Source organism: Mesoplodon densirostris, chromosome 2 (genome assembly GCF_025265405.1).
Source record: "Mesoplodon densirostris isolate mMesDen1 chromosome 2, mMesDen1 primary haplotype, whole genome shotgun sequence".
Classification (NCBI taxonomy): domain Eukaryota; kingdom Metazoa; phylum Chordata; class Mammalia; order Artiodactyla; family Ziphiidae; genus Mesoplodon; species Mesoplodon densirostris.
The window spans coordinates 108368997-108425498 of NC_082662.1; the positions used below are offsets into that span (position 1 = coordinate 108368997).

The following is a 56502-nucleotide window of genomic DNA, read 5'->3' on the forward strand; positions in this document are numbered from 1 at the left end:
ATTGTGAATTTTCCTTGTCTAAGTAATGGAACGTATTAAGGCAGGTCACCGGCTGAAAGATGGCACCTGGGGAGCACAGTCACCCAGCTCCTGCAGCTTGTATCACACATAATTATTAAACATAACTTGAGGGTTTAACAAGAGGAATGTCCTTGACCGCTGAAGAAAGTAGGCAACCTCTGGGCAGGCACTCAGTCTTGGGAAGCTTGCAGCATTCCTCTGAGCTTCAAGGAGCTTCCCATTCTATGGCTACATTTCCCTCTCCTCCTTTCTGAGAGGAAAGGAGGAAAGAAGGAGGCAGGAAAGGAGGGAAGGAGGATAGTTTCAAAACAAAGTCATCTGACTACAATTCCATTCCCTTTTTCCTTGATTAGGATCCCTTCCAACTCACTGCTGTTGGTGTTGCTAAAACAGAGGCCACATTTTTATCACTTGTAGCTCTGGCCTTGTGAGAGAAGATGGTCCATCTACTCAAGAATTGTTTCCCTCACCTCCTATCAAAGTGCCCATACTCCTCCATTTAAATTTCATTGATGATCTAGATCTTGGAAGATTTTCTGGGTTGAAGAGAAGAAAGAAGCTGAACATGACTGGAGAGGTGAGACTGCTGCAAGGGAAGGGGGTACACCTCAGGGGACGTTTCACCTGCTTCCCAGTGCTCCCCACACTCGGTCCCTGTCACTTACAGGATAGAAAAGTGTGATGCTGAAAGGTCAATGGGTAACTTAATGGTCTTGGGTACACAGTAATTTCTCTCTCACCTCTCAGCTGCACTAACCATACTTCCTGTTCTGTTATCTGAAGTGTGAGTCTGGCACTCTGTGAAGACACAAGTGCCCACTTCCAGCCAAGCAAAGCAGACTTTCTTCCAGACCAAGATGGTCACCCCTGGTCTCTGTGCTCTCCCTCTCCAGCTGCAAAAGTGGGGCCCAGCTCTCGCCTCCCAAGGTTCTGAGGTAATGAGTAATGAGCTGCTGTGAGACTCTGCAATTCCAAGGAGTTCCCAACCTTACCAGTGATTAAAATCTAGACCTAGTTACTACACATTTTTCCATACTTTTCATCCCCTTCCCTATAATTCTGGCTGCTGAAGAATTAGTATCTCCTTTGATAGCAAAGGTGACAAGCATAAATAGTCAGGGTAGGCATGCGCTAAATCATAAAGTAGGTGGAATACATCTTTGATGCTCTCACCTCCTTCCCTTCTCCTTCTCCCTCTACTGAAGTCAGGAAAGAATCTAAAAATAGTCATTTATACCTTAACGTGAATTTAAAGCTCTCTAATTATATCTCACGGGGGCTTTATCTTCAGTTATAAAATAAAAAAGTTTTGGCCACTACTAAACCAGCCTTTCAGCCAGGTAGCAAAGGAATTTTCAGGGAACATGGGAGCCTACATCTCTCACCCCAGGTAGAGAGCTCCTTTGAAACACTCATATACCCGGGATCTTCCTGCTCACAGAGCTGGACCATGTGGGGAGTTTGAGATAAATGGTCCACAGTCATTCATTTTAGGGACTTTCCCCCAGCCTCTACCTCTCTGGTGGCTTTTCTGTCCTCACCCACTTTCTTAGGCCAGTACCTGGTGACACTCATGGTGACCCAGGAAGGCTGGATCACGGGAAATGGAGAACGGGCTGTGCTGATGATTTATTAAGCTCTGTGGCTTCTTACTCCTCCACAAGACTCCTCATCAGAGGGTGCGGCTTGGGTCATGCTGGGCACTCAGCAGCTTTGTGGTGGGTATCGGTTTGTGCTTCCTCCCCCTTGCTTTCGATTCAATGCTTTCCTGTTGCAGTCTGAGCAGTTCTATTTAACCGCAGCCCCACAGCAGCTACCGCTGCATGCAAACTGGATCCACTGAGGGGCAAGTGTAGGGTAACCAGAGGGGAAGGGTTGAGAGGTAGGAAAGGGGAGTAGTAGAAACCAACTGGAAATGAACAAAAAATTCCAAAGATAGGATGTCATGATGAATAATAATCAAGAAAACATTCCAGTAATTTAAAAAATATGTTCCAGTTCACATTCAGCTATGGAAAAACTCAATCCTGATCTAAGTTAATTAGTTCAAATACATTTTCATTAGAACACACCCTTGGATGTATTTTTCAAAGAAATAAGAAAAACATCAGATGAGATAAGGTTAATTTGGGTTTTAATTCAAGAACTGATTTAAAATTAAGTATCCAAATTCAGTTCTGATTGAGGAATAAGATAAATGACAAGTTGGGGGTAGAATTTAGACTGGATATGTTTGAGGCCCTATAATAGAGTGTTCCAGGCAAAGGAAAGAGTATTTGTGAAGGCCAAGAAGCAAGAGGAAGTACTGTGTATTTGAAACATTGGAATCCAGTGGGAGTGGAGCACAGACTGATGGCAGGTAGGCAGGCTGCCGATCATGAAGGGCTTATAAGCCATGCTAAGGAGTTTGGACTCTAGCCTAAGGACAGTGGTAAGCAACTAAATGATTTTAAACAAAGGAGGTGAACTTATCAGAATTACATTTATAAAAAGCTTTCTGGTGACTGGTGGAAAACAATCCAAGGGGAGAAAAACTGGAGGCAGGAAACTAGCAAAGACTTTCAAAAATCCAGAGGTGATCACTTTGGTCAGATGGGGATGAGGGTAAGTGGGTAGATCCAAAGAAGCAGATTTTACTGGACTTGGTTATTGATTGAATGTGGAGGGTGAGCAAAAGAGTAATCGAGGATGAATCCTACGTTTCTGGCTAGAGTATCTGGATGGATGTTGTGGCATATATTTGGATAAGGAACATTAGAAGAGGAATAGGTTGAAGGAGCGAGTTAGTATGGTTTTAGGAGTTTCCAACTGGACAGGTTCTAGAAGGCAGTTGATACATAAGTCTGGAGTTCAGTGGAAGTAGAGATTTGGAAGTCATTGGTATATAGATCTCAACTAAAGCCATGGAAGAGGATGTGACTTCTCAGAGAATGTGTAGAAGAAAGAAAAGCTGACATAAGATGGGGTCCTAAGGAACACCAACACTTAAAAGTTCCTACAGAAAGAGGAGCTTGCAAAGGATACTGAAGATCCATGACTAAGGTAGGAAAATAACAGTGTGTGAAAACCAAAGGAAGATGGTGGGTCCATCAAGAAGGTCAAGAGCATCAGATGCTGTGCAGTCAAGTAAGATAGAGACTGATGTATATCCACTGACTGGATTTAGTAATGGGGGGGGGCATTACTGTCCTTAGTGAAAGCCCTTTCAACCCTTCAACACAGTGGGAGCCAATGCTGGATTAGACTGGGTTGAAAAGTGAGGGTGAAATGAAGAATTAGAAACAACAGGGTAGACAGCTCATTCAGAGAGGCACACATACTACTCCCTCTACCTCAAAAGCCCTTCCATACCGTTCCTACTTGGTAAAATCTTGCTCATTCCAAGGATATGGCCGAAGTGAAGGGGATTTATAAACAAATAAACAAAAATCTGAGATATATTTTTTTTCCAGAGGCAAATTCAGCCAGGGCTGGGAGTCAGGAAGTGAGTGACTTATTCTGTGCTCACCAGACAAGAACTTTCAGCCAATAAAGAAGAGGCCTGTGTACTCCCTGGTGCCAGTGTGGGGGTGCTGGTCTACCGTAAGCCCAGAATGTGATGCAATGCTTAGGAACAGGAAGAGGTTTAGCTGGAATGGAAAGAGGACTCTGACTTGGGGAAGGCAACGGAGGGGGCAGAGTGAGAAACAGAGGAAAATTTTCAAAGTGCAGAGCCAGAAATGAACCGACAAGAGCAGAATGAATTGAAAAACTGTCACTGAAAGCCTTTCTACCCCATCTCTGATTGTAGTAAAGCAGACAGAAAAAGCATCAGTTTCTGAATTGGCTCTTCTATCATTCATTAGGAAAGAGAAAACACCCACCCCTTGGGACTCTCTTGACATATGAGGCATCTCCCTGAACTTTCCTCTTTAAGCAGAGAACAGCTAGTCTGCTTACAGATGAGAAAACTTATCTGTAAAATGGGGAGCATAGCTATCAACCTCACATGAAAACAGGTAGGAGAGTACCTTATATGCTATTAAGAACAGTTCAAAAAAAAAATCAGTTCAAATGTTAGCTGCCGATGTTCTTAGAAGGTATAAAAGCAGAAGGATATTTTAAAACAAATTTAAATAATAAAAAATAAGAAAGATAGATACAGATGATACAGATAATATTTGCTCCAAATGACACAGACACACTCTATAACAGACATTTAGGTACCAGTGGAAATCATTCTTTGGACTTTTAGCCGGGCACCTGAAATGGAAAGAATCAGGCCTAAACATCTTACTTTCATCTTATTAAAAACATTTTTATTTAAAAACCGGTGCAATGTGAGATCTAAAAATCTGGGGTTAAATGGAAAAACTGGCTGGAGGCGGGGGTGGGGGGTGGGTTCTGGCTACACAGGTCAAATCATTAAAATGAGATTAAAGAAACATCCCCAATTATTTTCTTCAGAGGTTACAGAAAAGGAAAATATTATTTGAAATGAGTGAATGTTTGTTTTGGCATTTATAGTATCGGGATTTGCCTCATCTGTCACCTAAAGACCATCATTTTTTAAGTGCTGTTGTTCTCTTTACAATACAGTTGTTTTCCTCTCAAGGAAACACTGCTTTACTTTGAGGAAGTGGCAGACTCCTCATATTGGAGTTTTGCTGCCCTCTTCTGGAAACACTAAGTCATAGCCTGAGAAATGCACTGTGCTAAAGGATCCTAAATACTGCAGTACAGCCAGACTGCAGTATCAAGAGTAAAATAATTATGGAACTGGGTTGTTAGTTTTCAGAGGAACAGGCAGGGTTGCACTCATAACGAATGCTTTCCTTGATCAGTTAGAATAGTAATAATAGTAATACAGTGCAGTATTTACAGGTCACTTCACAGTTCATAAAACCCTCAGAACTATTATTGCATTTTTACCGCCTTTTATACTCAAATAGTTCATGTGAAGTAGGCAGAGCAGATACCATTCCCATTTTTTCAACCATGGGAAATTGCGGTACATAGTGCCTAAATAACTTACCCAAAGTCTTACAGCTGCAGAGTGTGAGATGATCTAGAAGCCAAGTCTCCTGACTCCCAACTTAGTATTTTCTACCCTTTCATATCCACAGACCACTGCTGCATGTGATGTCAGTAATTTGTCTCTGTTGCAGTTCATATAAATCTCTATCCTTCTTCAGCAATGTCCATTTTACACTATAATGTTCACATAATTGATGAAAATAAATTTGTATATGATTCTAGCAAGGCTATGGTTATTGTAGCAAAAACAAGAACAACCCCCCCCCCCCAAATATATCTACAAAAATACCACAAGCAAGTGGATGGGCTACAGCAGAAATTCTTAAACTTTTTCTTGGAAGTTCTTTACAGTCTTTTTTATTTTTAAAGAATCTTTAGCAAGCAGCGTTTTGTACTATTAACTCCCAACTCTACTCCTGGGGAAAATCGAGTTTGAGAAAGATGGAAGAAAAAGCAGAGTGTAAAAATGAAAAAAAAATCAAGAAAAACCAATTTGAAAGTCAAGTTACTTTTATTCTAAAGTTCTAGGTGTGCAGATTAACACACTCTGAATATTTATGCAAATAGCCAAAGAAAAGACATGCAAATGATAAGCTCTTCAGTCCTTACTACCTCCCCCTGTGTGCCCAGTTCAACATACCTCAATGCCTACCTACACTATTTGTAAGGGAATCCTTGAGAGAAGTCTGGCAGGTGCAAACTGCCATCGGTTGGTCAAAACTAAGTCTTAAACCAGTTTCTTATCTTTAGCATGGTAAAATATGTCTTACTTTGTATGGCATATGGGTCAAGGTATTTATAGCTGAACTGGAGTCACTTTTCCAGATGACAAATTGGTAAGGAGTTAAGTGACATGAAAAGCTCATTTAATATTATCCACACAACATACAAGCAACCACAGGCTCTGTGGTCAACTGGAAACATTTCCAGACTGAGATCTGCCAGTCTAACTTTTGTGCTTTCTCTTCAAGTCTAATTTGACTCCATGCCTTACTCTTCACCCTTTTACCTTTCAACTGTTTCTGTCCTAAAGAACCAATTTCATTTGCTATATTATCTTTCTTCCTCTTCCCCAATGTGTTTACTATATATACATAGAATCTTCCTGTTGGTCCTCTTTTTTGTTCTGACTTCTTTTTAATGTGACTCTCTCCTTTCCAATTCCCTTATTAGGCCTATACCATTTTACCCCAGTTTGTTTTCCCCTTCCATTCAAATTATGTGTATATCCATGACTTAAAGCACAGCCCAGTTCCAGAAAACTTGTGCATAAATTTTTGTAATCCAATGTACTCATTCTGCAATTATTTGCTGAGTACCTCCAACGTGTCACTGTACTGAGTGCCAAGCACTCAAAGACATGAATATCAATTTTTCTCTACCTTAGGGACTTCACACGGTATACAGCCAAAGAGACAAATGAGTACACATCAACCACTATTTTAAATTGGTAGGTTCTATGCTGGAAATATGAACACGTTGCTATGGGAGGATGAAACCACAACTTCTCCCAGGTTGATAAGAAAGAGGATGTGAGAACGTTAGAAAGGCTTTACAAGGAGGTGTTAGAGCTGGGTCTTTGAGAGAGGAGCAGAACTTTAGTAGATTGAAAGTGAAAAGGAAAGGGGTAAAGTACACACACAAAAAGAAATTCTGGAGAGAAGGTCCCAATGAGCCAAGGCACAAGGTAAAGTGGTAATCTGACTGATTAGAGAAAGCTAGAGAATTCCGTGTGGATGAAACAAAAGAGGTGGTGGGGAGTGGCAGATGAGTCTGAAACTATACAAGGTCACACTGTGGAAGGCAGACTGGAGTATGTGACCTTTTATTCTATAGGAAATGGGGGTGCGATTGGCTCTTTATGAAAGTTTTCGGTATTAACACTGTAGTAGTACTGGGTTGAAAGAGGGACGTGTGTAAGGAAAGTAGTAAGAAGGCTACTGCAAGAGTCCAACTTAAAGTTAATGAGAGCTTGAATCTAAGACAAAAAAGAAAGGAAGTGATGAATGAGAAATGTATTGGCCATTAAGAAAAACAAGTTTTGGTTAACAGTTGAGAGGCGGAAGGAGAAAACAGAGGAGTCAAATGCAATTCATGACTTGTAGCTCAGGTAAAGGAGTTGCAGGTGATGTCTAAAAATTAGAAATACATTAGGAAGCACAGGTGAGGTTTTAACTTTGAAGGTAATGGAATGAAAGTAATAAGATGTTTTAGGTGCACTTAAGTTTTATGGGATATTCAAACACAGATATCCAATAAGCAGCAAAAAATTGGATCTAGATCTCAAGTTTAAGGATAGACAGGTATATTTGGAGCTATCAGTAATACAAGTGATAGTTGAAGCCCTAAATATAGAAGACAAACTAGAGGAGCTTCTTCTTGAATTCTTGCAGTGTTTGAAATATTTTATAAAGGGATTCCTTAAAGCAGGGGCATATCTTCATTGACTAATAAGAGAACACAGTATATTATGAAATCAATTAAAGGTAAGATAAATTAAGATCTAAAAATAATGAGTAAGTATAACAGTTAATTTTAAAGCTCTCACTTACAGAAGTAAAGTTGTAGTAAAATATTAACTGCTAAGTAAAAGCAGCATCTAGGGAAATGAAGTAAAATGGAGAGGAATAGAATAGGAGTGAGGAAAAAGTAAGGGAAAAAGAGAAGAGAATGGGCAAAAGGACATAAGAAAAAAAGGGGAGATTTATTTTTAAAAATCACTTTGCTAAACCTTAAGTGAATCAGATGTAGAAAAATGTTGAATTAACACTGAGATCAAATGTAAAAGTAATGAAACAAATAAAATAAGATGTATTACAGGAGATTAGCTCAAGATGGAGGAGTAGAAGGACGTGAGCTCACCGCCTTCTTACGAAACACCAACACCAAAACTAACTGCTGAACAACCATTGATAAAAAACGCTGGAACCTACCAAAAAAGGATACCCTATATCCAAAGACAAAAAGGAGGCCACAGCAAGATGGTAGGAGGGGTGCAATCATGGTAAATTCAAATCCCACACCTGCTGGTAGGCGACCTACAAACTGGAAAACAATTATACCACAGAAGTTATCCCACAGGAGTGAAAGTTCTGAGCCCCATGTCAGGCTGCCCAGACTGGGAGTCCAGCAATGGGAGGAAGAGTCCCCAGAGAATCTAGCTTTGAAGGCTAGTGGGATTTGATCACAGGACTTCCACGGGACTGGGGGAAACAGAGACTCTACTCTCAGAGGGTGTGCACCAGGACCCAGGGGAAAAAAACAGCGACCCCATAAAAGACTGGGCCAGACTTACCTGCTAGTATTGAAGGGTCTCCTGAGGAGGTGAGGGCAGCTGGGGCTCATTGTGGGGACAAGGACACTGCCATCAGCAGTTCTGGGAAGTACCCATTGGCATGAGCCCTCCTTGAGGCCATCATTAGCCCCACAAAACAGTCTGTAGGCTCCAGTGCTGGGTTGCCTCAGGCCAGACAACCAACAGGGTGGGAGCACAGCCCCATCCATGAGTGGACAAGCAGATTAAGGTTTTACTGAGCACAGCCCTGCCCACCAGAGGGACAAGACCCACCTCCACCCACCACCAGGCCCTCCCATCAGGAAGCTTGCACAAGACTCTTAGACAGCCTCATCCACCAGCCTCACCCACTTCTGCAGACAGCAGAAGTGAGAACTACAATCCTGCAGCCTGTGGAATGGAATCCAAAATCACAGAAAATTAAACAAAATGAAATGGCAAAGGTATATGTCCCAGATGAAGAAACAAGATAAAACCCCAGAAAAACTAAGTGAAGTGGAGATAGGAAAACTTCAAGAAAAATAATTCAGAATAATGATAGTGAAGATGATCCAGGATCTCAAAAAAGAATGGAGGCAAGGATCGAGAAGATGCAAGAAATGTTTAACAAAGACCTAGAAGAACTAAAGAACAAACAAACAGAGATGAACAATATTAAAACTGCAATGAAAAATACACTAGAAGGAATCAATAGCAGAATAACTGAGGCAGAAGAACGAATAAGTGACCTGGAAGACAGAATGGTGGAAATCACTGCCACAGAACAGAATAAAGAAAAAAGAATAAAAAGAAATTAAGACAATCTAAGAGACATCTGGTACAACATCAACCATACCAACATTCACTTTATAGGGGTCCCAGAAGAAGAGAGAGAGAAAGGACCTGAGAAAATATCTGAAGAGATAATTGCTGAAAACTTCCCTAACATGGGAAACAAAACAATCACCCAAGTCCAGGAAGTGCAGAGAGTCCCAAGCAGGATAAACCCAAGGAGGAACATGCTGAGACACAGTAATCAAACTGACAAAAATTAAAGACAAAGAAAAACTATTAAAAGCAACAAGGGATAGGGAGGGTGGGAGGGAGATGCAAGAGGGAGGGGACATGGGGATATATGTATACATATACTTGATTCACTCTTTTATACAGCTAACACAACACTGTAAAGCAATTATACTCCAATAAAGATGTTAAAAAACAAAAAACAAACAAAATAAAAAACAAACAAACAAAAAAAGCAACAAGGGAAAAATGACAAATAACATACAAGGGAACTCCCACAAGAATATCCGCTGATTGTTCAGCAGAAACTCTGCAGGCCAAAAGGAAGTGGCACGAAATATTTAAAGTGATGAAAGGGAAGAAACTACAATCGAGAATACTCTACCCAGCAAGGCTCTCATTCAGACTTGACAGAGAAATCAAAAGCTTCACAGAAAAGCAAAAGCTAAGAGAGTTCAGCACCACCAAACCAGCTTTGCAACAATTGCAAAGAGAAACTTCTCTAGACAGGAAAGACACCAGCAACTGAAAACAACCTTGTACATATGTAGACTGCTATATCAAAACCTATGGGATCAGCAAACCCAAAAACACGATACACACACACACACACACACACACACACACACACGAATTTTAAAAAAAAAGGAAAAAGAAAAGAAAATGCTACCCAAACACAACACTAAAGATGGTCATCAAATTCCAGGAGAAGAGAACAAGACAGGAAGGGAAGAAAAAAGACCTATAAAAACAAACCCAAGGGAGAGGGGGAAGATGGCAGAAGAGTAAGATGCAGAGATCACCTTCCTCCCCACAGATACATCAGAAATACATCTACACGTGGAAAAAATCCTACAAAACTCCTACTGAATGCTGGCAGAAGACCTCAGACCTCCCAAAAGGCAAGAAACTCCCCACGTACCTGGGTAGGGCAAAAGAAAAAAGAATAAACAGAGACAAAAGAATAGGGACGGGACCTGCACCAGTGGGAGGGAGCTGTGAAGGAGGAAAGGTTTCCACACACTAGGAAGCCCCTTCGCGGGTGGAGACTGCGGGTGGCAGAGGGGGAAGCTTCGGAGCCACGGAGGAGAGCACAGCCACAAGGGTACCGAGAGCAAAGCGGAGAGATTTCCGCACAGAGGATCGGTGCCGACTGGCACTCACCAGCCCGAGAGGCTTGTCTGCTCACCCGCTGGGGCGGGCGGGGCTGCGAGCTGAGGCTCGGGCTTCGGTCAGAGCGCAGGGAGAGGACTGGGGTTGGCGGTGTGAACACAGCCTGCAGGGGTTAGTGCACCACGGCTAGCTGGGAGGGAGTCAGGGGAAGTCTGGATCTGCCGAAGAGGCAAGAGACTTTTTCTTCCCTCTTTGTTTCCTGGTGCACGAGGAGAGGGGATTAAGAGCGCTGCTTAAAGGAGCTCCAGAGACGAGCGTGAGCCGCAGCTAACAGCGTGGACCCCAGAGACAGGCATGAGACACTAAGGCTGCTGCTGCCGCCACCAAGAAGCCTGTGTGCGAGCACAGGTCACTATCCACACCTCCCCTCCTGGGAGCCTGTGCAGCCTGCCACTGCCAGGGTCCCGGGATCCAGGGACAACTTCCCTGGGAGAACACACGGCGCGCCTCAGGCTGGTGCAATGTTCTGCCGGCCTCTGCCGCTGCAGGCTCGCCCCCCATCATGCCCCTCCCTCCCCCGGCCTGAGTGAGCCAGAGCCCTCAAATCACCTGCTCCTTTAACCCCGTCCTGTCTGAGCGAAGAACAGACGCCCTCCGGCAACCTACACGCAGAGTCGGGCCCAAATCCAAAGCTGAGACCCCGGGGCTGTGCGAACAAAGAAGAGAAACGGAAATCTCTCCCAGCAGCCTCAGGAGCAGTGGATTAAAACTCCACAATCAACTTGATGTACCCTGCATCTGTGGAATACCTGAATAGACAACGAATCATCCCAAATTGAGGAGGTGGACTTTGAGAGCAAGATTATTTTTCCCTCTTTTCCTCTTTTTGTGAGTGTGTATGTGTATGCTTCTGTGTGAGATTTTGTCTGTATAGCTTTGCTTTCACCATTTGTTGTCCTAGGGTTCTATCCGTTTTTTTTTTTTACGTAAAAAATTTTGTTCTTATTTTTTTTTATTTTAATAACTTTATCTTACTTTATTTTCTTTTATCCTCTTCCTTCCTTTCTTTCTTTCCTTCTTTTTCTTTCTTTCTTCCTTCCTTCCTTCCTTTCTACTTTTTCTCCCTTTTATTCTGAGCCGTGTGGATGAAAGGCTCTTGGTGCTGCAGCCAGGAGTCAGTGCTGTGCCTCTGAGGTGGGACAGCCAACTTCAGGATACTGGTCCACAAGAGACCTCCCAGCTCCACGTAATGTCAAACGGTGAAAATCTCCCAGAGATCATCTCAAAACCAACACCCAGCTTCACTCAATGACCAGCCAGCTACAGTGCTGTACACCCTATGTCAAACAACTAGCAAGACAGGAACACAACCCCACCCATTAGCAGAGAGGCTGCCTAAAATCATAAGTCCACAGACACACCAAAACACACCACCAGACGTGGACCTGCTCACCAGAAAGACAAGATGCAGCCTCATCCACCAGAACACAGGCACTAGTCCCCTACACCAGGAACCCTACACAACCCACTGAACCAACTTTAGCCACTGGGGACAGACACCAAAAACAACGGGAAATATGAACCTGCAGCAAGGAGACCCCAAACACAGTAAGATAAGCAAAATGAGAAGACAGAAAAACACACAGAAGATGAAGGAGCAAGATAAAAACCCACCACCATACCTAACAAATGAAGAGGAAATAGGCAGTCTACCTGAAAAAAAATTCAGAATAATGATAGTAAAGATGATCCAAAATCTTGGAAATAGAATAGACAAAATGCAAGAAACATTTAACAAGGACATAGAAGAACTAAAGATGAAACAAGCAATGATGAACAACACAATGAATGAAATTAAAAATACTCTAGATGGGATCAATAGCAGAATAACTGAGGCAGAAGAATGGATAAGTGACCTGGAAGATAAAATAGTGGAAATAACTACAGCAGAGCAGAATAAAGAAAAAAGAATGAGAAGAACTGAGGACAGTCTCAGAGACCTCAGGGACAACATTAAACGCACCAACATTCGAATTATAGGGGTTCCAGAAGAAGAAGAAGAAAAGAAACGGACTGAGAAAATATTTGAAGAGATTATAGTTGAAAACTTCCCTAATGTGGGAAAGGAAATAGTTAATCAAGTCCAGGAAGCACAGAGAGCCCCATACAGGATAAATCCAAGGAGAAACATGCCAAGACACATATTAATCAAACTGTTAAAAATTAAACACAAAGAAAACATATTAAAAGCAGCAAGGGAAAAACAACAAATAACACACAGAGGAATCCCCATAAGGTTAACAGCTGATCTTTCAGCAGAAACTCTGCAAGCCAGAAGGGACTGGCAGGACATATTTAAAGTGATGAAGGAGAAAAACCTACAACCAAGATTACTCTACACAGAAAGGATCTCATTCAGATTTGATGGAGAAATTAAAATCTTTACAGACAGGCAAAAGCTGAGAGAGTTCAGTACCACCAAACCAGCTTTACAACAAATGCTAAAGGATCTTCTCTAGGCAAGAAACACAAGAGAAGAAAAAGACCTACAATAACAAACCCAAAACAATTAAGAAAATGGGAATAGGAACATACATATCAATAATTACCTTAAATGTAAATGGATTAAATGCTCCCATCAAAAGACACAGACTGGCTGAATGGATACAAAAACAAGACCTATATATATGCTGTCTACAAGAGACCCACTTCAGACCTAGAGACACATACAGACTGAAAGTGAGGGGATGGAAAAAATATTCCATGCAAATGGAAACCAAAAGAAAGCTGGAGGAGCAATTATCATATCAGACAAAATAGATAAAATAAAGACTATTAGAAGAGACAAAGAAGGACACTACATAATGATCAAGGGATCAATCCAAGAAGAAGATAAAATAATTGTAAATATTTATGCACCCAATATAGGAGCACCTCAATACATAAGGCAAATACTAACAGCCATAAAAGGGGAAATTGACAGTAACACATTCAGAGTAGGGGACTTTAACACCCCAATTTCACCAATGGACAGATCATCCAAAATGAAAATAAATAAGGAAACACAAGCTTTAAATGATACCTTAAACAAGATAGACTTAACTGATAGTTATAGGACATTCCATCCAAAAACAACAGAATACACATTTTTCTCAAGTGCTCATGGAACATTCTCCGGGATAGATCATATCTTGGGTCACAAATCAAGCCTTGGTAAATTTAAGAAAACTGAAATTGTATCAAGTGTCTTTTCTGACCACAATGCTATGAGACTAGATATCAATTACAGGAAAAGATCTGTAAAAATTAAAAACACATGGAGGCTAAACAATGCACTACTTAATAACGAAGTGATCACTGAAGAAATCAAAGAGGAAATCAAAAAATACCTAGAGGGGCTTCCCTGGTGGCGCAGTGGTTGAGAGTCCACCTGCTGATGCAGGGGACACGGGTTCAAGCCCTGGTCTGGGAAGATCCCACATGCCGTGGAGCAACTAAGCCCATGAGCCACAACTACTGAGCCGGCACGTCTGGAGCCTGTGCTCCACAACAAGAGAGGCCGCGACGGTGAGAGGCCCGCGCACCGCGATGAAGAGTGGCCCCCGCTTGCCACAACTAGAGAAAGCCCTCGCACAGAAACGAAGACCCAATACAGCCAAAAATAAATAAATAAATAAATTAAAAAAAAAAAAAAAATACCTAGAAACAAATGACAATGGAGACACGACGACTCACCACTCTTATTCAACATAGTTTTGGAAGTTTTAGCCACAGCAATCAGAGAAGAGAAGGAAATAAAAGGAATCCAAATTGGAAAAGAAGAAGTAAAGCTGTCACTGTTTGCAGATGACATGATACTATACATAGAGAATCCTAAAGATGATACCAGAAAACTACTAGAGCTAATCAATGAATTTGGTAAAGTAGCAGGACAAAAAATTAATGCACAGAAATCTCTGGCATTCCTATACACTAATGATGAAAAATCTGAAAGTGAAATCAAGAGAACACTCCCATTTACCAGTGCAACAAAAAGAATAAAATATCTAGGAATAAACCTACCTAAGGAGACAAAAGACCTGTATGCAGAAAATTATAAGACACTGATGATAGACACTGATTATAAGACACTGATGAAAGACACTGATGAAAATTATAAGACACTGAGGGATGAAAGAAATTAAAGATGATACAAATAGATGGAGAGATATACCATGTTTTTGGATTGGAAGAATCAACATTGTGAAAATGACTCTACTACCCAAAGCAATCTACAGATTCAATGCAATCCCTATCAAACTACCACTGGCATTTTTCACAGAACTAGAACAAAAAATTTCACAATTTGTATGGAAACACAAAAGACCCCGCATAGCCAAAGCAATCTTGAGAACGAAAAAGGGAGCTGGAGGAATCAGGTTCCCTGACTTCAGACTATACTACAAAGCTACAGTAATCAAGACAGTATGGTACGGGCACAAAAACAGAAAGATAGGTCAATGGAACAGGATAGAAAGCCCAGAGATAAACCCATGCACATATGGTCACCTTATGTTTGATAAAGGAGGCAGGAATATACAGTGGAGAAAGGACAGCCTCTTCAATAAGTGGTGCTGGGGAAACTGGACAGCTACATGTAAAAGTATGAGATTAGAACACTCCCTAACACCATACACAAAAATAAGCTCAAAGTGGATTAAAGACCTAAATATAAGGCCAGACACTATCAAACTCTTAGAGGAAAACATAGGCAGAACACTCCATGACATAAATCACAGCAAGATCCTTTTTGACCCACCTCCTAGAGAAATGGAAAGAAAAACAAAAATAAACAAATGGGACCTAATGAAACTTCAAAGCTTTTGCACAGCAAAGAAAAACATAAACAAGACCAAAAGACAACCCTCAGAATGGGAGAAAATATTTGCAAATGAAGCAACTGACAAAGAATTAATCTCTCAAATTTACAAACACCTCATGCTGCTCAATATCAAAAAAACAAACAACCCAATCCAAAAATGGGCAGAAGACCTAAATAGACATTTCTCCAAAGAAGACATACAGATGGCCAACAAACACATGAAAGAATGCTCAACATCATTAATCATTAGAGAAATGCAAATCAAAACTACAGTGAGATATCATCTCACACTGGTCAGAATGGCCATCATCAAAAAATCTAGAAATAATAAATGCTGGAGAGGGTGTGGGGAAAAGGGAACCCTCTTGCACTGCTGGTGGGAATGTGAAATGGTACAGCCACTATGGAGAACAGTATGGAGGTTCCTTAAAAATCTAAAAATAGAACTACCATATGACCCAGCAATCTCACTACTGGGCATATACCCTGAGAAAACCATAATTCAAAAAGAGTCATGTACCAAAATGTTCATTGCAGTTCTATTTACAATAGCCAGGGGATGGAAACAACCTAAGTGTCCATCATCGGATGAACGGAGAAAGAAGATGTGGCACATATATACGATGGTATATTACTCAGCCATAAAAAGAAATGAAATTGAGTTCTTTGTAGTGAGGTGGATGGACCCAGAGTCTGTCATACAGAGTGAAGTAAGTCACAAAGAGAAAGACAAGCACCATATGCTAACACATATATATGGAATCTAAGAAAAAAAAATGTCATGGAGAACCTAGGGATAAGACAGGAATAAAGACACAGACCTACTAGAGAATGGACTTGAGGATATGGGGAGGGGGAAGGGTAAGCTGTGACAAAATGAGAGAGTGGCATGGACATATATACACTACCAAACATAAAATAGATAGCTAGTGGGAAGCAGCCGCATAGCACAGGGACATCAGCTTGGTGCTTTGTGACCACCTAGAGGGGTGGGATAGGGAGGGTGGGAGGAAGGGCGACACAAATGGGAAGAGATATGGGAACATATATATATGTATAACTGATTCACTTTGTTATAAAGCAGAAACTAACACACAATTGTAAAGCAATTATACTCCAATAAAGATGTAAAGAAACCCAAAAACAAACCAAAAACAATTAAGAAAACGGCAATAGGAACCTGCATATCAATAATTATCTTAAATGTAAATGAATTAAATGCTCCAAGCAAAAGACACAGACTGGCTGAATGGATAGAGAAACAAGACCTGTATATATGCTGCCTCCTAGAGACCCACTTCAGACCTCAGGACACATACAGACTGAAAATGAGGGGATGGAAAAATGTATTCCATGCAAATGTAGATCCAAAGAAAGTTGGAGTAGCAATACTCAGATCAGAGAAAACAGACTTCAAAATAAAGACTGTTATAAGAGACAAAGAAGGACACTACATAATGATCAAGGGATCAATCCAAGAAGAAGATATAACAATTTTAAATATATATGCACCCAACGTAGGAGCACCTCATTATATAAGGCAAATGCTAACAGCCATAGCAGGGGAAATCAAAAGTAACACAATAATAGTGGGGGAGTTTAACACTCCACTTACACCAATGGATAGACCATACATACAGAAAATTAATAATGAAATACAAGCCTTAAATGACACATTAGACCAGAGGGATGTAATTGATATTTACAAAGCCTTCCATCCAAATGCAGAAAAATACACATTCTTCTCATGTGTACATGGAACATCCTCCAGGACTGACTACATGCTGGGCCACAAAGTGAGACTCAGTAAATTTAAGAAAATTGAAATCATATCAGGCATCTTTTCCTACCACAACGCTATGAGATTAGAAATAAACTACAAGAAAAAAAAACTGTAAAATCACAAACACGCGGAGGCTAAACAATATGCTACTAAACAACCAATGGATCACTGAAGAAATCAAAGAGGAAATCAAAAAATACCTAGAGACAAATGAAAATGAAAGCATAATGATCCAAAACCTATGGGATGCAGCAAAAGCAATTCTAAGAGGGAAGTTTATAGCAATACAATCTTACCTTAGGAAACAAGAAAAATCTCAAATAAACAACCTAACCTTACACCAAAAGCAACTAGAGAAAGAAGAACAAGCAAAACCTAAAGTTAGTAGGAGGAAGGAAAATCATAAAGACCAGAGCAGAAATAAATGAAATAGAGATGAATAAAACAATAGCAAAGGGGCTTCCCTGGTGGCGCAGTGGTTGAGAGTCCGCCTGCCAATGCAGGACATACAGGTTCGAGCCCTGGTCTGGGAGGATCCCACATGCCACGGAGCAGCTGGCCCCGTGAGCCACAATTACTGAGCCTGCGCATCTGGAGCCTGTGCTCCGCAACAAGAGAGGCCGCGATAGTGAGAGGCCCGCGCACCACGATGAGGAGTGGCCCCCACTTGCCGCAACTAGAGAAAGCCCTCGCACAGAAACGAAGACCCAACACAGTCATAAATTTAAAAAAAAAAAAAAAAAAAAAGAGCTGGTGACACATACGTGCGCCGAGACAGCGCGAATTGGAGGAAAAAAAAAAAAAAAACCTCAATAGGTTACCAGAGTAATTCAAGGTAAACTACAAATAAAGGATAATTGAGACAGCACCCAATTAAAAAAAAAACAATAGCAAAGATCAATGAAACTAAAAGCTTGTTCTCTGAGAAGATAAACAAAATTTATAAACCTTTAGCCAGACTCATCAAGAAAAAAAAAGGGAGAGGACTCAAATCAATAAAATTAGAAATGAAAAAGGAGAAGTTACTACTGACACCACAGAAATACAAAGGATCATAAGAGACTACTACAAGCAACTGTATGCCAATAAAATGGACAACCTGGAAGAAATGGACAAATTCTTAGAAAGGTACAATCTCCCAAGACTGAACCAGGGAGAAATAGAAAATATGAACAGACCAATCACAAGTAATGAAATTGAAACTGTGATTTAAAAACTCCAAGAAACAAAAGTCCAGGACCAGGTGGCTTCACAGGTGAATTGTATCAAACATTTAGAGAAGAGTTAACACCTGTCCTTCTGAAACATTTCCAAAAATTGCAGAGGAAGGAAACCTCCCAAAGTCATTCTATGAGGCCACCATCACCCTGATACCAAAACCAGACAGACACCACAAAAAATAAAATTACAGGCCAATATCACTGATGAACATAGATGCAAAAATCCTCAACAAAATACTAGCAATCTGAATCCAACAATACAGTAAAAGGATCATACACCATGATCAAGTGGGATTTATCCCATGGATGCAAGGATTTTTCAATATCTGCAAATCAATCACTGTGATACACCACATCAACAAATTGAAGAATAAAAACAATATGATCATCTCAATAGATGCAGGAAAAGCTTTTGACAAAATTCAACACCCATTCATGATAAAAACTCTCCAAAAAGTGGGTATAGAGGGAACATACCTCAACATGATAAAGGCCATATACAACAAACCTACAGCTAACATCATACTCAATGGTGAAAATCTTCAAGCATTTCCTCTAAGATCAGGAAGACAAGGATGTCCACTCTCGCCACTTTATTCAACATAGTTTTAGATGTCCTAGGTACAGCAATCAGAGAAGAAAAATAAATAAAAGGAATCCCAACTGGAAAAGAAGTTAAACTCACTGTTTGCAGATGACATGATACTATACATAGAAAATCCTAAAGATGTTACTAGAAAACTACTAGATCTCATCAATGAATTTGGTAAAGTTGCAGGTTACAAAATTAACAAACAGAAATTTGTTGCATTCCTATACATTAACAACAAAAGATCAGAAAGAGAAATTCAAGAAATAATCCCATTTATCATCACATCAAAAATAATAAAATATCTAGGAATAAACCTACCTAAGGAGGTAAAAGACCTGTACTCCAAAAACTATAAAATGCTGATGAAAGAAATCGAAGATGACACAAACAAATGGAAAGATATACCATGTTCTTGGATTGGAAGAATCAATATTCTCAAAATGACTATACTACCCAAGGCAATCTACAGATTCAATGCAATCCCTATCAAATTACCCATGGCATTTTTCACAGAACTAGAACAAAAAAAATCTTAAAATTTGTATGGAGACACAAGAGAACCCGAATAGCCAAAGCAATCAGGTGCCCTGACTTCAGACTACACTACAAAGCTATAGTCATCAAAACAGTATGATACTGGCTCTAAAACAGAAATATAGATCAATGGAACAGGATAGAAAGCCCAGAAGTAAACCTACGCACCTATGGTCAATTAATCTATGACAAAGGAGGCAAGGATATGCAATGAAGGAAAGACAGACTCTTCAATAAATGGACAGCTACATGTAAAAAAAATGAAATCAGAACATTCTCTAACACCATACACAAATATAAATTCAAAATGGATTAAAAACCTAAATGTGAGACTGGACACTATAAAACTCCTAGAGGAAAACATAGACAGAACACTCTGTGACATAAATTGCAGCAATATCTTTTTCGATCTGTCTCCCAGAGTAATGGAAATAAAAACAAAAATAAACAAATGGGACCTAATTAAACTCAAAATCTTTTGCATAGCAAAGGAAACCATAAACAAAATGAAAAGACAACCCGCAGAATGGGAGAAAATATTTGCAAATGATGTGACAAGGGATTAGTCTCCAAAATTTACAAACAGCTCATGAGGCTTAATATCATCCAAACAAACAACCCAATCAAAAAATGGGCAGAAGGGCTTCCCTGGTGGCACAGTGGTTAAGAATCCACCTGCCAATGCAGGGGACATGGGTTCGAGCACTGGTTCAGAAAGACCCCACATGCCATGGAGCAACTAAACCCATGTACCACAACTACTGAGCCTGTGCTCTAGAGCCCACAAGCCACAACTACTGAAGCCCGTGCACCTAGAGCCTGGGCTCTGCAACAAGAGAAGCCACCGCAATGAGAAGCCCGCACACTGCCATGAAGAGTAGCCCCTGCTCTCTGCAACTAGAGAAAGCCTGCACGCAACAACAAAGACCCAATGCAGCCAAAAATAATTAATTTAAAAAAAAATGGGCAGAAGACCTAAATAGACATTTCTCCAAAGAAGACATACAGATGGCCAAGAGGCACATGAAAAGATGTTCAACATCACTAATTATTAGAGAAATGCAAATCAAAACTACAATGAGATATCAACTCACACCAGTCAGAATGGCTATTATCAAAAAATCCACAAACAATAAATGCTGGAGGGTGTGGAGAGAAGGGAACCCTCCTACACTGTTGGTGGGAATGTAAATTGGTGCAGCCACTATGGAGAACAGTATGGAGGTTCCTTAAGAAACTAAAAATAGAGCTACCATATGATCCTGCATTACCACTCTTGGGCATATACCCAGAGAAAAACATAGTCTGAAAGGATACATGCGCCCCAATGTTCATTGCAGCACTGTTCACAATAGCCAAGACATGGAAGCAACCTAAATGTCCATCAACAGAAGAATGGATAAAGAAAATGTGGTACATATATACAATGGAATATTACTCAGCTCTTAAAAAGACTGAAATAATGCCATATGCAGCAACATGGATGGACCTAGAGATTGTCATACTGAGTGAAGCAAGTCAGACAGAGAAAGAGAAATATCGTATGATATCACATATATATGCAGAATCTAAAAAAAAATGATAAAAGGAACTTATGTACAAAACAGAAACAGATTCACAGACTTAGAGAACATGGTTACCAGGGGAGTAGGGTGTGTGGCGGGGAGGGATAGTTAGGGAGTTTGGGATTGCCATGTACACACCGTTATGTTTAAAATGGATGACCAATGGGAACCTACTATATAGCACATGAACTCTGCTCAATATTCTGTAACTACCTAATTGGTAGAAGAATTTGAAAAAGAATAGATACATGTACATGTATAACCAAATCACTTTGTGGTACACCTGAAACTAACACAACATTGTTAATCAACTGTACTCCAATAGGAAATAAAGTTTTTAAAAAATGTGTTACAAGGGCTTCCCTGGTGGCGCAGTGGTTGAGAGTCTGCCTGCCGATGCAGGGGACACGGGTTCGTGCCCCGGTCTGGGAAGATCCCACGTGCTGCGGAGCAGCTGGGCCCGTGAGCCATGGCCGCTGAGCCTGCGCGTCTGGAGCCTGTGCTCCGCAATGGGAGAGGCCACAACAGTGAGAGCCTCGCGTACCGCAAAAAAAAAAAAAAAAAAAAAGTGTTACAAGCCAAGAATGAGAAAAGGCAAACAAGAACCCGAGAGCAAAAAATATTAAAAAATAAAGGGAGAAATGACAGATAAGTAAATGAAAAAGAGATGGAAATAATAAAATGAAATTGTATTTTTAAAAAGCCAAACTTTTCCAAAAAAAGACAAAAACAAATAACTTGGCAGGACAAAGTGAAATAGTGCTTAGGACAAACACTTCTATATCATAATTTAGGAATAAACAGTATATGTAGTGGTTGGGTGTCTAGCAGTCCTGGATTTGAACCCAAGTACTTCAACTTGCTTGGGCAAGCTGGGAAAACGGTTATGAGGACTGTAATAATACATGAAAAATGACTAACACATATGCTCAATTAATGAAGGTTATAGAAGGTTAGTCCAGTTTTGATTAGTATACGGAAGTCAAATTTCCAACAATTTTTCTAATCTAGGACATGGATTCAATTACAGCACTTGAAATAAACTTTATTAGAATGGAGTGATTAAATTGCTCAAGACAGTTTTATACTGTTGGGTCAACCCTGTCTGTAATGATTAATAGGATGTGAGACTCAATTTGCCCCTTCTACCTCAAACTATGTCACACATGTTACAAATTTTTCTTTGGGACTTTTAAAAAGTACAAGCTATTTATTTGGTGCAATTAGTTAATGTGCATTTACAGTAGTAGCATCTTTACAACCACTGCTCTTTGCCTTTTTGCTGAGCTGTCTAAAAAGACAACCAGGTGGGGCTCAGTCCGTTCTGCTAAATACACTAACTAAAAGCCTTAATTGTGTGTCCACCAATATTCAAACTCTTAGGTCATGAAAACTCCCAATAAGATGGGAATTTAAATTGAGATGTTTTCTCATACATGTATTATTAAATACTATGTATGAAGAAATGATTATCCATTTGCCTTCTTAACTTGCTTTTGCAAGACTTCCTACTGATAAAAGTAGAAATAAAAAAATTAAGATCCTTGATTTTGATTTTGAGGAACTGGACCAAATATTTTTTTTCTGTAGAACAAGATCCAAAAATATTTAATTTTTTTTTTTTTTTTTTTTTTTTTTTTTTTTTGCGGTACGCGGGCCTCTCACCGCTATGGTCTCTCCCGTTGTGAAGCACAGGCTCCAGACACGCAGGCTCAGCGGCCATGGCCCACGCGCCCAGCCGCTCCGCAGCATGTGGGATCTACCCGGACAGGGGCACGAACGTGTGTCCCCTGCATCGGCAGGCAGATTCTCAACCACTGCACCACCAGGGAAGCCCTGAAAGAATTTTTTTATGCAATTTTTTAAGAATGAATCTCATCCACAAAGTTAGTTCCAACTGTAGAATTTTTCTAGTTCACCTCAGCTGTACAGTTTTCAAGGTTTCTGGATTCTTTCCTTTGAGTTCCACATCCTCTATATTTGGAGTTCTTAGCTGGGGGATCATGGACCACAGGTGATGAACAGGCTTTGTAGAGTTCTTGAAAACCCTGGCATAGTATGTGATACTTGGTATACATGTACACATGAACATTGTTCTGGGGTAAAGGCACATACATTTCACCAGATTTTCAAAGGTTTTCCAAAAAGCTTAAGAACCAGTTATTTAAATGAACAGATGTATGTACAATGTGCCAAATATTGCTATGTTAACACTTGTGAGATTTCTTAATTAAAACATGTTATGAAGTTCAGCGCCATAACCAAAAAAGCTATTTCTAAAGAGTAGTTCAACGTCTTTACTTCCTAGTGGTTCACACAATCCTCAACCCACTGCAATCTGACTTGTGTCTCTACTGCTCTGGAATTACTCTGCTTGTATGATTACGCTCCTAATTGTTAAATTCAAAATACATTTTGTGGTACTTGTTTGATTTGACCTCTTGGTGGTATAGTATGATGGAGAAAAGCACAGACTCTGGAGTCAAACTGTCTAGGTTCAAATCTTAGCTCCGTCACTTGCTAGCTCTGCATCTTTGGATAAATTACTCAACTCTTCTGTGCCTCAGTGCAGTAAAGTTTCTTCATTCACATGGTGTGAACAGTATTTACTTCAAAATGTCAACATGAGTATTAAAATAAGCTCCTAACAAAGAAAGCATTGTGTAAATATTTCAGAATGTAGGATTATTCCTTTCTTGAAAATCACTTGAAACCTGTCTATGTCTCATTCTACTCTGATGGCTCCTTAGTTTCATCTCCCTACTTTCAGGCTTATTCCTCTCTATCTTTTATAGCATGGCCAGAATGATCATTTGAAGTTATAAATCTGATGCCATCTCTTGCCACTGATGTTAGTATAGTCTGATTGACTTGCATGACAGTGTACCATCTACTTCTTCTTCCTCAAGTCTCAGTTGCCTACATTACCCTATGAGTTAAGTTGAACCAAGCTATATGATCCCCCAAATGGGCCTCACTCTTTTAACTCATGACTCTGCACAAGCCATTGACTCCGTCTGGGAAATCCCACTCTCCTTCTCTTACCACACCCCTTTCCACAGTAAATTAGGTGTCCTTTTTTAATGTGCCCCCGATAACCCTGAACAGTATTTATCACATTCTATTTTAGATACCTGTTTGGTTTCTGGTTCATTTTATCTAGTCAGATCTTCCCACTTCCTCCAATAAAGAACAGAAGCAGGAGTCATATCATGACAGTCCTGTTCTCTCAATTCCTACCATCATAATCTTAAACTACTTTCTTATCCCTTTGTTTATCATCCCCCACCCCAACTCATTTTTTAATGAACCCACTGAGTTTAGGTAGAAGTGTACCTATAGAAGAAGATGTGCACGTAAATTAACTAGATAACAAAACTTCACACTAAAGGGAACATTCTAGAAGTATTTATTTCATTGCTGACTACTTGGTTGCAGCATGCAACTCTCAACGAGCTGCCACTCTCCACTCCTACAGAAGTACCAAATGCTATGGTACCACTACTTAGGTTTTCAGCCTTTCAAAGGCTTTTATTACCAATATCATTACTTAGGATGAGCCTTTCAGGGACTTCAAAGCACTTATTCTCTATAAAAAGTAACTTCTTATTTCATGCACAAAACTCCAATTGGCAGACATAGGTCCAAAATGGAAAGAAAAAAATTTTATTCTAGTTCTGTAAATTATCAGGAATAAAATAAGCATTTCTCCTTGCCTTGTTTTAAAGAAATATAATTTTTTTTCTCTATCAGGAATCAGAACAGTAGGTTTGATGATCCTGAGTTATAAAATTGCTTACTGGTTAAAGTTCTTTCCAAAGATTTTAAGAAGTAGGCTCATTTTCCTGTACAATTTAAAGAAATGTTTGCAGTATGTGTAGGAATTATAGGTTATATTGTAGACCCTTGTGACAATATTTAAAAGGCCTATTCTCCCCATTTAAAAAATTCTACCTCAGAAGGTAAAAGGAAATCCCCATTATCCCTGAGCAAAAAAGGGAAAAATCATAGGTACTTTTATTTGTTAATAGAAGCTACTGTAAATGAGTTACCTATTTCTAGAACATTCTCAGAGAATTACATAACTGAAGCAGATACAAGGTGCTCTCAGATTTTCTCAGATAAATGTATTTAGTAGTTTGAGTAGTTGCTCTGAAAAATTTCAATTTAATTAACTACGCAACTGAATATTTTCCATTTTGAAATTTGAGGATATCCTGAGGGACATGAAACTACTGGACATAGAGGAATTTAAAAAATGTTAGCAAATTGTGGCAGGAGGAAGAGTGGGGAAAATCGTAGTGGAGAAAAAGTGAGAAAGGGGCAGGACAAAGCTGCAGTCATGAGCCGGCCTCTCTTTGTCACTAAGTAAGGGGCCTCTGGCTACCAGTATGCTACATTCACTCTTAGATTAATATAAACCAGATGCGGAAAAATAAAATTAAGAATGTCCCAAACAAAACATTTAAGTCTTTTAAGGAGTAAATGACAGAAAACATTTTAGCTTCTTAATCACGGAGTGCTATAATTTCAAGGCATCAATATAATTCATTTAACCCTAAAGCAATTGTGCAATAAGCAAAACATCATAAATGGGAAACAACAAAGGTTAACTTCCTACAGGGGCCAATAGACAGGATCTCTTGCAGCACAGCAATTAACCTTCACATACTGGAGTCTTGTTTAAAAGGCCTTCAACAACTCAGATTCCTGAAAAATCACAAGTGTCACCAACAAACGGAATGTTGATTAAACAGAGTCCAAAAACTTTCCAAAGGGCTGCCTTCTCTGAAGGGATTTCAGACTGTTGCTAGCACAGGTTGGTTAAGCCAAATCTCACTGACGGCTCCATTAGAGATGAGAATGCCCAGTCAGTGCTGTTTTAAAAATGTAAAATACTGGGAGGGAAAAAAACAAATAAAACAATCTACTGTTCCCTAACATATATGGCTTAGCACCCAGAGAAAGCCTCTGCCCCCAAAAGATACTTTCTACATAGGGCTAAGCTTCATTAAATGAGGCGTAATCTTTCATTTTCAGGACATGTCTTTCCTTGCAAGGTCTTTAGAGGCAGAAGTTCCACTTGGATTCTAATACGCATCTCTGTGAGCTCAGCTTCCTGAAAACATACACCTGCTGGGTTCTAGGTTCTCCCTTGCCAGTGACTGGATTCACTACTTTAGAGCCACCAGAATCTCACATACACTATTAACATGATGAAAAATACAGCTACTGCTGCAAGTTTGGCGTAAGTGGAACGCATGTTCAAGTACTTCGCATCCTGGCGGTATTTCTTGGACAGACTGGACAAATTGTTAGCCTTCGAATCCAATGCTGTCAAAAAAGAAAAAAGGATAACATCAATTAGTCCCTTAAAGTATTTTATCAAATGTATTAAGACATAAAAATAACCAAAATCAGTGGCACTATTTCAAACCATGAAGCTTAAATTATCATTTTTATTTTAAGGGTAAGGTTGCATACACTGATTAACTCATGATCCTGAAGCACTGTAAAATCTACAATGCATTTTAAAATTATCAGATCAATTTATGTTCAAATTCTTGAGACTGTATGCAGGCTCTGGCCTCAGACCCTGGTTCAAATCTCAGCTGTACCAGTCATGTGGTAGTGGTCAACTCAGCCTCTCTAAGACCCAGCTTCTTTTGTCTATAAAAATAGGGATTATATAGTAACAATAAACATATCATAGGATGCCTGTAAAGTGAGCACAATGCCTACATACAGTAAACACTTGACAAATGTTAGCTGACCGTAACTATCTTCATAATCTCTTAATGGTCTAAATCATATTCGCTCATATTTTGACAAATGATAATCCAGGTAAGATAAAAGATGCAGGTAACCAGAAAATTCAAAGAACCAGACACTGAGTATTAAGCTATATCTCAATGGTGACTGCTACCAAATTTCTAAGACTTTCCACATAGTAAAGACTATTATTATGAAGATAAAGCTATCAGAAATTATATTTTAACAGATATAGGAAAGCTGTATTATAATGAAAATACAATCACAGGTGCTAGAAAACCACCAATATCTACTAAATTAAGCTTTTTAGAATCTTAGGCAAAGTTTTTCTTTTTTCCTATAAGGACATTTGTAATGTCAGTATCTTCTTTTAATTGTTAACTGAGCACTTAGAGAAATAGTCAGATACACACAAGCTAGACTGGGCTTAAAATATACGGCATATTTTTAATAATAAAAACAAACTCTCTGTTTGGCATAAATAAATTCTAATAAATTTTTACTTTTTTAAAATTTTGAAAAACTATATTGCAATCTGAATTTATTTGTTCTTCCTTGGAGAATGCTTTTGGAATATTTGGAGTTGCTTAATAGAGACTGGTTTTGATTGAGAAATGTGGCATTACTTAATAACACAGGCATGCCAGCCATTTCCAAATTAGAACTTGTCCTGTAAGAAAAGCACCTAGTGTAAAAAAACAGTTAAGGGATGAGAAATAGCCATGACAATGCTGCAAGGAATCTTTCCAGCCAGTCTACTAGAATGTACAATCCACTGGACAGAGGTTTTTAACTACTACTGTGTTTATTACTATATTCCCAGTGCCTAGAACATGATCTGGCATACAGTCAGTGAAAAATACAGTGAAAAATCAATAAATAAATATTTGCTACATGAACCTAAATCTGCTGAGAATAACTGGGCAAAGAAATAAATATTAGGTCATATGAAATAATTAATAGTTAAGAGAATTCCTTTACACTGGAACATTTGGAAACACGTAGTATCATAAAGACAAAGCTGTTGCTTGGAGAAGTCATTTAGCAAATATTCATGTTATGGGCACCATGAGAAGTGCTAGAGGATACAATTATGATCAAAACATACATGATCCCTATATTTGTGGAATTTACAGTCTAATAGGGTGACACCTTTGAATAAAAAATAAAACCTATGGCTTAAAAGAAACAGGTATATTTAGGCAGTAAAAAGGGCATAATTTGATCTTGCTAGAAGAACCCACAGGAACTATTCTTGGGTCATAAATGCAAAGCTGATTAGCTCTAAAACTTTAAAACTTAGAAAGAGAAAAAGGCATAAAAGATGGACTCTTATTATACAGCTTAAAGAGGAAGAAAACATTTTTTGAGGTGGGCTAATCTTTCCACTGTCTTCATATATGCTCTGTTCAGCATATGCTTTTTCTTCCTCTTAAAACACCACTCTTCACTCCTTCCTGATCTATCAAAACTCAAGAAATCTTTCCTGTTCATTAATCTACTTCCTTCTACATTTTTATAGCTCTTATTGTCTATAGATCTCTATATAATGATTTAAAACTGTCATTCACTGAAGATGGACAAGGACTCCATAAGCCAACAAATTCTGCCAGGTACTAGCAGTGTAACTTTTATAGTAAGCTACTTTTCTGAGTCTTTCCTTCTTTATCTGTGAAACTGGTTTGATACCACCCACTTCACATGGGATTACTCTAAAGAATAAATAAGATATATGTAAAGTCCCCCTACCATATTGCCTAGCACAATGTAAGTGTTCAATTGATGTTTGTTCCCTTATACTATCTATAAATTACTCTGTGACAATCTTTCTTATCTTCCCAATCACATGAAGTTATTTAAGGGTAGAACTGTACTTCTTTTTTAATCAGCATATCAGCTTTGTAGCAATCAGCAGAGCACTAGAAGAAAATCTGTTACACTTTTGATAAATTGACCAGTATATACATTTTGGATTTAAGAAAAATTCCTGTGCTGGTTTACTTTATCCCAAGTAGAACCTGTGAGTCTGTAATGATGAAAATTTACACAGACTCACTCATCCAAAATTTGATGTTTAAAGAGTTTGAAGCTATATGCTGGGACAACTGCTGACTACAAACATAAAGGTTAAAATCTGCAATTCATAATAAAGGAAAACCCATTATTCATGAATATGTAACAAGGCTGAATTCAAAAAATACACATTAAGGTAACTACTTGTGATGATTACTGTGAAAGAAATAAAAGAAGTATATGAAATAGATATGAAACACATACATACTACTTTTAAAAAGTATATGCTCACATTAAACACTTAGGTAACATTTAAGCATTAGGTAAACATATATATTTTTAGGTAAATTAGTACACACACATACACATAACACATTATGTGCTAAAAAACATTACATATGTAAGTGCTTTAAGAATTTGAAGGACAAAAGAGATTAATGCATTGTGGGATATGAGGATCAGGTAAGGCTTCTTTGAAGAGGCAGTTCTTATCTAGATCCTAAAGAAGGTCCAGAATGATAAGGACACTGACCTGGCTGAGGCAGAATATTTGTGAACTAGGGAGAATGAGAGACGTTTGCAATCTCCTTATCTTCCATTATAGAGAACACAGTGCCTTGCACATTACAAGTACTCAATTAATAATGACTGAATGAATGAAAAGTAAGTTGAGATGAGACTAGACCTTATCTTGCAGTCACAGGTTTTAAAAGTTTTTCAGCAGAGGAATGCCTTGATGAAAATAGCATTTTATAACATTTGATTTGGCAGCAGTAAAGTCTCCCAAAGTGGCTACTCAGGAAACTACTGCAATAAATCTTTGACAATTTCCTCTCGTTCTTCTTTTCATTTCCCTTAACTTATGTGTTCCTGTAAATATTGATTTAATTTTGTAAGTATCTTGGAAACAGTAATCACTTCTGATATGGAATGAGACTACATTGTTCCAACTCAATAGAAACTAACCACACTAGGAAGAAACATATATATTGGAAGCTCTTTGAAAGATGAATTCTTAACAGTACTAGATAGAATCTGACAGCATAAAAGGTACTCCCAAATAAGCTATCCTTGCCTATGGAATAAGAGCCACTTATTCATAAGACTCATACTGCTTTTAGAGACCTGAGAGTGCTTCTCCCCGTTGTAGCACTTCTTCAATATTGGCCACCATGATCCTCTGCACATCTTGCAATTCAGTGTTGATGGAGCCTAGGTTTCTCCGAGCACGACTGTCAATATAAAGCTTCTTGGTTTTCTGAATGTAGGTATCTAGAATGATGAAGAAAAGTGACTGTTAACAACTTCTTTCATGTCCATCAAAGAAGTAGGAAAGAGTAAATTCTGAGTTTCGTCCTGGATCTGCAACTGTTCGTGATTAACCAAGCTCTTGAATGAGTATCAACGGGACAGGCATTTCCCAAAATACTACTACAAAACTGCAGGCTCGTTCATTTTTGCCAATGTCTATATAACGCAAAACTATGAAAAGAATGATTATTAAAGATTCTATTTTCAACTTTTGGAAAAAATCTTAAGATGTGCATGCTTGATACACTTCATTTGCCTCTAGATCTCCTCTCCACTCTTCTGGGCCTGCTTTCTGCCTACAGGAAGCTGACCTGCATGGATTACATCAATGGGTTCCTTGCCCTCTAGGTTCCGGTTAGGTTCAGCCAATGGGGGAGCCCCAAGAGTACGGAAGAAGGGGAGTGGATAGTGATGTCAAAGTATTTATTCCCCTAGCTCCTCCCTGAGAAGTCATCTTGGGCTGGCAGTATACCTGCACCAAAAGTTACTGCAACTCTCAAATGGGCCTTTTCCATAAATTTTCTCCTTCTTAGTTCCAGAAACTGCTTTCTCTTACCCATTCAGGCTTAGGGATGATAACAATTACCATGCTACTGGTCTCAGGTTACAGTACCTTACAGTTCATCTATAACCCATTCATATCTCTGTATATAAATCCTTTAAGCTAATTTGAGTATACCAACTATTTCCTGTGTGACCTTGATACAGCAGTCTTATTTTTTTATTGGGTTTACTGAACTGCTATTGTCTACAAAAATAAAAGTTGCAAAACCAGACATTACAAAAATTAGCACTTGGAGAGTTTATAGTTTTGAAACACTGGAATGCTTTGCTAGATTTCTTTATTTCTAAAAAGCAAGAGGACCCATTTATCTAGCAAACTCGAAATACTTCAGAAATTCAGAGATAGTAAACCAATTTCTTTTTTAACTAAAAATGTCAGTGATGTAGTCTAATCATACTTGTTCTCACTTCCTCTACTTAAAGGCCATTTCCTTTGATCTATTGCCATCAGATACTTTACCAGATCTGAACAGTAATGAGTCTTTCTATAATTCTTATACAAATATGTACACCCATGCTCACTACTTCTGCATGTAGTAAATGTTATGCCCCAATACCATATATCCTCTAGTACTTAAATTAGAGGATCTCGTTCACCATTCCTTCTGATTTCCAAATTCTGATTTCCATAAAATGAGTCTCACTATGAGTATGTGAGTGTGTGTGTGGCGGGGGAGGTGAGGAGGTTGGGTTGGGGGAAAAAAGAACTCAGTTATTACATGTCAATCTAGATCTTCAGACACAGTTTTTCATCCTAATGAAGAATCAAACTAAATAACAAAAAAGAGCAAAGGGCAACAAGTTCTATGAGGAAAAAATCAAAAGACCAGAGAAAATTACTTATGAGAAGGAAGCCTCATTCATTCAAAAGGACAAAAGACATGGACTAGCAGGGAAAATCCAAAACTTCAGTAGGTAAGCATAAAAAAAAAAAGTGTCAAAATTATATCAATAGCTTCTGCATATCGACTACTCCCTTGATAGAGAGGTGAGGCGCAAAAACTTACCGAACTCAATAAAGGAATAGGGTCTAGACACAGTTGGCACCTTCTTCCCATGCTGTTCATCAAACTCTGAATGTAAATCTTCTAGGTAGGCAAAAGCCAACTTTTTAGGGAAGGCAGCTTCACACAGAACCAAATAACACACCCCCTGTTCAATAATGTAGCTGCAGAGACAAAAAAAAAGCAAGAAAAAGTTGTTTGTAGATTAACAATACCTCCAACAATCTGAAATAGACTCTCAGTGCCATACAAACCTTTTTTTTTTTTTTTGGCCATGCCACACAGCTTGTGAGATCTTAGTTCCCCATCCAGGGATTGAACCTGGGCCCTTGGCAGTGAAAGTGTGGAGTCTTAGCCACTGGACCGCCAGGGAATTCCCTATACAAACTTTTGAAAATATTCTAGCCCAAGCCCTTTCAGGCTAACTAAATCAGAAAGTCAATTTCAAACCACAAATCACTGGAATCAGAAAGCAAACATCTTCCCATTATTAGAAGTATATTCCAAAAGGAATATTTAGACATATTTATTCATTACATAATTCTTCAACTAAAATATCTTAATACCTAAGACTTCTTCTTGAAAACTCGGAGTTGTGACTCCATCTACCCTTTGATTATGTGTGGTAAACAAGTATATACACATTTAAATTTCTTCCAGCTGTAAGAAAAATAGTGGAACTGGAAATTTTTGTGGATACTTAAAAGTTGGAAGTTAATGTCACAATATTTACTGGGTACAGAAAATAATCTCAGGACTAATAATATTCCCGAATTTCCAGGGTAGGAGAACTCTGTATTGACTGCAAATTGTTCAATAACAGAACTGACTCCTCTTGTGAGAGTGAGCTCCCTGGCAGTCTGGAAGAGGCTATATGACTACATGTCTGAGATAGTTTTGGAAAGAGGTTAGGTTACTCAGTGGTATTCAAACTTTTTAGCCATAGTACTCTTTATTTCAGCAAAAATTATATCCAGAAGACTAATATGTACAGAAAATAAAATCAGAAGTTCTTTAGCTTAAGTAGGAGTTTAAGGGCCCAAAGCATTACACATACCCCCACCCCTGTCCTTTCTATGTGGCTCCTAAGGCATCTTATGACTCCACAGAGCATAGTTTATAGCCTATTATATTATATGATCTCTCATGACCTTTAAAATAATAATAATAACAACAACAATAATAACAATAACAATAATACTGCTGTCCTATTTCTTGCTTGGGCACCTAAATTAACCAGTCCCCTTGCCTTCAGTCTAGACCATCTTCTAAACCACTAGCTTTATTCCTAAAAAGTAAATATGATATTGCTTAAAAACTCTAGAGGTTCCCTAATACCTATAAAATAAAATCATACACCTTGGTATAGTATTCGGAGCCCTCCAAAACAAGTGTAGGCTGCTTTCCATCATATATCCCATATATCCCAACACACCAAACAACATGTTGTTCTCCAATAAGCTAGGTTCTTTCACATGCTCGTGGACTTCCGCTTATATTGTTTTTTTCTAACTATAATATTCTTTTATGTACCTGGAGAAACCTTGTTCATTTTCCTATGCTCAATTCTACTATAATTTTTTCTGTGAAATTTCTCTCTATTCTCCCTCCCTCTTTCCCCTTTCCTGAAACTTACTCTCTATAAATGGGAATTTATTGCTTCTTTCTCTCTGCTCTACAGCTCTTCTTGTCCTAAGGTATTACAGTATAGTTGTTTGTGTATGTGTCTCTCTCTGCTAATAAGAGGATAAGCTAAAACATTACAGGCAAGACTTAATACACTGTCTGGCAAAGAATAAATCTTTAATAAATAGTTCTTGGATGGAAATAAAGGAAGAGATGAGATTATAAAGAACCAAGCAGAAGAAAATCTCTTTTCAATTCCATGAGATCTTTCCTACATCTTTTTTGTTCCTAACGCATGGTAGAGATAAAAATACTATATAATGAAGTGCCTCTAATATTTTTTGATGTTGAAATACCTTACAAAACTTAATATTCACTACTTTCTTAACCAATAGGCCCGGGTTTTGTTTTGGTTTTGATTCTTTATACTTGTTTGCTTGTTCTTGATGAGTAGAGGGTTTGTTTGTTTGAGTTAAACAGAGCAGGTTCTTCCCAGGTCTATATTATCTTAGTATCTGCGTTCCTAACATAGTAAGGATTATTTAGCTTATTCTTTTTTATTTTCACCTGATCTTCTTGCCCTCTCTTTTCTTGTTTAATCCTTCCTGTTTTATCACCTTCAAACTTGACATGTATTAAACATTTAATACTAATTATTTGTAGATAATTTGAAATCCAATAAAGTCGCTTTGATCCCTCTCTCAGCTGTATGCATTGTCTATAACCACTGATTAGATGCCCTTAAATTATCTTTTATAATTTTCTTTTTTCTAAATAATAACTAACACTTATTGACTATTCTCTATGTGCCAGACAAGATGTTAAGTGATATACATGGATTCTCTCATAATCCTCACAGAACTATGATTCCCTATTTTATAGAGGAAACTGAGGCCCAGAGAAGTACATGTGAGTTGCTCAAGGTTACATTGTCAGTAAATGTTTGAGCAAGGGTACTAACCTACATGTGTCTGGCTCCAAGAAGCTCCCAAAGCAAAAGTTACCTATTACTGCATGATATGTATAACATTTACTAGACACAGGATAACAGGTTGAATTATTGTATGGAAATTGAATAAAGAAACCAAAATTTCAGTTTTGCAGAATTAGAGCCAGGAAAATTGCTTCCATGGAGCGACTGTATTTTTAAAGTTACCTTTACTTTTAAAAAAGTTACCATTCTTATCAGGTGTTACTTGTATTTACTGTATTTCATATTTAAATAATCACAAAGAAATCAGGACTATACTCACTGAAAAGTCATGGCACCAGCTTCCAAGGTGCATCTGGTAGGGGACTGTTCATTCAACTTTCGAAAGAGTTGCTTAGCCTGACTCTGGTACTGTTGAAGGTCCCGGCCAGACTGAAAGAAGACACCTTCATTTAAGAATTTTCCACCAAAAAAGCAGTACCAATTTGTGAGAAGCATCATATTTTGAGGACACTATGTGAATACGGTCCTTCATTTACAGGTTAGTAAGATTTATTTTAACAAAATAAAAGTGGCCTATTTTAGAGAAAAAAGGAGGACCAAATCCCGAGTTTTTCAACAAAGTCACAATAGTTATTTGCTAAAAAGCAAAAGTGTACTCCTTAAGGCACTCTTTCAATCCAGTGTTCGTTCCACTATTACGTCAGTGACCTCCTCCTAACCCATTTCAGTTGCACAGTTACTAGCGCAGAGCTGTACAACATGTTCCATACTCAGGGGAAAGTCCTGGGAACAACAGACTGAATGAATCATCTCATTTCTGTGCTGAAATATCAAGCAAAATCTTCCATAAAGTGTTACAGTATTGAGCATTTAAGCAAAACTGTGTGCACCCATGACTGCAAATTATTATGAACACTATAACTGCAATTAGGTAAAAATGAATAAGAGCAAGGACAAAGATTGGAAAGTCAAATATCCTTTACTAAATAAGTCTATAGGTTCCTGAGTTTGGATAGCAAAAGTCTGGGTAGCAAGGGGTATGTTCATACAAAAATGAAAATAATAACATTTGGATGATAGAGTTACAGGCAGTATTTTCCTAAACAATTTCTAAATGATTTTACAATATTTTTTAAAGAGAGGAAGAAGTCTACTGGGGGAAACAGCAATGTCATTTCAAAAGGAGAAAATCATACCTCAATAACCTACTAGATCCAAAATAGAAAAGAAGTGCATGAAGAATGGGAAGCAAATATACATTATTTATTCATCCACATACTGGGGGAAACAAACAAATAACTTTTGCCATGTGATGGGAAGGAATTGTTTTATTTTGAATTATTTAGTTTGAATTGAAAGATATAACACAGTCTCTCCTTGGTAGATGTTTAATAACTAAATGTTTAAATAGAAAAGTGTTTACACAGGGTTCTCCCAGGGATTGGACCTACGGTATAACTATGAGAAAGTACAGAGTGAAACTTAAAATTCCAGATAGTGAACCACTGAGCTGAGAGTAAAATCAGTCAAGGAAGCAATGATAAAATTGTGTAACTTGCAGATAAACAAATGTACAAGTATAGGATTCTAAGCTATATTTAAAATAGTGAACTGGAAGTGCAAATCAAAACCACAATGAGGGCTTCCCTGGTGGCGCAGTGGTTGAGAGCCCGCCTGCCGATGCAGGGGACACGGGTTTGTGCCCCGGTCCAGGAAGATCCCACATGCCGCGGAGCGGCTGGGCCCGTGAGCCATGGACGCTGAGCCTGCGCATCCGGAGCCTGTGCTCCGCAACGGGAGAGGCCACAACAGTGAGAGGCCCGCGTACGGCAAAAAAAAAAAAACCAAAAAAACCCCCAAACACAATGAGATATCACCTCACTCCTGTTAGAATGGCTATTATCAAAAAGACAAGAAATAGCAAGTGTTGGTGAGGATGTGGAGAAAAGGGAACCCTTGTCAACTGTTGGTGGGAATGTAAATGGGTGCAGCCACAATGGAAAACAGTAAGGAGGTTCCTCAAAAAGTTAAAAATAGAACTACTACATGATCCAGCAATTCCACTTCTAGGTATTTATCTGAAGAAAACGAAACACTAAGTTAAAAAGATATATGCATCCTATGCTCACTGCAGCATTATTTACAATAGCCAAGATATGGAAATAATCTAAGTGTTCATCAACAGACAAATGGATAGAGAAGATGTGGTATATATACACAATGAAATACTATTCAGCCATTAAAAAAGACTGGAATCCTGCTCAAAAAACAAGCTCATAGATAGAGAATGGACTGGTGACTGCCAGAGGGGAAGTGGGTGGGGGAGAGGGCGAAATGGGTGAAGGGAATCAAAAAGCACAAACTTCCAATTATAAAATAAGTCATGAGGATATAATGTACAGCATGGTGATTATAGTTAATAATACTGTATTGCATTATTTGAAAGTTTTTAAGACAGTAAAACTTAAATGTCCTCATCACAAGAAGAAAAAAGAATAAAAATTTTCGTAACTATTTTTTCATGATGGAGGGTAACTAGACTTATTGTGGTGATCATTTCACAGTGTCTACAAATATTGAATCATTATGTTGTATATCTGAAACTAATACAACGTTATATGTCAATTATAACTCAAAATAAGATAAAATTAAAAAAATAAATGGGAAACTGGAAATTTCAATATAAATAAGGAAGTAAATAAGCATGAGGTGAACCAGGGGAGTTAGGCAGAGACCACCAGAAGTATCGATTTGTAGTTTAACACTGTTTTTATGGCAACGATTTGTTATAAGGCTGTTCACTTGAGAAATACTCCTACATTAACATGTATATGTATATTGTTATATATTAACAATACTTTGTAATAATTAACATTATAATGTATATTAACATTATCATATTAAACAGTATCGCTAATCTATATATTGTTTTTCTCATGACTGGCCAGCCAGTTGGGGAGAGTGAATACCACCATCACATGCTTTGAACTAGTGCACAATATCCTATGTTCCTAAATTTGAGTGGTACTTGCCAATCTGTTGGCTTCACCAATGTTGTTATGTGGCATTCCAAAGATATCTGACCCCACAACAGTAGATTAAAGGGATGCAAACAAAGCTGGAGATGCTACTAAAGTGCCAAGAAATAATACCAACATAGACCAATGATTTTCAACCTTGGCTTCACACTAGAATCACCTAGAAATCTTAAAAAAACTACTCCTGCCCAATCTCCACCCCCAAATCAATTAAATCAGTGTCTCAGAGGTATTCATAAAATAATCACAACCATAAATGTTAATTATAAGTTTTTTGACAGCTAAAGGCAGGTGAGCACCTTAAAGGAACTAGTTAAATAAATACATGGCAAATAAAAAGAATGAAATTCTACCATTGGCAACAACATGGATGAACCTAGAGGGTATTATGCTTAGTGAAATAAGTCAGAGAAAGACAAATACTGTATGTTATCACTTATAGGTGGAATCTAAAAAATAAAACAAATGAAAGAATATAACAAATCTGAAACAGACTCGCAGATATAGAGAACAAACTAGTGGCTACCAGTACAGAGAGGGGAGGGAAGAGGGGCAAGACAGCAGTAGGGGGGATTAAGAGGTACAAACTACTATGTATAAAATAAAAAAGCTACATGGATATATTGTGCGGCACAGGGAATACAGCCAATATTTTATAACAACTTTAAAATAGTGTATAATCTATAAAAATATTGAATCACTATATTCTAAGTGTGAAACTAATATAGTAAACCAACTACACTTCAATTTAAAAAAACGGCAAAAAACTGTCAGTGAAATGAAGATTAGCACAAATCCTTTGACTTTATAGGAGGCACTGTAAATATTACTGCAATCTGAGAGAAAGAGACTAACAACTGTACGAACTACAAGAAACTATGGCCAAAAGCATGCTACAATTTCAGGAATTTACAATGAACAAAGCAGTGACTGCCGATGTATAACACTGGGGACATATCTACATAGGAATTACAGCACGCCAACCAACATTTTACAGTGCTGGTTCAGTTGGCATTACCATTCCTGGGAACAAGATGCTGGCACAATCTTTCTGGTAGTTATTTTGACAATATATATTAGAAATTTTAAAACTTTGCATAATGTTTTATCCAACAATTCCACACCTTCTAACACAACATTGTAAAGCAATTATACTCCAATAAAGATGTTAAAAGAATAACATATGGTATATATTTATATAATGGAATACTACAGAGCCATTAAAATGATGCTGTGTAATATTTAATGATATGAGAAGATATTCATTATACACTAAGTGAAAAAAATTAGGTGAACAGTATTACAGTATTACCCATTATTTGATTTTAAACACACACACCAAGATTAAGGTTAGACATCAAGTGGATATAATTTAAGTAGGGATTACTTAATTTTACCACTACTTTTAATGGTAAAAAAAAAATCACCATTAACTTTTTGGTCCTTTTGTTTGTATATATTTACTGAATTTTCTACAATAATCAGAAATTAATTTTATAATGGGAAAATTATTCATTCATCCATTCCTATTTACTGCGTATTTGCACCCACAATATTAGGACTTGGGGCCAATAAGGGGAGGGGCTAGGATTTGAACAATATTAGGACTTGGGGCCAATAAGAGGAGGGGCTAGGATTTGAACCCAGGCATTCTAGCTTTGAAGCCCCTGCTCCTAAGCATGCTATATCACCTGTATAATTAAAATTGCTTCAGTAATGGTAGATCCACCTTCTAGGTGATATCTTACTATTTAATATTAAATCTAATACATAAGAAATGCTCAAGAAACCACATGGCAGCTCTGATCTAGATCTCACATAACAACATAATCATGGCTTTACAGATAAACCCTAGGTTCACTTTTAAGATTACAGTCACAAAGGGCTCACAGTCAGCCAGTCTATCTAAAAATAGTTAGATTAGATGTCCTAATTCTGTTTTCTACTTCATCTAGAACAGACCTGATGAAACTTACACATAGTATAATGGAAGACAGCTGTTAGCAATCCAATAATGAAGTAGATGTGAATGTCTACACAAATTCTGAAACTAATTTGAGATCATCAGTATATTTAGGATGTGGTTCTGTATACAAAGTGCAGGAGGTACAGGCTAGTAAATTGCCACACACCACAATCCTTTTTATTGCTGTCACCTATGACTGCTGAACAAGTAGTTGTATCAAATGCCATCTTTTGCCTTTATAAGAATGTTTAGCTAAGCTCTTATCATTTGTAAATTCCTGTTGAACTCTATTGATCAAAGGCCAGGGGCACCAAGAACCAACCATTTTCTTCTAACAGCAATAACAGTAAGGTGATTAATCAACCCTCAATGATTGGGTGAGTGCGCCAGATTAACTGTGCAAAAGACTATCTGCTTCTTGGGAGTTCCCTGCCCTGTACTCAGTTATATCTAACACCTTAAGAGAACATGGTTCATTTTGAGGTAGAACAGAAAGGTAGATAAAGAAATTGCAAACATCTAAAAAGGAGAAATATATCAGAAAGGAAGAAATAGATAGAATATCAGGGAGTCTAGGTTGGAAAAGAAAAGTTCATCTGTCTACCTGTCTTAGGCCTACATTTCTAGTTATAGCACAGAGGAAACAGTGCATAAGATACTCTGTATCTTTTTTGTAATGCTCTATTGTATTATTTGAATAACTGTTCATCTCCAGTAAGAAGACAGTTTGTACAAGGACTAGCATCTAGTAACCACCTAAGATATGGTATCTGTTATCAATGTAAATAATTGAAAGAATACACTGAATTATTTGGCCCGGACAATTAGGGTACTTAACTATAAAACTATTTGATCAAGATATCCATTTCTTAAAAAGTTATTTCCAGACTCCTAAGAAGTAAATACATTATTAAAATGTCTTAGAACAAGTGAAGCAGTTAGGTACTAAGCCTGTAGTGTAGAATCAAACAGATATTGATTAAAAAGAACAAACTAGTGGTTACCAGTGGGGAGAGGGAAGGGAAGAGGGGCATGATAGGGGTAGGGGATTAAGAGGTACAAACTACTATGTATAAAATAAATAAGCTACAAGGATATATTGTACAGCACAGGGAATATAGCCAATATTTTATAGTAATTATAAACGTGTATAACTATAAAGGAGTATAACCTTTAAAAATTGTGAATCACTATGTTGTACATCTGAAACTTGTATAATATTGTGAATCAACTGTATCTTAATTAAAAAAAATTTTTTTTTAAACCAAAACAGTGGTCTCAACCAGGGGTGATTTTGCCCCTCCTCCCCGCAGGTGACATGCAGCAATGTCAGGAGATATTTTTGGTTGTCACAACTAGACGGAGGGTGGTGGTAGTGCTATTGGCATATAAGGTGTAGAGGCCAAGGATGCTGCTAGACATCCTACAATGCACAGGACGGTTTTCCCACAACAAAGAATTATCCATTCCAAAATGTCAACAGTGCCGAAGTTAAAAAACCCTGATGACAGAACAATCAAATCACTATGTTATGTACCTGGAACTAACATAGTGGTTGTAAGTTAACAGGGAAGGAAGGAAGGGAAAAAAAGGAGGCAGGGAGGAACCCTGGTGAAAAATTCTGTTATGCTACTTATTAGCTGTGCGACTTTAAGCAAGAGACCTATGCTCTCTTAGCCTCAGAGATTCCTTATCTATAAATGGGGATAATAATAGTACCTATCCTAATAGTTGGTATGAAGATTGAATGAAATCATGCATTTAACAGGCTTAACACAACGGTTGGTATGTAGTAGGCACTCTATAAATGTTCTGTATACTATTATAACAGTAAAAATAAGTCAAAGATTCATATTTTTGCAGATATTAAAAGTTTTGGAAAGACGTTATCATTCAAAGTCAAAATTCCTAAAGGAAATCACTATGGAATTACAATCACAAAAATATTTTTGTGTAAAATATCTTTCCTTGTCAATTAAACAAAGCAACCCATCTTGGTAAACTGATACCTAATTTGGAATTAAGAAACACGTAATAAGTCAACTAATTTTTTCAATAAAGTATGAAGGCAGAGAATAAGAGCCTACTGATATATGGACTTCCAAATCCAATTTATATTCTTTGCCCACATTGGAATTCAAAGCAATAGTTGGAAAACTGACCAGATTTCTGTCCCCTTGGGAAAACTATTTCTTAATCAAACTACATATCCTTCAAGGAAAATTTCCCCCACGCAATCTCCCTTGTTTCAAATCATGTTCCTGCATTCATTTTAACAATTTCACTGCTTCTGCACAGTCCTGGAAAATGTTTAACATTGGATAAGAGAAAAATATTTCACAATTGAAAATTCAGGGTATACTATATTTTTCAAATTTTACCTCAACTTAGACTTTGTCTTGTGGAATAAATAGAAAACATTTCACTTAGCATGACCTGCTAAGCAACTTAGCAACTTCACAATCTGTATCATTACTCTCCTAGAAGTGAACGTAAACATATTTCCAAATCAAACCTAAAAAGGCATATAACCAAATAGAAGCTTTCCTAATTAGGAGACACTACTGTTGGCTTAGATGTCATTTCTTCAGGGAACACTTTCCTGAGGTCCAAAAATCAATTTAGATACCTTTTCCATGTTCAACCACAGAAACTTCTTCCTATTCCATAGCAGTTATACTACATTATAATTGTTAGTTATCTGGTTTCTCCACTAAACTGTAAGCTCCATGAAAGTAGGGACTATGTTCCCCAAACCCCTGCATTAACACCATGCTTGGCACATCTGATGTGTTTAACGAGGTTTTTTTTTCATGAATATATGAATGAAAAGTTCAAAAAAATGTGCAAAGTATTCTTTTTTTAGGCCTTGAGGTTTGTTTTTTTTTAAATTACATTACTTGGGTTGTATGAGAAAGTAAAATAAAGTTGAACACTTTAAATAAATTATATAAATTTCATTCTCAGCCTCCTTTCTTCAGGAACTTCCTGACCTTGCTCCAGGAACTTGTCTCACACCAGAAATTTGCCTTGTGATTTTAAGGCACAAAGCCTCTTCCTCTCAAGCTATCTAGAGGTTTTGTGTTGTTTTTTTAATCAACGCAATACATTTTTGAGCACCTACTAGCACAAGCTGCTATTGTAAAAGCTATGGGAAACACATAGATGACTAAGATTTCTCATTTGCCTGCTAGGAAACTTTGAAAGACAAAGGCAAAATTGTAAAATAAAGGTACAAAGCATCACAGGAATATAACACAAGGGTTATAATTCCAACAACAGAAATTTAGTAAGGCTTATTGGAGGTGGGAATTGGGCATAACTTTGAAAGAAGGTACTGTACTGAACTTCAAACAGGTGCATACATGTGGCAATAATACCTCATCTGCTTTCACTAGATGTCAGTAAACTAGGTCAAGGATCAGGTGCTACGGAAAGAGGACTTAACTTAGGAGCTGATTTTTCCCAGGACCTGTCAGTCAGCCTTATTAACAGCAAAAAAAAAAAAAAAAAAAAAAAAAAAAAAAATCTTGAATATTAACAAAGTCCCTAAGGAATTACAGAACACTGGATGATCACAATCAGCCAAACCTATCCCTTCTCCAGAGAGTTTTTCTAAAAAGAAACAGGTAACACAAAAATCTACCTCCGCCTTCAGGAAAGATTTATTCTAACAGGTAGTCTTCTCCACTGCCAAAAGAGGAAAAGCACTTCAGAGGGGTCAGAAACGCCTGGGCCACAAGGGTCTCCCGCGTCCTAAGGAGGAATCCCGTGCTGAGAGCACAGCGCTCTGACAGGAACTTGGGGTCCCGGGGATCTAGCAGCTCACCTGTTCGTCCTCCTGCATCGAGGCGGCCAACGGGAGCCCGTCCGCCACTCGGGCGATCATCGTGAGCAACACCATCTTCACAGGCTACCGAAACTCAACACTGGCCCGGACGGCCGTAGGTGCGTCTTGACTTGCTCCGCCGCGACAACAGTTAAACCTCTACCTCAGTTCCCAAAGACCCAGCTGCTCGCGTCTCCGATTCCCGCTGAGGTGGCCGGAAACAAGCTCCAGAGCTCTCCACTACCGGTCCTCAGAATTGGCTTCCCACCGAGAACCACAGCTACCGCACACAAGTTCCGGCGTCTCTCCTTCCACCTTCAGAAACTTCCAAGGCCCTATCCACTTTTCTGGATTTCCAGCTTCGAATAAGCCTTGACGCGTGAGAGGGCATGGCACACAAACTGAAATAGAATTTTCTAGTTTCTGATACTTTAAGCTTGGGGAGAGGGCTGGGAAGGAGGGTGGGAGTTAATGGATACTTAGATGAAGGGTATATGAAAAAACTGACAAGCTTATATACTGATATTTTCATATTTAATTTTTTATATTGTATATCCTGTACAAAATATTTTCTGTATTTGTATATTTCTAGGCAGAGATTTTTGTCTGTGTGTGTGAGTGTGCATGTTGTCTTGGGGTTTTTTGCTTGTTTATGCTGTATCTCCAGGTCCTTGAACACTTTCTGGTAAAAAAAAATACTAATTGCATGTGTGAATAAATGACCAAGTTACAGGACCTCAGAAATCACCTAGCTCAGTCACCCTTCCAAAAGCTGTGATCTATGGTGATAGGTAGCAGGACAGCCTTGCAAAACTTCCAGTAACTGCATTCACTCCCTAACAGAGCAACCTCTAGACAATTCCACTTGAGGAAGTGTTATCTCTTTTTTCTTTGGTGTCCCTATCTCTAAAATGAGAATATTATCTGCCTCTCAGGATATTTGTGTTTAGCAAGAAAGTGTAGGTGCACACATTTTGTAAACTAAAAAAGAAGTTATATAAATGTTGTATTTATTATTTATACTAATAACTACACCTTATTAAGCACTAATTGGTGTTTGCATTAATAGAAACACTGCTAAGTGCTTTATGGATACTAGTTATTTAACCAAACAACTCAGCAATGTTATTTAATATTAGGTCCCCACTTTGAGTTGGAGAAAAAGCCTCAGAGAGTAATTTTTCTAAGGTGACACAGCTAGTAGTAATGGGAACAGGATTTGAGCTGAGGTTGAACTCCAAAACCTATGCTTTTAATCCTGATATGACTCTGTCTTAACATTTAACCATAGGTTAAAGAGCTCATGCTTTTGTTACCTCTTCTACAACTCTACAGCTATTAGGAGAAAACTAGTATTGTTTCTGGAGAGGATTTTGGGAGGAAGACCTAATGATTGACTCCACACAAAAGATGAAGGACTGGGATACAGACAAGACAAAAAACCTGATGGTGCTATTAACAGAGACAGTGAGAAAGTGAAACAGAAAGCAATCCTTGTGTATACGGGAGCCTAAGCTGGTAAAATCATATCTTACATTTAGAATAGCTCACAGATGTAACCTGATCTAACTTCCCTTCGGACCAGTCAACAAGGAATGTCTTCTACCACTGTCTCAAATTATGGTCACAGCCTCTGCTGCAACAATTCCAGTAATGAGAAATTAATAATACAAGTATTTTAACTAAGGGTATGGCTATGTGGATGAGAGAAGCAGAGAGAGAATGCACGGAGAAGCAAATTTGGAGCAAGAATCCCAGCCTCTTTCCAGTTCCTGAATCTAGGCTCTTCCCTAGGCCCATTGTTTGCCTGAAACCTGACAACAGCACGGTGAAATGGGTCAAATTCAAGAATCTTGGAGCTTGTAAACGGTGTACTGGGGGAAAAAAAGGGTAAACAAATTTGAATATCAGAGCTAACAGCAAATTCTTACAACTTATCAAAGAAACCGAGTAAAGCACATATATCTAAATCAAATTAAGCAGATAAAACAGAATGAGACTTTGCATAAAGCAGAGTCAGAAGATTAGAGATTTTACAAGTGAGATTAAAGGAAGCAATAGTTAGAGGCTTGTGTCCATTTATTTTTAAACAATTCTTGAGTGCCTAATTAAATGCCAGACACTGAGCTAGGTGACGAAGATGAATAAACAACAGTCCCAGCAACCTGTGGCCCGTAACAACCCCCAAACCAAACACTGTCGCTTCAGAGAAGAGGTCTACAAGTAAACAGCAGCTTCTGTTTGAATTACATAATTGCAAAAATGAAAAGAGCATTTCTTAGGAGGTGACGCTCTTGGCAGACAAAAAAATAGATAACCACTATAGCTGGGCTGCTATCCAGACGTATGCGCTAGTACGGCTGACCGGTTATTTAAAAATTGAAACGCTTTCTTTCAGATTAGTAAAAAGCACTTTCTCTAAGCTGCCTCTCTTCAGCCCGCACCTCCTACCAAACAGCGCCAAAACTCTTCGGGTTCCGCCTCAGCAATTCATCCAACTTAGCTTCTGATTGGCCGGTTTCCATGCCAGTCAGTTCCAAAACCTCCGCCTTCCAGGTGGCCATTGGCTACCTCCCGGAACACCAGAACGGTCCCGCCTTCCACCGTGGTGTCGGCCCTTCCGCCTCGTGTAGAACGCGCCTCTCCACGTAGGTCCTGACGTCGTTTGGAAGCAGCGACCCAGGTGCACGTAGTGATGATGTCTGTGCTGGTGTTTATTTTGAATTATCATCCCTGACTGAGCCTTCTTACAATGCGAGTTCCGTGAAAGCAGAAATGTATCTTGTTCAGTCTTCAGTTCGTTCACAGACTTGGTCCAGACATTAAAGTGAAAGTAAAGATTTGGGGGAGGAAGGAGGAAAAATGAACAAAGTGCACATTGTAAGTAATGTGAAAGCCCCTATTTAAAGTAATTACTACCTTAGAGACCCACTTCAAATATCGAGGCTTAGCAAAACTTCTCCCTGCCTTCTAGAAGCTACCTCATGCAACTGTCTTTCATCGTGTTTGTCCAGTTTCCCTACTTTGTCAGGAAAGCCAGGCAGAGACCAGGCCCATCCCTTGGAGTTTGAGAAGGTGGGGTTGTGAGGATAGTTGGAGTAGTTTTGATAGCATCTAAAATATTTTATTGAATTTAAAAGAAATTTTTAACATGTTTCTTTCTTCCCCTGATAGCCTCTAAATCCTTTCAGAGCAGAAACAGTAGTCATTTCTTATTCCCCAGAGTCTAGTATCCTGTTCCTGGAACCTAGCAAATGCTCAATTAATGTTTATTGAAAAAATGACCGAATGAATGTCATGCTCATGGATTGAGACAATACTTCATTAGTTGTACAGCATATGTGTACAGCATAATTCACAGTTGATACTGTACTAAATTGTACTAGGATAAAAAAGGTAAAACAACATTTATCAAAGAAACTGAGTAAAACACATATCTAAATCAACTTAAGCTGCTGAAACAGAATGATACTTTCCATTAAAGCAGAGTCACAAGGTTGCAGAGATTTTAGAAGTGGGATCAAAGGAAGCAATGGTTAGAGGCTTGTGTCCATTTTTTTTTTTTTTTTGTGGTACGCGGGCCTCTCACTGTTGTGGCCTCTCCTGTTGCGGAGCACAGGCTCTGGACGTGCAGGCTCAGCGGCCATGGCTCACGGGCCCAGCCGCTCTGCGGCATGTGGGATCTTCCCAGACCAGGGCACAAACCCGTGTCCCCTGCATCGGCAGGCAGACTCTCAACCACTGCGCCACCAGGGAAGCCCCTCCATTTATTTTTAAACAATTTTTGAGTGCCTAATTATATGCCAGAGACTGAGCTAGGTGACGAAATGAATAAATAACAGTCCCAGCAACCTGTGGCCCGTATCCACCTCCAGACTGAACACTGTCGCTTAAGAGAAGAGGTCTGCAAGAAAAGTGAAGACATATCCATCACCATTCTCTACATTCATCCAGTTAGTTATTCAACAAATATTTATTGTTCAATTGGCTAGAAATAGCAGGCACTGGGTTATACAAAGGTGAACAAAAGGAACATGTTGTTTGCTGGTAGAGGTTACATTTTTCTAACAGAGACCTGGTTCTGTCTCTCTCCCGTTATCCCCCAACCCACCTCCACCTCCATTGCTTTCCCACCACTCAGTCTGGAATAATAAAAGCCTTGGGTAGTTCCTTCTTTCTTTTCTTTTTTTTTTCCCCGAGTGTCTACCCAGCTTGTCCCCTCAGACCTGCAGCCCTATTCCCTTTCTGTGGAGTCCAAATGGCTTGAGTTGTTCCTAGCAGCCATGACAATTTCCTGATTGTAGCTGCCGTTGTCTAAACAACTTCAAGTGTTGTTTAGCTTCCTCCTCTTATAGTCCTTCAGCTCCTGCTTCTTTACTCTCTTCTACCCATACTGGTGTTTCAGAAATGAGTGAACAACTTTCTTTCTGAGTGATTTTCTTTGCAATCTTAAGGGTCAGATCTTTCAGTTATTACTAATCTTTGTTATCCTTCCTTATTTCAAAAAATTATTAGCCTGACTTACTTGGCTCTACGTGCCATAAAACCGAATCCAATATGACATTAAATGTGACTAAATGGGGAACAACCTAACTTACTGATGTTTCTTCTTTGTGGTAAATTCTGTCCTTTCCAAAGACACAATTTTTGTTAATCTGTCTCTTGTGTTCATCCTCCCCCAGCTTCCTAGCCCATCCTTTCACTCCATCACTATCTGATATGGGACTTTTTTCTCCCTACTTTGTTAGGGAGTATGATCCTCTGATTCTGGGAATCTGACAGTCAGACCCAAAGGCCTATGTGCCATTTCTCGAAGGAGGCTTACCTCCTTCGGAGCCCTTACGCAGATGTTAACCAAAATCCCAGAAGCAATTCCTTTTGTTTAAATCTGCTATTTATGCAACCTGTTGCTTTTTGAGGACATGACAATGGCAGCTTTGGGTTGGGGTTTTAGGGGATCAAGACAACAATCCTTTCTTCCTCTTATAAGTTGATATCAAATTGGGAAATAGACATAGGAACCAAACAGAGAAATAATAATACTACTTTTACTACTGATCAAACTAAGTGGGGAACATGGATTTACATCTGTGATGACGCAAAGGCCTTACTAACATTTTACCCCAGAATTAGGCAGACTTACCCATCTAGCTTAGAAACAGCAGGGCTTTGCTAAAGAGGCAGGCAGACTCTTTACCACACAGAGAGAGCAAACTAGAATGTACCTGCACTGAGGCCAGCATCTTCTCAAAAATACTCACCTATTATTGGATACAGCCCTACACAGAGGAGGACCTAGGCCCTACCAGGGGACAGAAGTGATCTTAGCACCTTTGTTTCCCTCTAGTTTAATGGCTGGAGGTCATAGACTTCCAGGTGTTCTCTCTCTGCTAGCCTTTAGCTGGGAAGAGGTTGTATTACAATATACATTTTGTGGAGGATTTGAATTTTTTAAATTTTGGATGATACATGCCTTTTTTATTAGTCTTCTCATTCTGACTGTGTGTTGTATGTACCCCAGTTTATGAAAAAGTTCTTTCTCCAAAAATAAAATTATTAGATTTTTATATTGCTCTGGGGATAGGAAGTATATTTTTGTTGGTATCCATCATTTTTGTTACCACAAATGGCAAAACTTCAGCTTAAATTACTACAATTGAGTTTGGGTTTTTAACAAGTTTTATGTTGCTATTTGATTTTTTTTAATATGCTCTATGAAAAAAAAGGTGATAAATACTGCTTAGAAAACCTAAAAATACCCATAGGACAGAAGCCTCAGTTGAACTTCTAAAGTGCTTCAGCACTCTGGGAAGCAGGTATTATGTATATTGGATGATATTTGAGTGCTGTCAGAGCTCTTATAAAATTTCTATAAATTTTAAACCACTTTTTTTGAAGAGTGAACAAAAAGAACTCAAGAAGGTAGTTTACATCCATGTTAGACTGGATACAAATACCATTTACCACATTTATGTAAATGCACCAGAAGCATTTTGTGTTTTTTTATTTTTAAGTTGCTCTTTGTAACTGTTGAAATTTGTCTCAAATGGAATTTTCTGGAGGTTTCGTTTTAGGGGAGGAGATGCTGGTGGGGACACAATTTTTTCTTGAAAATACGTGGATCAAATTACAAATGAAAGAGGGCATATTTCTACTTCCCATAGAAATAAAAAGGATTATAAGGGAATACTATGAACAATTGTATGCCAACAAATTAGATAAACTAGATGAAAAGGACACATTCCAAGAAAGCCACCTAAACTGATTCAAGAAGAAATAGAAAACCTGAATAGACCTATAACCAGAGATTAAATGAGTAGTAGCAGTCATAGTAGCAGTAATAGTAGTAGTAGTAAAACTTCCCACAAGGAAGAATTCAGGTCCAGAAGGCTTAACTTGTGAATTATAGCAAATGTTTAAAGAACACTAATCCTTTGCAAACTCTTCCCCCTACCAAAAAAAAAAAAAAAAAAAAAAGAAAAAGAAAAAGAAAAACAAAACTAGAAGAGAGAACACCTCCCGAGTCATTTTATGAGGCCACTATTACTCTGATACCAAAACCAAAGACTTCACCAGAAATGAAAATGACAGACCAATATGCCTTATACAAAGATAAGTAGCAAAGTAGTAGTAAACTATTCCCAGCAGCATATAAAAAGGATTATACATAATGACCAAGTGAGATTTATCCCAGGAACACAGGTTGGTTCAACATATGCAAATCAATAAATGTAATGTACCATACTAATATAATAAAGGACAGAACCCACATAATCATCTCAAAAAATGCAGAAAAGCATTTGAGAAAATCTAACACTTTTTCCTCTTAGAAACAATCAACAAACTAGGAATAGAAGAGGTTTTCCTCAACCTGATAAATTACATCTATGAGAAACCCACAGCTAACATTATACTTAAAATGAGGGACTGGGGGCTTCCCTGGTGGTTCAGTGGTTAAGAATCCAACTGCCAGTGCAGGGGACACGGGTTTGAGCCCTGGTCCGGGAAGATCCCACATGCTGCAGAGCAACTAAGCTCGTGTGCCACAGCTAGTGAGCCTGTGCTCTAGAGCCCGCGAGCCACAACTACCCAGCCCGTGTGCCACAACTACTGAAGCCTGCACGCCTAGAGCCCATACTTCTCAATAAGAGAAGCCACCACAATGAGAAGCCTGCGCATGGCACCGAAGAGTAGTCCCTGCTCACTGCAACTAGAGAAAGCCTGCGTCAGCAACGAAGACCCAATGCAGCCAAAAATAAATAAATAAATAAATTTATATTAAAAAAAAAAGTGGGAGACGGAAAGCCTTTTTCTCTAAGATTGGGAACAAGACAAAAATGTCCACTCTCCCCAATTCTCCTCAACATTGTATTCGAAGTTCTAGCTAGGGCAGTTAGGCAAGAAAAAGAAATAAAGCCAACAAAATTGGAAAGGAAAACTCTAAATCCGTTTGCAAATGGCTTGATCTCGTATATAGAAAATTCTAAGGAACCCACACAAAAATTTATAATTAATTAGTGAATTTATCAAAGTTGTAGGATACAAAATCAATATGCAAAATCAATTGTATTTCTGTGCAGTAGAAATGAAGAATCCAAAAATAAGAATTCAATTCCATTTATAACAGCATCAAAATAAATGAAATATTTAGGTAAATCTAACGAAAGATTTATGCACTGAAAACTGCAAAACATAGTTGAAAGAAAACATCCCATGTGCCTGGATCTGAAGATTTAATAGGGTTAAGATGACAATGATCCTCAAACTGAACTACATATTCATTGCAATCCCTATCAAATCCCAGCTGGCATTTTTTTTTTGTAGAAATTGCAAGCTTATCCTAGAATTTATATAGAAATGCAAAGGACCCTGAATAATAAAAACAATCTTGAAAAAGAATAGCAAAGTTAAAGGACTCACACTTCCCAATTTTAAAAATTACTGCAAGCAACAGTAATCAAGACAGTATGATACTAGAATAAGTATGATACTAGACATATAAATCAATGGAACATAACTGAGAGTCCAGAATAAATTTATACAACTATGGTCAACTGATTTTTTTTAAATTTTTTTAACATCTTTATTGGAGTATAATTGCTTTACAATGGTGTATTTGTTTCTGCTTTATAACAAAGTGAATCAGCTATACATATACATATATCACCATATCTCTTCACTCTTGCGTCTCCCTCCCACCCTCCCTATCCCACTCCTCTAGGTGGTCACAAAGCACCGAGCTGATCTCCCTGTGCTGTGTGGCTGCTTCCCACTAGCTATCAATTTTACATTTGATAGTATATATATGTCCATGCCACTCTCTCACTTTGTCCCAGCTTACCATTCCCCCTCCCCATGTCCTCAAGTCCATTCTCTAGTAGGTCTGTGTCTTTATTCCTATCCTGCCCCTAGGTTCTTCATAACCATTTTTTTTTAGATTCTGTACATGTGAGTTAGCATATGGTATTTGTTTTTCTCTTTCTGACTTACTTCACTCTGTATGACAGACTCTGGGTCCATCCACCTCACTACAAATAACTCAATTTCGTTTCTTTTTATGGCTGGGTAATATTACCTTGTATATATGTGCCACATCTTCTTTATCCATTCATCTGTTCATGGACACTTAGGTTGCTTCTGTGTCCTGGCTATTGTAAATAGAGCTGCAGTGAACATTGTGGTACATGACTCTTTTTGAATTATGGTTTTCTCAGGGTATATGCCCAGTAGTGGGATTGCTGGGTTGTATGGTAGTTCTATTTGTAGTTTTTATTGATTTATTTATTTATTTTTGCTGTGTTGGGTCTCAGTCTCTGCGCGAGGGCTCTCTCCAGCCGTGGCAAGCGGGGGCCACTCTTCATCACAGTGCGCGGGCCTCTACCATCGCGGCCTTTCCCGTTGCGGAGCACAGGCTCCAGATGCGCAGGCTCAGTAGTCGTGGCTCACGGGCCCAGCTGCTCCGCGGCATGTGGGATCCTCCCAGAACAGGGCTCGAACCCGTGTCCCCTGCATTAGCAGGCAGACTCCCAACCACTGCGCCACCAGGGAAGCCCCTATTTGTAGTTTTTAAAGGAACCTCCATACTGTTCTCCATAGTGGCTATATCAATTTACATTCCCACCAACAGTACAAGAGGGTTCCCTTTTCTCCACACCCTCTCCAGCATTTATCGTTTGTAGGTTTTTTGATGATAGCCATTCTGACTGGTGTGAAGAGATACCTCATTGTAGTTTTGATTTGCATTTCTCTAATGATTAGTGATGTTGAGCATCCTTTCATGTGTTTGTTGGAAATCTGTATATCTTCTTTGGAGAAATGTCTATTTAGGTCTTCTGCCCATTTTTGGATTTCTTTTTTTTTTTTTTTTTGCGGTACACGGGCCTCTCACTGTTGTGGCCTCTCCCGTTGGGAAGCACAGGCTCCAGTCGCACAGGCTCAGTGGCCATGGCTCACAGGCCTAGCCGCTCCGCAGCATGTGGGATCTTTCTGGACCGGGACACGAACCCGTGTCCCCTGCATCGGCAGGCGGACTCTCAACAACTGCGCCACCAGGGAAGCCCTGGTTTGTTTGTTTTTTTGATATTGAGCTGCATGAGGTGTTTGTAAATTTGATAGATTAATCCTTTGTCAGTTGCTTCATTTGCAAATATTTTCTCCCATTCTGAGGGTTGTCTTTTCGTCTTGGTTTATGGTTTCCTTTGCTGTGCAAAAGCTTTGAAGTTTCATTAGGTCCCATTTGTTTATTTTTGTTTTTATTTCCATTTGTCTAGGAGTTGGGTCAAAAAAGATCTTGCTGTGATTTATGTCATAGAGTGTTCTGCCTATGTTTTCCTCTAAGAGTTTTATAGTGTCTGGGCTTACATTTAGGTCTTTAATCCATTTTGAGTTTATTTTTATGTTAGGTGTTAGGGAGTGTTCTAATTTCATTCTTTTACATGTAGCTGTCCAGTTTTCCCAGCACCACTTATTGAAGAGGCTGTCCTTTCTCCACTGTACATTCCTGCCTCCTTTATCAAAGATAAGGTGACCATATGTGCGTGGTTTTATCTCTAGGCTTTCTATCCTGTTCCATTGATCTATATTTCTGTTTTTGTGCCAGTACCATACTGTCTTGATTACTGTAGCTGTGTAGTATAGTCTGAAGTCATGGAGTCTGATTCCTCCAGCTCCGTTTTTCTTTCTCAAGATTGCTTTGGCTATTTGGGGTCTTTCATGTTTCCGTACAAATTGTGAAATTTTTTGTTCTAGTTCTGTGAAAAATGCCAGTGGTAGTTTGATAGGGATTGCATTGAATCTGTAGACTGCTTTGGGTAATATAGTCATTTTCACAATGTTGATTCTTCCAATCCAAGAACATGGTAGATGTCTCCATCTATTTGTATCATCTTTAATTTCTTTCATCAGTGTCTTATAGTTTTCTGCACACATGTCTTTTGTCTCTTTAGGTAGGTTTATTCCTAGGTATTTTATTCTTTTTGTTGCATTGGTAAATGGGAGTGTTTCCTTAATTTCTCTTTCAGATTCTTCATCATTAGTGTATAGGAATGCAAGAGACTTCCGTGCATTAATTTTGTATCCTGCTACTTTAACAAATCCATTGATTAGCTCTAGTAGTTTTATGGTAGCATCTTTAGGATTCTCTATGTATAGTATCATGTCATCTGCAATCAACTGATTTTTAACAAGGGTGCCAAGATAATTCAATGAGGAGAAGAATAATCTCCTCAACAAATGATGTTGATATAACTGAATATTCACATGCAAAGGAATGAAGATGGACCACCTACCTCACACCATATATAAAAATTACCTCAAAATTGATCATCAACCTAAATGTATGACCTAAACTATGTATCTCTTTGGATAAAATATAAGAATGAAACTATGACCTTAGAGTTAGCAATAGTTTCTTAAATATGACCTCAAAAGCACAGCTTGGGAAAACAAAATAAGATAAATTGGACTTCATCAAAAGTAGAAACTGTTTTGCTTCAAAGGACTTAATCAAGAAATTGAAAAGACAAACCCCTACATGTGAGAAAATATTTGGTAATCATATGTCAGATAAGGGAATTGTGTGTGTGTGTGTAATGTAAAATCATGCAGCCACTTTTGAAAACAGTTTGGCAGTTCCTCAAAAGGTTAAACATAGAGTTACCATATGACCAGCAATTCCACTCCCAGGTATCCACCAAAAAGAACTGAAAACATATGTCCACTCAAAAGTGTGTACATGGGGGCTTCCCTGGTGGCGCAGTAGTTGAGAATCTGCCTGCCAATGCAGGGGACACGGGTTCGAGCCCTGGGCTGAGAAGATCCCAAACGCCGTGGAGCAGCTAGGCCCGTGAGCCACAGCTACTGAGCCTGCGCGCCTGGATCCTGTGCTCCGCAACAAGAGAGGCCGTGATAGTGAGAGGCCCACGCATCGCAATGAAGAGTGGCCCCCACTTGCCGCAACTAGAGAAAGCCCTCGCACAGAAACCAAGACCCAACACAGCCAAAAATAAATAATAAATTAATTTTTAAAAAAAGTGTGTACATGAACTTTCATGGCAGCATTTTTCATAATAGTCAAAAAATGCAAACAATCTGAAAATGTATCAACTGGATAAACAAAATGTGGCATTCCCATACAATATGATATATTTTCAGCAATAAAAATGAATGGAATTCTATGACATGGTACCTTGAAAATTTTATGCTAAGTGAAAAAAGACATGAAAGACTATATATTGAATGATTCTATTTATATGAAATGTTCAGGATAAGCACATCTATAAAGACAGAAAGTAGATTAGTGGTTGCCAGGGGCTGGGAGGAGGGAGAGCAGATGATAGGAATGGAAATGGTGAGTGATAATGGCTATGGAGTTTCTTTGGGGGGGTGATAAAAATGTTCTGAAATTAGATAGCAGTGATGGTTGCACAATTCCGGGGATATACTAAAAACAAAACGAAACAAAAAAACCCTGTGAAATAAAAACTAAATAAATGGAGAGATATCTCACGTTCATGGATGGGAAGACTCAGTATTGTCAAGATGCCATTTCTTCCCAACTTGATCTACAAACTCAATACAATCCCAATCAAAATATCGGCAAGTTATTTTTTAGATATCCACAAACTGATTCTAAAGTTTATATGCAGAGGCAAAACACCCAGAATAGCCAACACAATATTGGAGGGGAAGAACAAAGTCACAGGATGACATTACCTCAGTAATCAAGACAGTGTAACATTGGTGAAAAAATAGATGAATACATCAATGGAACAGGATAGAGAGCCCAGAAATAGACCAACAAAATATAGTCAACTGATTTTTTACAAAGGAGCAAAGACATATCATGGAGGAAGGATAGTGTTTTCAACAAAAGGTGCTAGAATAACTGGACATGCACGTGGAAAATAATGAATCTAGATATAGGCCTTATACCTTTCATAAAAATTAAATAAAAGTGGATCACAGGCCTAAATACAAACGCAAAATTAGAAAACTAGAAGATAACATAAGAGAAAATCTAGACGACCTTAACTTTGGCGATGATTTTTTAGGTACACATAGATATGAGCCATGAAAGAAAGAATTGATAGATTGAACTGCATTTTATTTTAATTAAAAACTTCTGCTGGGTGAAAGGCACTGTCAAGAGAATAAGAAGACAAACTACAAACTGGGAGAAAGTATTTGCAAAGTACATATCTGATAAAGGATTGTTATCCAAAATATTCAAAGAACACTTAGAATTTAACAATCTTAAAAAAAACTATTAAAAATAAGAAGAAGGTCTGGCCAGACACAAAAGAAGATATACAGATGGCAAATAAGCATATAAAAAAGATACTCAACATCATATGTCATTAGGCAATTGCAAAATATAACAAAAATGAGATACAACTAGGCAATTGCAAAATACAACAAAAATGAGATACGACTACACCTACTAGAATGGCCATCTGCAAGCTGGAGATCCAGGAAAGCCAGTGGTATAGTCCAGCCCAAGTCTCTAAGGTCTGAGAACTGGAGTACTGATGGAGTATATTTCAGCTCAAGCAGTTAGGCAGAGGGAGAGGATTCAGCCTTCTTCTGTCTTTTTGTTCTATTCAAGCTTTCTATTAAGGCCACAAGGTGCCCAGACATCTGTTTAAACATTTTATCTGGGTGTGTCTGTGAGGGTCTTTCTGAAAGAGATTAGCATTTGAATTGGAAAACTGAGTAAAGTAGATTGGTCTCCTCAATGTGGGTGGGCATCACATTGATTTACTACACTTTGTTTATCCATTCATCCATTGATGGACACTTGGGTTGCTTCCACTTTTTGACTATTGTGAATAATGCTGCTATGAACATGGGTGCAAAATATCTCTTTGAGAACCTGCTTTCAGTTCTTTTGGGTACTATATACCTAAAGGTGGGATTGCTGGATATGGTAATTTTATTTTTAAT

General features: G+C 38.4%; 1 protein-coding gene across 1 annotated transcript; it reads right to left on the minus strand.

Annotated features, from left to right (window-relative positions):
* Positions 1 to 24393: 24393 nt before the first annotated feature.
* SEC22B (SEC22 homolog B, vesicle trafficking protein) lies at positions 24394 to 43285 on the minus strand. Its single transcript, XM_060090372.1, has 5 exons — positions 43060 to 43285; positions 34546 to 34655; positions 31670 to 31830; positions 29913 to 30059; positions 24394 to 26336 (listed from the first exon to the last, which is right to left on the minus strand). Exons 1-5 carry the CDS (start codon positions 43132 to 43134, stop codon positions 26182 to 26184), a joined length of 648 nt encoding a protein of 215 aa, XP_059946355.1. The 5' UTR covers positions 43135 to 43285; the 3' UTR covers positions 24394 to 26181.
* Between the last annotated feature and the right edge of the window lie 13217 nt (positions 43286 to 56502).

Excerpts from the sequence above, each read along its gene's own strand:
- SEC22B (XM_060090372.1), bottom strand. The coding sequence starts at position 43,134 with ATGGTGTTGCTCACGATGATCGCCCGAGTGGCGGACGGGCTCCCGTTG. Across the intron at positions 31,831-34,545 it reads GCTGGTGCCATGACTTTTCA|CTACATTATTGAACAGGGGG; the intron begins GTGAGTATAGTC and ends TTGTCTCTGCAG. Across the intron at positions 26,337-29,912 it reads ACGGGGAGAAGCACTCTCAG|CATTGGATTCGAAGGCTAAC; the intron begins GTCTCTAAAAGC and ends CTTTTTTGACAG.